The sequence below is a fragment of the Peromyscus eremicus genome, chromosome X (assembly GCF_949786415.1).
Source record: "Peromyscus eremicus chromosome X, PerEre_H2_v1, whole genome shotgun sequence".
NCBI classification, from domain to species: domain Eukaryota; kingdom Metazoa; phylum Chordata; class Mammalia; order Rodentia; family Cricetidae; genus Peromyscus; species Peromyscus eremicus.
Window position 1 is genome coordinate 65073774 of NC_081439.1, and position 72089 is coordinate 65145862.

Sequence of the window (72089 nt, forward strand, 5' to 3'; positions counted from 1 at the left end):
CTCTAAAATTGACCACATACTTGGTCATAAAGCAAATGTCAACAGATACAAAAAAAATTGTAATAACCCCCTGTATCTTATCAGACCACCATGGGTTAAAGTTAGAGTTCAACAATACAAACTACAGAAAGCCTACAAACTAATGGAAATTTAACAATTCTCAACTGACTCACCACTGGGTCAAGGAAGAAATAAGAAAGAAATTAAAAACTTCCTAGAATTCAATGAAAATGAATGTACAACATAGCCAAACTTATGGTACATTATGAGAGCAGTACTAAGAGGAAAGTTCATAGCACTAAATGCCAACATAAAGAATTTGGAGAAATCTCACACTAGCAACTTAACAGCACACCTAAAATCTCTAGAAAAAAAAAGAAGCAAACTCACCAAGGAGGAGTAGATGGCAAGAAATAAACTATGGGCTGAAATCAATAAAATAGAAACAAAGAGAACAATGCAAAGAAATCAGTGAAACAAAGAGTTGGTTTTTTGAGAAAATCAACAAGATAGACAAACCCTTATCCAAACTAACTAAAAGGCAGAAAGAATATCTAAATTAACAAAATCAGAAATGAAAAGTCAGACATAACAACAGACACTAAGGAAATTCAGAGAATCATGGTCATATTTTAAAAATCTGTTTTCCCAAAAATTGGAAAACTATAAAAGAAATGGATAATTTTATTGATAGGTACCACAGACGAAAATGAAATCAAGACCAAATAAGCAATTTAAATAGACCTATAACCCCTAAGGAAATAAAGCAGCCATTAAAAATTTCCCAACCAAGCTGGGTAGTGTTGGCACAAGCTTTTAATCCCAGCTCTTGGGAGGCAGAGACAAGTGGATCTCTGTGAGTTCAAGTCCAGCCTGGTCTACAAAGTGAGTTCCAGGACAGCCAGAGCTATAACACAGAGAAACCCTGTCTTGAAAAATAAAACAAAAAAAAAAATCTCCCCCCCCCCAAACAAAAGCCCAGGGCCAAATGGTTTTAGAGCAGAATTATATTGTTCCACACAGTTGAAACAGAAGAAACATTGCCACATTCTTTTTATGAGGCCACAGTTATCCTAATACACAAACCACATAGAGATGCAACAAAGAAAGAGAAGTACAGACCAATCCCCCTCATGAACATTGATGCAGAAATATTCATAAAATACTGGTGAACCGAATTTAAGAACACATCAAAAAATCATCCACCATGATCAAGTAGGCTTCATCCCATAGATACAGGGATGGTACAACATATGAAAATCTGTCAATGTAATTCACCATATAAATAAACTGAGAGAGAAAAGCACATGATCATCTATCTCATTAGATTCTGAAAAAGCCTTTGACAAAATTCAAGACCCCTTCATGATAAAGGTTCTGGAGAGATCAGGGATACAAGGAACATACCTAAACATAATAAAAGCAATATAAAGCAAGCCAACAGCCAACATAAAATTAAATGGAGAGAAACTCAAAGCAATTCCACTAAAATCAAGAACAGGACAAGGCTGTCCACTCTCTCCATATGTATTCAATATAGCATTTGAAGTTCTAGTTAGAGCAATAAGACAACAAAAGATCAAGTGGATAAAAATTGGAAAGAAAGAATTCAAACTTTTACTATTTGCAGATGATATGATAGTATATACAAATGATCTCCAAAATTCTACCAGGGAACTCCTCCAGCTGATAAACACTTTCAGTAATGTGGCTGGATACAAGATCAGCCGGGTGGTGGTGGCGCACGCCTTTAATCCCAACACTCGGGAGGCAGAGGCCGGCGGATCTCTGTGAGTTTGAGGCCAGCCTGGGCTACCAAGTGAGTTCCAGGAAAGGCGCAAAGCTACACAGAGAAACCCTGTCTCGAAAAACCAAAAAAAAAAAAAGATTAACTAAAAAAATCAATAGACCTCCTATATACAAATGATTAATGGGCTGAGAAAGCAATCAGAGAAACATCACCCTTCACAATAGCCACAAATAATATAAAATATCTTGGGGTAACTCTAACCAAGCAAGTGAAAGACCTGTTTAACAAGAACTTTAAGTCTTCATAGAAAGAAACTGAAGAAGACATCAGAAAATGCAAAGATCTCCCTTGTTCATGAATCTGAAGGATTAACATACTAAAAATGGCAATCTTACCAAAGCAATCTACAGATTCCATGTAATCTACATCAAAATTCCAACACAATTCTTCACAGACCTTGAAAGAACAATAACCAACATCATATGGAAAAATAAAAAAATAAAGATAGCTAAAATAAGTCTGTACAATAAAAGAACTTCCAGAGGCATCATCATCCCTGGTTTCAAGCTCTACTACAGAGCTATAGTAATAAAAACAGCATGGTACTGGCATAAAAACACACAGGTGAATCAATGGAATTAAATCAAACACCATGACATAAATCCACACATCTATGAACACCTTATTTTTGACAAAGAAGCCAAAACTGTATAATGTAAAAAAAAAATGATGCTAGCATAACTGGATGTTTGCATGTAGAAGAATGCAAATAGATCCATATCTGTCACCCTACACAAAATTCAAGTCCAAGTGGATCAAATACTTCAACATAAATCTAGTTATACTGAACCTAATAGTGGGAAATAACCTTGAATACATTGGCACAGGAGAAAACTTTCTGAATATAAAACCAGTAGCACAGACACTGAGACTGACAATTAATAAATAGGACCTCCAGAAACTGAAAAGCTTCTGTAAGTCAAAAGACATGGTCAATAAGACAAAATGGCAGTCTACAGAATGTGAAAAGATCTTCACCAACCTCATATCTGACAGAGGGCTATATATAAAGAACTAAAAATATATAAAGAACTCAAGAAACTAGACATCAAAATACCAAACAATCTAATTAAAAAATGTGCTACAGATCGAAACAGAGAATTCTCCACAGAAGAATCTCAAATGGCCAAAAAACATTTAAGGAATTGCTCAACTTCCTTAGTAATCAGGGAAATGCAAATCAAAATGACTCTGAGATGCCATCTTACACCTGTCAACATGGCTAAGATCAAAAACACTGAAGACACCTTATGCTGGAGAGGATGTGGAACAAGGGGAACACTCCTCCACAGTTGGTGGGAGTGCAAACCTGTATAGTCACTTTGGAAATCAGTATGGTGACTTCTCAGAAAATTGGGAATCAATCTACCTCAATACTCAGCTATACCACTCTTGGGCATATACCCAAAGGATGCTCAATCATACCACAAGGACACTTGCTCAACTATGTTCATAGCAGCATTGTTTGCAATAGCCAGAATCTGGAAACAACCTAGATGTCCCTCAACCAAAGAATGAATAAAGAAAATGTGGTATATACACACAATGGGATATTACTTAGCAGTAAAAAAAAAAAAACAGTGACATCATGAAACTTGCAGGAAAGTGGTTGGAACTAGAAAAAAAATCATCCTGAGTGAGGTAACCCAGACTCAGAAAGACAAACACGTTATGTATACTCTCATAAGTGGATATTAGGTGTAAAGCAAAGGATAACCAGACTACAACCCACAGCTCCAGGGAGGCTAGGTAACAAGGAGGACCCTAAGAGGAATGCATAGATTTCTTTGGGAAGGAGAAATAGATGAGATCTCCTTGGTAAAGTGGGGATGGATGCAGTGGTCGGGGTGGAGGGGAGGTGATGTGAGAATGGAAAATGAAGGATCAGGTTGGTCGAATTGGGGCAGGATGGAGGGGTGAGTAATGAAAGAGATATCTTGATAGAGGGGACCATTTTGGGGTTAGAGAGAAAGCTGGTATGCCAGGGAAACTCCCAGGAATCCACAAGGATGACCCCACCTAACACTTCTGGCAATAGTAAAGAGGATGCCTGAACTGACCTCCTGTAATCAGACTGGTGACTACCCTAATTGTCATCAGAGAGCATTCATCCAGTAACTGATGGAAGCAGATGCAGAAATCCAAAGCTAAGTACTGGGCCAAGTTTCAGGAGTCCTGTTGAAGAGAGGAAACAAGGATTATATGAGCAAGGGGGGTCAAGATTATGATGGGGAAACCCGCAGCAACAGCTGACCCTAGATCATGGGAGCTCAAGGACTCTAGACAGACAGCGGCATGGGACCGACCTAAGGCCTCTGCATGTGGGTGACAGTTGCGTAGTTTGGTCTGTTTGTGGGGCCCCTAGCAATGGGAGCAGGATCTGTCCCTGCCTCATGAGCTGGCTTTTTGAAACCTATTCCCCATGTTGGGATGCCTCATCCATCCTTGATGCAGGGGGAGAAGCTTGGTCCTGCCTCAACTTGATATGTCATGCTTTGTTGACTCCCATGGAGGCCTGTCCATTTCTGAACAGAGGAGGAGTGGATGGGTTAGGGGATAAATGGGAGGTTAGGGGAGGGAACGGGAAGAGAGGAGGGAGGGAAATCCGTGGTCGGTATGTAAAATGAATGAAATAATTTAATAAAAGACAAACAATCTATGACTGAAATTCTAAGAATTTCATTTTCTTTTTATGGATTCCTTTTGGTCTTGCTTTTGCTACGTGAGTAGATATTTCATTTATACTTTACACAGGAAAAACAGGAGTGTTAGATATGTTGGGTGATTTACTTTAGGCCAACCAGCTTATAAGTATTATACCCCAGGCTTTGGAACTCAAGTTATCTGATTACTATCCAAATGTCCTTTGACACTACCAAAAAGGTTCAGGCATTTCAAATAAGTATTGGAACTAGAGAAAATTTCAGGTCATTTAAAAGTTTATAATTGTAGATATGACCTCTGTATTTTAATTTGGTAATTTAAATCACTAAAACGCACTTGTTTATGTGTTCTAAAATCAGTAAACGTTCATCTAGAAACAAAACATAATATACTATCAGTGACTGCTGAGAAAGGGAGAATTAGTCTTCCTCAGAGATGAACCTGTAATAAGCTTTCTAACACTAAGTGGTCCACCTTGAAATTAAATATATCCAAGCAAATCTAAACAGACAGCAGGATTTATTTAGTTAGTCTTAAGTTTGTAAGTTTAGTCATAATTTTATTTAGTTAGAATTTATATGTAACAGTAACAATTAAAAAAGTAGTCATGGATTTGAGAGGGAGTAAGGGGGGATACATGGAGTGGGTTTCAGGGTAGAAGGAAAGGGGGGAATGATGTAATTCTGTTTTAATTAAAATTTTAAAAAGAAAAAATAAATTTCATTTTTCTTTTACTTTAAAAGATTTTTTGACTCCACTGTTATTAAACACTGAAATTTTTATTACATATATAATGAAACAATACTGGTAAGATTACATTATTGCATATGCACCTATTTAAATGCCCTTTGGTGTTGAGATAGTTATACTAAAAATACATGTTATTCAGAGCAGTATTGTGCAACTCAATGACACAAAATTGCTCTTAGTCATTCTGTCATTATGAGTTAACATATATAATACAGAATTCAAAAGAAATGAATTTTCCAACAGATATTTTCATTTTAGGGAATAACACTTTTTTTTTGACTGTGATATCTGGAATTGAGGTCTGAGTATCACGGAGTTGTGATGATTTTCCTGGGCTGACTCATAATATGACTGCTCTCATCATGGAACTTATTGCCGTGGTCACTGCAGAGCAAAGATCTACAGAAGAAAATTCAATTTCCAATTCCTCCTTGCTCTCACAGCAGCATGACACTTTTTCTTATGTTCTCACATACATACAAAGGCAACAAATCCAGACTTAACTTCTTATATAAAAAACAGTGATATTTTTTCTCAGTTACTAACACCTCTCTTACTCAAGCCCTTCCCTACTCCCTTGGAAGTCAAAGAAACATATCATTACACATACCACCAGCAACATAATTTTGTAGCTATTTTATTTAATGTAAGCTCTCTCCAGGGGTTTGCATTTCAGTCCTGTAAACATCTGGAAATTTAACTCAGAGGATTGATAAATAGTTTCAAAAATTAACTTTTAAGCAGTTTGTTGTTAAGCATTTAATTTTATGGTTCAAATGAAATAAACTAAAAGGTAGTGCAATTAACAGGATTCTAGCAGGATTGTCCATGAAACATTTGCATACACACTTTTGTTATATAAAATATGCTTTTCAACTTTCAATCTAATATCTGATTCCTTATTTCAAATGTGACTTACTTTAAAGCCATTCAATTGCTTTCTTTTAAGTAAGAAATTGCTGTAGCCCCCTGGTCCAGACATTAATGATCATTTGCTGAAGGTAGTAACTGTTGTTTTTTATGATGTATAAATGTATTCTTATTATTTCTTCTACTCAAAATAAAGCACAAGTAATGAAACCTAGAGTGTTCTCATAATATTATATTTTTCTTTTTAAATAATTGATGTTTAGATGAAAAATATGAAACAGTAGATGTCATAGATATGATATATTTATTTTGGCAACATGCAGATGATAATGTTATTAAATAAAATAATTTATGCTTTCCTTCACTCTCAAAAATTATTTCTTAAGAATGTATCTGGGGGTCTGGAGAAAAGCACAGCAGTTAAGAGTACTTGCTCTTGCAGAGGATTGAAGTTTGATTGCCAGCACATGGTGTTTCACAACCATCTGTAACTCTAGTTCCAGTGAATCTCATGCCCTCTTCTGACCTCCATGGATACTAAACACCTACATGGTACACATATATACACACAGGCAAAAAACACACATAAAATAAAATGAAAACATGTAATAAAAAAGAATGTATTTAGGGATAGCAAGATGGCTCAGTCGGTAAAGACATTTGCCACTAAGCCTGGCAACCTCAATCCCCAGTATTCACATTGGTTGAGGGAGATGACCAACTCCCCTCAATTTGTCCTCTGTTACCCACATGTGTCACCCTATGCACCCCAACAAATGAATAAGTGTAATAAAAAGAATGTGTATATTGAGGGAACAATTTTGTTCTTCTCTCACCCTGTGACTATTCCACCCACACACAGAGACAGAGACACAGAGAGAGACAGAGAGACAGAGACAGAGAGACAGAAATACATAGACAGATACACACACACACACACACACACACACACACACACACACACACTTCCACTTTCATCCTGAATGTTTATTGGCACTTCAAAATTAATACACAAAATGAAATTCATCTTTTCATATTTATCTTTTCTGTATCTACAAGTCTCTATCAAAGAAACTGACAACTTACAGGAACCTAGAATCACTAAATACTCTTTACTCAGTTTCCCATATTTAAATTGTTAGTTTTTATTTTGCCTTTGTAATATTTCTTATATATGTGTATTTCTTTAAATCTATACTAATGTTATCAATGTCTAGAGATTATTTCATGTGAAATATTACAATGCTTACAATGTTCCAGGCATTCATTTCTTTCTATCTCAATATAGTGACAACAGTGTCTGAAGAAAAAAAATCTATTTGAAAATGTGACTCCACTTACATTACTCTGAAAGTCAAGTTTCCTTACTACCTATGGCATAAAGCCCACACATTTTATTATTCAATACTTAAAAGTATTGAAAGTCAGACAATCTGTTCTTAGTCTGTCTTCTAGTTTCCATTGTTTACACTCTCCGTTTTGAACTCCCACACATCTTACACTCAAGCTATATCACACAGCACATCAAAATTAAATAACCTTGCACTCCAGAAGTGCTGTCTTGTATTTTGTTCCTGTCCTATTATGCCATCATAGCACTTTGTACTTTGATAATGTGTTTGGCATTTTAATATGTTCCTCTTGGTCATCAAGACAGTGAACTGTGTCACAGTCTATTTTCTGGCAGATTTAACTTGAGACTTTTGATATTTGAGACAGCTGTAAGGAACACACTAAAGATAAAGTCCTTCAGGTGTTTTATGCACTATATTATTTTTCTAAGTTACAGACAAGAGTTACATTGAAACAAAATATTAAATATATTCAATAAAAATCATGGATTTCATATAAGAAAGTCATATGAAGAGTGTTGTGCATTCTCAGCTATAGCAACTTGTCTACTTTATGCTAGTTTGCATATATGCAAATAAATGAACTATTTATTGTTTATCTGATCATATGCTCCTGTGTTCTTCACATAGAAAAGTGTTATATAACTTGTTTTTTAATTAATAATGATAATTTTTAGTTTTAAAGATAATTTATTAGTAGTTGTTTTCCAAAACTATGTCACATAAAATTTCTCACAGGCACATATTCACATTTTACTTTCAAGAAACATCTACTCAGAAAAGAAATGCACACATAAATAGGATTAATCCAAGTTGGAATGATGGTCGGATCATTTTTTGGGTTGCCCAGTCATCCATTCCCTTCCATTAAACAAGTTCATATGGAATGAAGGATTTTGGGCCCTTATCTGTGGCATCCTGCTATTGCTCTATAAAGTAACCATCCATTTATAATTTAAAGTTTCAGAATTCATATCCTATTTCTCGCAAATAATTAATAAATATTTTCAAAACAGTATCTTCTATTCAATTGCTCCTTTAAGTTTTAAACACGTATTTTTGTTAACTCTGTTAAGCTATTGTACATTCTGAGAATATTAGTTTGTTCTTTTTTTGTTCATTGATAACAGTGGCTATCAATATATAACATGGGGAAATGATGGACATTCATAGTCTCACAGGATGCAGTCATAGGTAACACACTACTAGTTTCTCCCAAATGTTGAAGTAGTGATAGTCTAAGCTTACCTAAACCTTGTACGCATGAATGCATATCCAGCCATACAGCAGAAGCAGTGATTTCTGAAAACATTTTATCTTTAAGCCTTCCCAAGCTTAATACCTCCTTTAAAATCATGCTGGTGAAACATGGTTCTAGTATCACAGTAATAAGAAACAGAAAAGTGATAAGATACCACGAATTTTAAATAAGAATATTTTAAAATAAAAGTTAAGGACTGAGAGAGTAGCTCAGTGGTTGAGTGCTTGCCTCTCATATGAAGGACCTAGGTACCATGCCTTAGCGCCAGTGGGAAGATAGAAAAGAACAAAAAAAAAATCAGCATTACTTTTAAAAATGAAACTTGCACTTACTTTAGTAAAAATATTTCTACTGTTGCCATATGGTATATATGATAATAAGCTTCATAGCTGTAAATAAGCTTTTAAATTTTGCAACAAATTTCATTTGTCATAATACAATGCAATAGTGAAGCACTTACATGTTGATTATTTTTATTATATGTGACACATAATGCTATTTCCCCTTTCACATTATGAATTAAAAATACTTGCCACAGGTTTCATGTGAAGAAGCATTTTGTGTCAAATATGAGAGAAAATATTTCAGTATAAATGTTTGAGGTATAAGTCAATTTCCCTTTTCAAACACAGAAGTGTAAACGAAAGAACAATGGTACAATGGAGGTCTAACAAATAATCTCTTCTGCATTTCTCTTTCTAGGTCTGAAAAATCGCCTTTTCATTTGAAGCCTTAACTTAATAGCCTTTCCTGACATTCTGCAGCTCACACTGATTTCTCCCTTTCCCGGACTCCTACTGCACTGAGAAGCAGCACCACACAATTTTGCACTTAATTGTTATAATAGTTTCATGAGTCAGTCTTCTCAACTAGATTGTAAGCTCTTTAACTGCACAAATCATGTCTTGCATGTCTTGCCTGGAACAAAATTGGATAATTGTTGATTAATAAATGCAGCCAGCAATTTTCTCCTTTTTGAATGTTTCTACTCCTCTCATCTGAGCCTGCTTGGGAAAGGTCAGGTCCAACAAAAAAATAATTTTTTTAAACTAGGCATTCAACGGTATCTTGTAATATTAGGACCTAGATAAACAAGATCTCCAGAAAATCAAGATACATTGCATATGTAGTCTGAATTTTATAAGATACATTAGTATATGTCTTCAGAAATTCTTTGTAAAAATGGGAACATTCTGTATGAAAAATTCAGCATCATGTGTTGGGCATATATGATGGATTGGGTATTAGTTAAGGAACACAAACGGATGCAAAAGTCTCCTGAACAATAAAGAAGACAATTTACTCACATCACTATGCTAGTTTCTTTACATAATATGGTTTGCTTTCACTCTCCCCATAAAAAGAATCATGCTTATTTTAGGGAATAAACTAAAGTTAGAGAGGTTAGGTTATTTGTTTAAAGGCATAGCATCCAAATAAATGGTTGAAGCAGTACTGAAACCCATGTTTGTCTATCTTCAAAACTTGATATTATCATTTTCAATGAGTCTAATTACACAAAGAAAACTGTATAATATATTGAGTCATATGATAAAATATGTATCACATCATTGCACATTGTATATGTGTTATGAAATGTCACAATATATGCTATTAATATATACAATGAAAATTGTTAATTAAAATAAAAAATATTAAAATAAGCTAAGCAGTGTGGTATATGCTTTTAATCCAACTATCCAGATGTAGAGACAAGTGGATCTCTACGAGTTCAAGGCCAGTCTGGTCTAGAGGGTTCCAGGCCAGCTACAAATATCCAGTGAGATCATATTTCAAAAACAATATTAAAATAAAATGATTACCCTGGTAAATATATGCAGAAAAAAACAAGAACATGTATCTCAAATATTATGAGAGCCAAGGAGAGGTGATACACAGGGAAAAGTGTGACTGAGCCTGCTTTTTAAGAACTGAGGTCACATTTTCTAGAACATTTCTAAGTTGTATATTAGAATATTACTTTTTTAAGTTTCTGTAATTGCAGTTACCATTTGTAAAGATTCATTTATTTTGTTTGGTGTGTATGAGTGTTTTGGCTGCATGTATGTATGTGCATCATATGCATGCCTAGTGGCCAAGGTGGTCAGAAGATGGCATTGGATTCTGCTATGGGATGGTCTTTCTGTACACTGTGAATATGTGTTGCTGCCGTTGGTTAATAAAGAAGCTGCTATGGCCTATGGCAAGGCAGAATAGAGTCAGGTGGAGAATCCAAGCAGAGAGACATGGGGAAGAAGGCAGAGAAAGGGGAGACGCTGAGCACTACCAGGGGAGCAAGATGTAATGGAACATAGGTAACACAATGAAGCCACGTGGCAAAGCATATATTAATAAAAATGGGTTGAATTAAGTTGTAAGAGCTAGTTAATGATAAGCCTGAGCCATAGGCCAAACAGTCTGTGATCAATATAAGCCTCTGTGTTTACTTGGTGCTGAGTGGCTGCGGGACACAGGAAAACTTCTGGCTACAGGATTTCCTGGAAGTAGAATTACTGATGGCTATAAGCCATCATGTGGGTGTTTGGAGTTGAACACAGGTCCTCTGCAAGAACAACAAGTATTCTTCACTGCTGAGCCATCCCTCCAGCCACCCTTACAGTTGCTATTTTATATTTTATGAGTAGTTTTGATTGTCTTCCTTGAAACTCAGATTACATGACTTCTAAAACTATATCTATTATTTCCCATCACAGAACTAATACAATTCCAGAAACATAAGGGAAATTTAGGACTATTTCTTGAATGACTGAGTTAATGGATAGTATGATATCTGAGTTGTATGCTAAATGATCAATAGAGTAATACAAGGTGAAAAATATGAGAAATAGTTCCTCAATAAGGAAAAGGTGAAAATTAAATTCTTTAATGAATAGATAAACTCAAGTATTTTTAAAGTCACAATTTGTACCCTAAGTAAGAGAGGTTCCAACAGTCAAAAATTTGCACCCAATATTAAGAAGGCACATTTTGTATGTAATATTTTGTCTTGCTCTGAATAAGACTTCAAAGCAAACCAGTGACAACTGTAGCTTTTCCAAGAATTGACAAGAATGTTTCATCACATATTTCCAGACCAGGGTGGAGTATTTATATCTAGCATAATAGTGACTGGAAACCATAACAAGGCATTTAAGAATGTATTTTAACATAACAACAGATCCATTTCTCATAAGATGACTCTAAAAATAAATATGGAGCACCAGCATAATGAAATAGCCAAGTGGTAATAAAGATAACCTGATTTTGAAGAACTGATTGCAATAAGATTACTATTGGGTCTGAAGCATGTTTTCATATATTTATATACAAACTAGTGATTATTTAAATAGGGAATTTTTATTTCATCTTCTTGGAGGACATGGTATCTAGTAGTGAGATTATGAGAAAATTATCTTAGAATTCAAATGAGCACTATTATTTGTTCTATGTAATCTTGGATAGTTAATTATAGCCAGAGGCCAGGAGTGATAGTTAATATCAATAAATCCAGCTTGGTATACAAAGGCAGGAGGATTGTCACAAGTTCAAGGCCTGTTTGGTCTATGTGGTGAGTTCTAGGCCAGCCAGGAGTACAAAGTAAGACCCTGATTCAAACAACAACAAAATTACATCTAGAAGTATGAGTATGATAATAAACCCTTGGATTCTTGATACTAACACTACAATTGATAAAGTATCTTCCAAAGTGAGTCTCATCATGCTTGCATCATTGAGTCATGAAATATGCAACATATTTATTGACACATTATATCTGTGACTCAGCTAGTTAGGATTAAACATGTGACTATAATTCTACCCAGCAATTTTTTGAAAGTCTGAATTGATTTCTTTTTTATTTGGTACTTTTACATAATAAATATATCCCTTTCAAAGCTTTGTGTTATAAAGCAGAGGTAATTAGAACACCTCCTATTTTAATTTGTTAGAAGTCCTTATGGAGACTGCCATTATTTTTGTTCTTTCAAAAGTTTATTAATCTCAGACTGAAAGACTCAGCAAAATAGATATATTCTTTATTCAATTATCTGAAAAAAACCAAACTCATTATTTACTGTGACATATGAGGCATGTAGAACAAGTTAATGGAATTAGAAACCTTCATGGAAGTAGGTATTGATGAGTTCTAAAATTATCCCATAGTTTCTTTATGCATCATGTCATTGAAGTAAATGTATTGAAGATGGTGAGAAATAGAACTGATTTAAATTCATGAGGAAAACCTGCCTCTTGATTGCTAATAAGCAAACACTACTAAGAAAAACAAGTGTATTGTTTTAAGAAAGCCATATTATTTTATGTGTGTGTAAAGACATATTTTTGTAAACTGTTTATAATGCCATATTATCTGGTTGAATACCATGAATACAAATGGGAATATCATAGAAAATTTAAGCAGCAAATTGAATATGTGCTGTCCAAACACTTTTCACAGATAAAGATATTTCTACCAGAATATTTGGGTTTAAGTTGTTTACTTGTTAATTTCTCATGAATTCTGTCACTATTGTCTCCATATCCATACTGTTAACATTGGCTACCGTTCAATAAGTATTTATTGTATAGTTATCATGCTAAATGTGTATAATGGAAAAGGGATTACACAAACATGAATTAAACATTATCTGGCCCCAGTTATCAAATAGGTTACAATATAATAGGAGAAATCATGCACACAATTAACTTATAAATGGAGTAATCATATTGTAAACAGGATTTTGTAAAATAATTTACCAGCTATTGGTAAACTATGAATTTTATGGTATGTTTTTTATGTTTATCATAATATTGAGGGGAAAGGGGGAGAAGACAAAAGATACTATTTGACAATTCTTGCTACTAAACTTTCACATCCTCAGCTAGGGTGGGTCTACATAGCAACCAGTTCTCATCATATAAAAGTTGAAAACAACTGAGAAGGCATATATCAAAAAGAGAAAACATATAAGAGATATTGAGACCATGATTGTAAAAAGCACATGGACGAATAGCCAAACTAGTGGAAATGCATGAACTGTGAACCAATGGCTGAGGAGCCCCCATGGAACTTGACCAGGCCCTCTGGATAAGTAGGACAGTTGATTAGCTTGAACTGTTTGGGAGGCCCCCAGGCAGTGGAGCCAGGACCTGTACTTGGTGCATGGGCTGGCTTTTTGGAGCCTCGGGCCTAAGCTGGGACACTTTGCTCAGCCTTAGTGTAGGGAGGAGGGGACTGGACCTGCCTGAGGCTACCAAGCTGGGCTGACTCCCCAGGGGAGACCTTGCCTTGGAGGAGGTGGGAATGAGGGGCGGATTGGGCGGGAGGACTGGGGGTGGGAGGAGGGAGGACGGGGGAATCCCTGGCTGATATGTGAAATTAAGTTAATTATAAAATAAAAATATTTAAAATTAAAAAATGAGAAAACATTATAATATTGAATACATAAATTTAACTATACACAAAGAATAAAAATATATAAATAGTTTTTAGAAAGATCAAAGCTTCTTCTAGTTTTAAAAAGTTGCTGGAGAAATCACATAGTAATTTTGAAATCTCAATTTGTATTTAAAACTTTGTCTAATAATGATATAAAATAAATCTTACTGGTCACCTGCATATTAATACAAATCTTACTTGTTTCAAAAAAGCCTTATGTGACTTCAAGTTTCAGTGATCACCTCCTCCAATGAGCTGCTATAAACTTCATTATGTGAATTATTCATTTACTGCCTGATGATAACGCCTATATAGTTGTCTTGTGTTTTTGAAAAAGATTTACTACAGTCTTCCCTACATGAATTGAATGCAATCTTCTGGATAACAACAAAGGCATCTTAAAATACTTTGTAAGAATTAACTCCTAGTGCATTGCCAATCAGATTCTGAGTAGATATTCAATAAACATTTATTCAAGGACGGAAACTTCTCTAATTCAGATTAAAGGACCATATCAAGAGCTTATTAACATATCTAAAATGTTTGGGGTTACACAATATTTTTTTTTCTACTCAAATACTCTTATTATGGACAAGATATAAAGTGGTTAGTTTTGGCTTCCTAAGTATAAAAATCAGTGTTTCTGGGAACTTTCATTAATGCCAAAATAACGTAATTTAGTAGTGCAATCCAATCCTGCAAATACAAGGGAGAGAGGGAGAGAAAGTAATGTCTTTGTAACACCAATGACAAAAGAGGGGCTTACATGCAATTAGTTAGTTATGCATCACCAGTGAAGCACAATGTGATAGATGTGGTTGCAGTTCTCATTACAAATAAGAACAAATGCAGGAGTACTCTTTTTGTAAAGTTGGCTACAGAATCATTTATAGAGGAATATGTTTTGAATTTTGGAATATCTATTTTTTTTTCTGATTTGATTCTAACAAGAGCCGTACCACAGTATGGTTTCTGAGTACTGTTTTTGATGTTTTGTGTATAAAATAGAGATAGAAAAAGGCTTGCAGCACAATAAACTTTAGGTTCTGCATAGCAGTTGTGGATGCTTCAAACAAGTCTTTTAAAATAAATGGGTCAAGTAGAGTGTACAGATTCAGAATTCTCTAAAAGCAGAATTATCAAAATGACTAAGATGTTATTTTCCCCTTTAAAGTTTTAACTTCTCCACAGAGTTGAATTGTGTTCTGATAGACATTGCTCATAAGTGAGGTAAACACTTGAAAATTTTTAAAGGATAAACACACACATTTCTTACTTATATTTGTTACCACAAGAAATATTTCTACTTAGGCACCATTTTTAAAACAGAGAAATTCTAGAAATAGTTTTGAAGTAATACAGTAAGTCAGAGTAAAATTGCTTTCATTTTGTACCTTTGATAAAAATGCTAATCAATTACTGAGGAAAATGGCAACAATTAAAGAATATTTTAGAATAATCAATACAATTACCTTTAGTCTAAGCCAGAACTATTAATTAGGTTTCCTGAATCTTGTGAATTTCAAAATGGACGTATCTCTTGGTTTCTCACTGTTTTTTTTTTTTTGCTAATGTAATAAAAAATAAGGAACAAGTCCATATTGATACTTAGAAAAATTTGAGTATATTACACCTAAATGTCTTGTTCAAAACCTCTTATTAATTGCATCGAAGCATGTGCATCCAAGTAAGAAAATAATTAATGAATTAAGTCCTGTAAAATTTTGAAATATATATTTACCTATATGTACATGTATATCTATGACTGTACTCAAGCACTTTTACAACATCTAAAAGTCTTCTAATGTAATTTAATGATTTATTTATAATTCCATGTGTCATGCCAAAAGTAACCAACCATAGTGAGAAAAATGAGGAAATATTACAATATTTGTGTGAAGAATAAGAAATAAAAAAAAATACAACTAGATTTTGAAGTCAAAGCATATGTATTTTATCACATACATAACTAGGCACAGAATTCATGTCTTTGCATTTTGTTAATCCAAAACAGTAATACAACTTCCAAATTACTTTGATATAAATTCTAATCCTGATTCATAGTGTCACTTTTCATTTCTTTGTACATATTCCATGATGCTTGAATATCATGGGAGTTTTAAAAGAATGTGATTTGTTGTGATCTGATTGGTATCATTCATCAGAACAGCTTATTCTTTACTTAATTCATCCCTAAAGTCTTGATAGCCAATTACTAAAGTATTATTTCTATATCTATTTCAGCAAAAGTTATGTAGCTAAGGTACCAGGAACAGTAGCTATGTTAAGACTGGAAAATAACCCAGATTCCTGGAGCAATATTTGCTGATTTCTAGGTACTCCATCCTAACAACTTCATCAGAGAAAGGGAGAAAATTTTAACACAAATATTACTGAATTTTATTTTTCTTTTGATTATAAATCTCACACAGGTCCCCATGCCCTTGTGGAGTTGATGTATGAGAAGAAACTTATTGGAATTTTAAGGTTATAGATTTACAAAATGTCCTGAGTAGTTTTATGTCAACTTGGCACAAGCTAAAGTCATCTGAGAGGAGAAAACCTCAATTAAGAAAACGTTTCAATAAGATCTGTCTGTAGGCAAGCCTGTAAGGTATTTTCTTTTTCTTTTCTTTTCTTTTTTTTTTTTTTTTTTTGGTTTTTCGAGACAGGGTTTCTCTGTGTAGCTTTGCGCCTTTCCTGGGACTCACTTGGTAGTCCAGGCTGGCCTCGAACTCACAGAGATCCGCCTGGCTCTGCCTCCCGAGTGCTGGGATTAAAGGCATGCGCCACCACCGCCCGGCTAAGGTATTTTCTTAATTAGTGATTGATGGAGGAAGGCCCAGCCCATTGGAAGTAATTCCACCCCTGGTATATTGGAACTAGGTTCTATAAGAAAGCAAGCTGAGCAAGCTTAAGTTCCTGTCCTGACTTCCTTTGATGATGAATTGTGTGATGTGTAAGTGTAAGCCAAATAAATCCTTTCTTCACCAAGTTGCTTTTAGTTATGGTATTTTATTACAGCAATAGTAACTCTAACTAGGATACGTAATAATCTGGTTATCTCCTCTAGGCTTCTGAGTGGATAAAAATAACCATGATGTTTTTATTGTTTCCTCAGTAGAAAAATATTAGTGACTTATCTTTCTGGTCTTTTAACTGTTATATGTGTAGAGGTTTTTATTTTGTTGATCACTGGAGATCATTGGAGAAAATAATGGTTAATTATATCCAAGAAAGCAAAATATCCATATTCATACATTTATTTTTCCTTGTCTTAAGCCGTAATTAGCTATTATCTATTTTGTGATAGGAACTTTTCTAGGTCCTAGAGATACAAACAACAACAGTGCCCCTAAAGATATTACACTAAAGTAAGAGAAGCAAGTTATCAAGCAAACAAATGAAGAAAATAAGGGTTGGAGGACTCTGTCTTAGAAAGGATGTAAAAGGAAGACCTGCTTGAGGAGGTTTCATTTAATTAAGAGTCTTATAGAAGATAGGTGTCATATTAAAACATACCCTATGTCCTAGTACACAATAACTGTCAACTTATCACAGCATATAATGGACTAAAATATTTCTGAAGGGACAGCTAGCAATGGAGAAAAAGATAAGCTAGAAATACTTTGTACTGTGCTGAGGAAGGAGCAGGATGGAAGGGTGGAATCAACGGCTCAGTTTGGCTGTGTTAAGTTTGGGTGCCAACTCAATATGAAGGGGAGATGCCAGTGTGTGGTGAATTTGGAGTTTGAGAACTAGAGGAGATAAATTAGACATCTCACTTCGTCGTTATCAATGTAGAAATTAAATTTATAGCCTTGGGGCTTTAAAAGATCATTTACAAAATGTATAGGTAGAAGACATTTATCACGTATTTCACTCTATCACTTCAGTTGTTACTGCTTTATTTTTCACTATATTTTCATTTTTCTGGTTTATGCATCTCCTACTTAAGAATTCAATTTTCTGACATCTTGATAAATCTATCTTTCTTAAATTTTCTCAAAAAACTCAGGCTATTATTATGAATTACCATTCATATAGACCCACCTCACAGAGCACTAGGTTTTCACTTATGGGCTCATTCAAATGCTTTCTATTAACTGTCAATGTTCCCCAAACTTTCACCCACATCTTTTGCATTTAGAGTCAGCTCCATATGCCCTACAATAGGATTTCTGATTAACGTAGCAATAAAGATTCTTTGGCAGTAGATATCCAATAAGTAACTATTTACTGTATGGAAGCATGAGTATATGAAATGAAAGGTTAAGTGAACAGGCAGCCATATGGTCCATTAAGTCTCTTGATGGCTGGATTCATCTTGTAACAATAATATTATTTTAATTATAGGCTTGATAATTTCTAGGAACTCTATAACATATAAAATCACCCCCAATGAATCATCACTTATGAATGCATTCTGATTTTGTTCATATAATATGGAATAAACGTTAATGTGGGCAATAAAATCTCATTGTGTGAAGTGGAAGCAAGTTACCATCTATACTGCTGTCAAATTTTCCATATACTAGCTACAGAGTACAAAACTGACACATATCAATGCTTTTTTTCTTCCCCAATGACACTTCGTAACAGACAACTCAGAAGTGGCCAATTTGAGTCCATTAGCTGAGGCATATAATGTCAAAGATAAAAGATTCTTCAAGTACAAAAAAGTTTTATTAATAGAGGTTTTCTGGTTGTAATATTACATTTTGCACCTACGTGTAAATAGAACATAGGTATGCAAAAACCATGGGGCTCTATTCCCACTGCACTTCTGTCTTATTAAATAGAGTGGTAATTGATTAAATTAGTTGATCCATTAGGTAAAATTAGGCTAAGAGCATTATATATTCATCTGTGAACAAAATTTTGGAAGGAGTCATAATTGAAATCTACACTTATAGGTATTCTGCAGAAAGTAGAATTCATAAATAGACAAACACACCACAATGAACTGAAAATAATCTTCAGATATAATTTTCATTAAATTGTAAAATGTTAGAGCTGGGAGAGATTATGGAAATTGCCTTCTGAGTCAAAATGAGTCTCTAAGGTAATTTTATTTTTTACATCGAAGAACAGAGTATATATGACTTTGGATTTTCACACTCTGGACTCTTTATGGTATACTATATTGCTTCAGTACAGAAAAAGAAATTACTATTTGAGATGAAGTTAGAGAATGCTATTTTTGTAAATGCTAAGAAATTTAATTTCTTAGCTGTAGACAACAAATACACATATGATCAATCCTTATTAACCAGCATTGCTCAACAGATGGTATTTGCTTCATATAGTAGGTGGTATACCCTATTTACTAAATTATGTGCAAACTGCTAATGGATTGCAATTTGAATGATCAGTTACACATTGAAAAATGGCATGGGTGCTTTTTTAAATGAGACATGGCATGTGGGTATAAATTTAATGCCTTCCTTATGGTTTTCTTTTTAGAGAATTTCAGTTATTTTTTTGTTGCTTTAATTTTATCAATGTATCAATATACACTTATGGATTTTAAGATAGCCAATGTGTATTTGTTCACTGTTGTTACTTTTCTTGATGATATTGAAATTCTCTCAATGTGACCAGTAGGGAGCCTCTGTAATATGACTCAGAATTTTTTGAACTTGAAGTAGAATTCTCTTGTTTATTTTATTGTTGTAAAAAACACTAATTTCTATTATATGAGTTATTTAGAATAGTTAAACACTGAAGCAGAAAATGGATTGGTGTTCACCAGCAGCTTGAGCAAGGGAGTTATTATTCAGGGCATATTAATCTATATAAAATTAATAAATTATTGATATCCATTTTTATTATGCCTATAGTTAACAACATTGTATTTTACCAGCAAGAATCTGTTCAAATGAGGGATTTCATTTTAGAGGTTGATATTCCTTTATGTTTGTTAACCAGTACACAAAGGAGAGAGAAAGAACAATAGGATGAGAGACAAATGAACATGAACTACAAAATGATAGTACAGTTGCCTGTAGCTACACCCTAATTACATTAAGGCAAATGCAAGAGACAACTATTCAACAATTCCTGGGGAGTCACATGGAAGCATCACAGTGACATATGCTAAACACCATTTTTAGACTGGTGACCTTGATTTTTAAGAACCCCACCCTGAGTTGTGTTTACTTTTCTATTGCTATTTTGCTCTCTGGCATTATCTACTCACCAAATAATCTACATTGAGATCTTTTTTCATTGCAAACAATATTTTGTTTTGTTTTTTATTTTTCTTCTCTCATATATTACATCCTGACCTCAGTTTCCCTTCCCTCTTCTCCTCCCAGCCCCTCCCTTCACCTCCCCTCTCACCCAGGCAAACAATATTTATATAATCTCTCTCTGTCTCTGTCTCTCTCTGTCTCTGTCTGTCTCTGTCTCTCTGTCTCTCTCTGTCTGTCTCTGTCTCTGTCTCTGTCTCTGTCTCTGTCTCTCTCTCTCTCTCTCTCTCTCATTCATAGGATTTGGACCCAGGACCCTGTGCAACTTTCCTTTCACTGAGCTAAGTCATCAGTACAATTTTAACAATTTCCTGATGCGTGTTCAGCCTAGCCTTTAACTTGTAATTGTTCTGTCTCATCCTGCTATGTGACTGGATTTCAAGTATACACTACCATGCATAGCTAAAATAAAAATTGTATATATATATATATATATATATATATATATATATATATATACTTTTAGCAGTATGTGCTAGTTGTACATATTAATCATATAATAGATTTGATCATATGAATTCTGTCTGTAACCCTTTCTTACCTTCTCCTTTGCCATTTCATATCTCTAATAGTCCATTTACTTTCAAGTCATTTCCTTGCTTAAAGTTCATAAATGACCAAATATATGATACATATCTTTGTTGATTTGCTTTATTCTGTTATTCTTATTATGAATTCCAGTCTCACCCATTTTTCCCATAAATGAGAAAATTATATTTTTATTGGCTAAATAAAATCTTATCTGTAATCTAATAACTACCATCAAGGTACTTACTTTCCTTAAGACATCTTTTAGTCACCTTATCATGCACAGTTGAAGGTACTTTTGTGACTACCTTAATCTTTCTCTGTCTCTCCTGCCACACAGAATGACCAAGCTCTGTAATTTCTTCTTTCAGAACTCAGTGTTGAATTTCTTGTATCCTTTCTTCTTAATATTTTGCTATCAGACTTAATTTCCCCTGCTTTCCTCATGTAATACTGCCATATACATACTTGACTTCTGAGAAATTACTATTGAATATTTTTTCATTCTTAATTAAAAACCTAGATTGATTGTCCTCCCTGTTTTCAAAAGAAGTTTGAAACCTTCCAAAGTGTATCCCTCCTATTTCTCCCCAAGATATTTCTACACTGGTTGTTTCTTTTCTCACTGAATCTATAAGGTCAACTCCTAATACTCTTTTCCCACTCTCACATTTTTTTTTTTACTATTATAACCCTCCAAGTTTTCCATTTTTGATATTCAACTTAGCTCCAACTCCTCTTTAAAATCTTTTCCAATTATTAAATCTCATAGGAGGCTTCAACAATTCTGAATTCTTGGAAGCACAATCGCATATGATTTTGTAGACTATATCTATAAGCATCTGCATAACCACATTTGGTGTGTGAAAGACAGAGATCATGCACAATTTCTCATACCTTATGTGTATCAATTCATTTATCAGAAATTTGAAGTTAATTATACAAATTTCAGAATTGTTTTCAGAAAATATCCTAGCAGAATTTTTAATGTAATATGTGCTTAAAAACTCTAGTAAATTCTGTGGTATTACTTTACAGGACCTAGCATAGTGTTTTGAATATAGTAGTACAAAAAACATCAAAAGCCAATGCCACATCATTGCCAGTTTTGTAGCTGTGGACATTCAAAGATGTAATATTTTGCCCATTGGCTAAAAGGAGAGAAAAGAGTTAGGGATAAAAGAATATACTTCTAAGACACTGCAATGTTCAGTTGAAAGTGTTAAGAAAACAGAAGAGGAGAGCTTGTCTTATGAAACTATAAAGATTCTTTTTGTTGAATTCATGTTTAAGTTGAGTGCTGAATATTAAAGATGATACAAGAATTCTTTTCAATGCCATCATCCAAATAATAACTATTTATAACAGCAGTGTAGGAAATAGCCCAAGATATTCTTACATCTGCAAAAGACAAAGGGCCATGGGAAAGAAGTAAGAAGTTAGGTCAAAATAAATTATCAGAAACTCTGAGTGTGGTATTGTATTCCCCAAAATATTGTGCATGCTAATAAACTTATCTGGGGTCAGAGACAGAACAACCACTATACTAAACGTAGAAGTTAGGCAGTGGTAGCACACACCTTTAATCCTAGCATTCCAGAGGCAGAAATCCATCTGTTCAAGGATACAGCCAAGCATGGTGACTCACACCTTTAATCCCAGAAAGCCAGCCTTTAATCCCAGGGAGTGATGGCAAAAACAGAAAGATATATAAGGCGTGGAGACCAGAAACTAGAAGCATTTGGCTGGTTAAGCTTTTAGGTTTCGAGCACAGTTCAGCTGAGAGCCATTGGGATGAGGACACAGAAGCTTCCAGTCTGAGGAAACAAGGTCAGCTGAGAAGTTGGCCAGGTGAGGTTAGCTGTGGCTTGTTCTGTCTCTCTGACCATCCAGCATTTCACCCCAATAACTGGCCTCAGGTTTGATTTTATTAATAAGAACTTTTAAGATTCATGCTACATCTGAGTGAAAGGGGAGGGACGGAACAGGAAGAAAGGAGAAAAGAGAAAGGGAGAGGAGGAAAGAGGAGGGGAGAGGAGGGGAAGGAAGAGGAGGATAGAGGAGGGGAGAGGAGGGTAAGGAAGAGGAGGATAGAGGAGGGGAGAGGAAGGGAGGGGAAAGGAGGGGAGGAGAGAGGAGAGGAGGGGAAAGGACTGATTTTCTATTGATCTTTAAAGAAATATAATCCAGTCTTTTCCACTTAGTTTGTGAGAAAGAGGAGAGACTGAAACTGGCAAGGTCTTACTTGACATTAAATGTAGTCATTTCTAGGCAATTTCATATGTGCTTTGGGCTTGAGGATAATTGCAAATATCTCAAAAGGACATAATTATGCCTCTTCAGGTCATTTCATGTAATAATTAGCATAACACTCCATAGATGTTAAAGGGAATTGTTAATTATCTTCATCTTCTTCATTTAAATGCATGACAGACTTCTTTACAATTCTCAAAGTGATTTCCATACATTCAGATTCAATGAACACCTAATTCAATTATAATCAATTTTTATATCATGTATGCTTTTACATACATCTTCGGTCTTCCTGACAACACTTGAAAGTAAGGAGAATATGATAATTATTCATATTCAGAAGGTTCAGAGAAACTATGACTTTCCAGAACTACATTGGCAGTTAGTGATAGAGTGGGTACTGAAAGGCTTGATTTATATATGCATACTAGTCCCTAATTTCCACTTTATAATACTAACATCAGCTAGGTTCTTAACAAAGCCCTCTTTTTAAAAATTAGTGACACTTCAGATTTTAATCTGTCAAAAAATTAATTCATTTCACAACTAGATACTACTGACTTTTACCACCATTGATATCATCATTCACCCATTCTTCTAGACTGACAACTTTAAAATTATTTTTGTTCTTTTACTCTTCCTGTGTGCCATAGACTATCTAAAAATTGATGAGTTTTCATCTAAATATATCAAAAGAATCTATGGCTTTTTTATTTAATCAATCAGGGGCTAAAACATAGGTTCTATATATTCCCTACTAGCTCTAATACTATCAAATATATGGAAAAGTTAATATTCTTTCTGGTGTTGTAATTCCATTATTCAGTTGTGGGTCAGGACATAAATTTCTTTCATTACTTTGAAAGGCATGATAGGGAAATGTAGGGAATGATAGGTTTTGCTTTATGTACCTTTGTATACTACTTTAAATTTATTTTTACAAAATGAATTGTTGCAATTTTAAAACTTAGAAATTAATTATTAAAAACTAACCCCTGTATCTCCTCAAGAAGTATTTATCAAGAACCTAAAAAGCCCTTTGACATTGAAGACAGATATATTCTTTGTTTAAATTGACGTTACAACAGTGGAAAGTTCTCTGAAGAAGTGCTTTGAAGAGGCACTCCTGCCATGCTCCAGCAGTGATTTTTATCATGTAATTTGCACATTTCTTGTTTTAGGACAATCAAGATACTTGAAACACAGGAATTCACAGGTGCCATCATAAACTTTCTAAATTAAAATAACTGGGACTGCTGTCCACAACTCTCACGTTTTAACAAATATCAGTGATGATTCTTCTGTACATTAGAGTTTCAGAAATCCTCTGTAGTAGAATAGTCTTAAAGTTGCTTCTTGTAGCTTGCCTTCATTTTATTTTGTTTCTGCAGTGAATATGCAGTAATTAAGAAAAAATAAGTGATTTAAGACAATTCAACCAGATGGATGAGTAAAAATCCATGTTTCCTGAACTCAATGTAATAACATGGGTATGGGTGAATTATAGAATGCTTCTTGAGAGAATTAGCCAACAACTGTATGAGGCCAGTAAAATGGATCAATGGGCAAAAACAGGGTTCAGTGGATAGAAGGAAAGAATTGATTCCCACAAGTTGTACTCTGACCTCCACTCCCACATTATGACACACAATTCTGCACACATACATACACACACACACGGAATGTATTGAAAAACACTTTCCCTTTTTATAAAGTCTTTGAAATTTCCATCTAATTTATTTCATCATATTCACCCCCTACCCACTCCTCCAAGAGCCACATCCATTCTCCATACGCATCCAACTTTGTGTCCTCTTTTTTAAACCATCAAGTCCAATTTGGGCTGCACATATATTCTTGGAAGTGTGGCCGTCCAATAACATGTGGTCAACATATAGATATATAGAGAGGTAAAATGGAGTTACCTAATAATGGAATGACAATGCCCTTTCTAGTTACCATAGGCTAATAAGTAACCTTTAAAATCTAGGTTTCCGAGGATATTATTCTTGTGATTTAGCTGAAAAAAATATTTTAAAAATGGTAAAGCATACTGTTTTGTAGCTCTATACATATGGATCATTGGTTTTTTAATATATATTTATTTATATTATGTTTATTTATTTATTTATTTATTTATTTATTTATTTATTTAAATGTATTACATAAACTTTAACAATTTTTTTTTTTTTGGTTTTTTGAGACAGGGTTTCTCTGTGTAGCTTTTTGCTTTCCTGGATCTTGCTCTGTAGACCAGGCTGGCCTCGAACTCACAAAGATCCACCTGGCTCTGCCTCCCGAGTGCTGGGATTAAAGGCGTGCGCCACCACCGTCCAGCAGCTTTAACAATCTTAAGTGTACAGTTCATTCACACTAAATACATTCAGACTGTTGTATAACAGTCAACACTATCCATCTCCAAAAATGTTTTTACCTTATAAAACTGACATTCTGAAGTCATTAAACAATAGTTTATTATTTCTCCTTCTCCTAACCCCAGTTAACAGCATTCTTCTTTCTCTTTCTATGAACTTGTCCTCTCTTATTCTTCATAAACCTGGAGCCATACAGCTCTTATGTGTGTTTTTTTATTGACTGGCTTGTTTCACTTAAGATAATGTCTTCAAGCACACACATGTTGTAGCATATGTTGTAATTTTCTTTTTTATGGATAAACAATATGCCATTGTAAAAAGTTTGCTTCTCTAGTCAACTATTAATAGGTAATTGTCACTATGAACATGGGTGTACAAGTATGTGCTGAAGTCTTTACTTTCAGTTCTCTTTTATAAAATGTATTTGTTAAAAAGATTTTCTTTTAAAAAATATGTGTATGTGCTTGTCTGTGTGTTTATATGTAAGAATGCAAGTATCCTTAGAAGCCAGAAAAGGGCACCAGCTCACCTTAAAGTAGAGTCACAGGCCATTGTATATCATATTACATGGGTTCTAGGAACTGAAATCATATTCTCTCCAAGAACAGAATATGAACTTTCACATTGAGCCATCACTCCATCTCCCCTTACTTCCAATTCTTTGAACATATATCCAAATATGGAATTACTGATTCATATTATAACTGCATTTTATTTTTTTGAGAAACTGGTGTATCTTGCTCAATGTAGCAGCTACAGTATTTTCCATCCTTCCTAACAGTGTGCATGGTCTGGTTTCTCCATATAGTTGTACACACTTTTTTAGTGAAATATTTTATAAATTATTTGAGAATTTTATACAAGGAACACAGATTATTTTAAGAAAAATATAGAAGTAAATGAAAAATAAGATCAAAGATTAATGAAGTAAATCTTGGCAGGGATGAGAGTTATGTTTTGTCAGAGTATAATGAGGTTCATAGGAACAAGGAGGCATATCTCTAAAAGGGATCATTTATCAAACTGAGGGATTTTAATATATATTAGAAGTCATTCGATAGGTAAAGTTATGCAAGTAAAGCTTTCTGAAGTTATTTTGTGTGGTATTATGAAAGGTAGAGAATGAAAGCAGAAAAAAAAACAGAATAAAGGATGTTAGCTAAAACTCCAGTAGAGTAATTCAAAAGGGTTTTATTAGAGCTATAGTGATGCTTGTGGAAATTGGATAATAGTTTAGGAATATTTAGTGACAGTTTCTTTCAATTGAGACTTTTTATTAAGCTCTATTCTCTATCATTTCCTATCCCTTCCTTAGTAGACATGAGGTTTTGGTTTTTGACTAGAGGACAGCAATGAAGTGCTTGGCTTTTTTCTGATATTTGATGATGTGACTGACCATGCTTAAAGATTGATCTTTCGGTGATACTGTCTATATATTGAAAATTTTTTAGTAATAGATTTTTGTTCTCTTAAATGCCTGTTTCCCCAAAAGATCATTAACTGCCTTTAATTTTGAGTTATTAATCCCTAAGAACAGAGCTCCTATGTAGTACTATTCTATAGTTTGGGGATATAGTAATATGGAGAGAGAAAATTCTTAATTGGGATGCAGGTTATTATTTAGTGTCAAAGTTGAGAATGACCATGGTGATTATCTGGCTGCTTTATTTTACTATTAATTTATTTGTAAGTACTTAGAAGTCCAGAGAAGATAAGTACTTATATCCACTTTTTCTTATATATATTCAGAAGTCCAGTTACCAATTTTTGTTATCATAATCTTTGTACTTGAAAAAAAATACCTGTTTTTGTACTTTCATAGGTATAGTCAACAATAGAATTGCTAATATAAAGTTCTTCAGATTGGAATCTTATACACACAATTTAAAATCTCTGGCTCCATATTCTCAGTTTTAAGCTGACAGACATTTTCACCACTCTTCCAATAAATGACAGTCTCAATGCTACACGGAAGCTTCCAAACAACCTGTACAAATTTACCCAGAGAACAAAAATGAAAATGGTTTTAGTATATTTCATTTATTGCCAACAATAGTGCCCCTTATGTGCTAAAAGTAGAAGCAGTTAAAAATGTAGTCATAAAAAATGCTCTTCCACCAGGAGAAAATTATACACTCTGTTAGGAAGAAGGTTGTAGTAGCACATTTTAAAAGAAAAGAAAATACTTCCAAACCAAATCTAAGAATACATCAAAAACATCATCCACCATGATTAAGTAAGATTTATCCCAGAGATGCAGTAATGATTTAACATACAGAAATTGATAAATGTAATCTACCATATAACCAAACTGAAAGACAAAAACTACATGATCATCTTATTAGATGCAAAAAAGGCTTTTGACAAAATTCAACACTACTTCATGATAAAAGTCCTAGAGAGATTAAGAATACATGAGATATACCTCAACATAATAATGTATTCTATAGCAATCCCATAGCCAACATCAACTTAAATGGAAAGAAACTCAAAACAATTCTACTAAAATCAGGAATAAGACAAGGTTTTCCACTCTCTCCATACCTATTGAATATAGTACTTGAAGTCTTAGCTAGAGAAATAAGATAACTGAAGGAAACCAGGGGCATATTATTTGGAAAGAAAAAAGTCAAAGTACCTTTATTTGCAGATAATATAATAGTATACCTGGGTGACCCTCAAAATTCTACTGAAAGACTCCTATACCTGATAAATACTTTCAGCAAAACATCTGGATACATAATTAACTCACACAAATTAGTAACCCTCCTGTGTACAAATGACAGACTGAGAAAGAAATAAGGGAAACAACACCTTTCACAAATAGCTTCAAATAATACAAATTATTTTAGAGTAACTCTCACTGAGCAAGTGAACGATTTGTGTGATAAAAACCTAAAGTCTTTGAAGAAAGAAATTGAAGAAGATATCAGAAGGTGATAAGATCTCCCATGATCATGTATTAGTAGAATTAAGATAGTAAAAATGGCCATCCTACCAAAAGGCAATATACAGATTCAATTCAGTCCCTATCAAAATTCCAACACAATTTTTAACAAATCTTGAAAGGACAATTTCAGTCATTTATGGTGTAGTTGAAAGTTTTCCTGTGTCCTGCCTGGTCCCACAGCCACTCAGACCCAAATAAACACACAGAGGCTTATATTAATTATAAACTGTATGGCCATTAGTTCGGGCTTATTACTGACTAGCTCTTACACTTAAATTAACCCATAATTCTTATTTATGTATAACCATGTGGCTTGGTACCTTTTCTCAGTTCTGCCTTGTCATCTTGCTTCCTCTCTGTCTGACTGGAGACTCCTGACTCAGACCTTCTTCTACCCAGAATTCTCCTTGTCTGTTTGCTCCACCTACACATCTTGCCTGGCTACTGGCCAATCAGTGCTTTTTAAAACCAGTGTACAAGGGCATTACCCCACAGCATTTCCCCTTTTCTGTCTAATCAAAAAGGAAGGTTTTAACTTTAACACAGTAAAATTAAATATAATAGAACAGTTATCAAGAAAGAATTACAGTTACAATATCTAGTCTATTTGTATTTGGCAGAGTTAAGAAAATATTCCATTATCTATCCTATATTTGTAAGTGTAAAGTGTCATATCTAATCTATCTTTTATCATAATTAAGGAAAACTATATTTATAACTATCTAGTCTTTAACTACATCAAAGAGCCCAGAAGGATACAATATTACCTAAGTAAACAGGAAATACGTTGTAAGCAACTTCCAGAAATCTAGAATGACAGAGAGAGCTAGCTAGCTGGACAATTACCTAACGTTCCTCTGTAATGTTGGGGCATCCTTCTTCAGCCTATAGGCCTAAAGTCTCTCAGTCACTTCTCTCTGTGTCCTGTACACTGTCTGGCAGTTTCTTTTGTGAGGCAGGAACCTGGAGGACCTGTACTGATATTGTGTTCCCCCAATAAATTGTGCACCATAATAAACTTATCTGGGATCAGATAACAGAACAGCCACTAGACAAACATAGAGGCCAGAAAATGGTGGCACATACACTTTAATCTTAGCATTCTGGAGGCAGAGATGGACCTCTGTGAGTTCAAAGCCACACTGGAAACAGCCAGGCATGGTGACACACACCTTTAATCCCAGGAAGTTATGGCAAGGAGCAGAAAGGTATATTAAGGCATGAGGACCAGGAACTAGAAGCTGTTAAGATTTTAGGCTTTTAGCAGCAGTTCAGCTGAGATTCATTCACATGAGGACACAGAGGCTTCCAGTTTGAGGAAACAAGATCAGCTGAGGAATTGGCAAGGAGAGGTTAGCTGTGGCCTGTTCTGTCTCTCTGATCTTTCAGCATTCACCCCAATATCTGGCTCCAGGTTGGTTTTCATTAATAAGGCCTTTTAAAATTCATGCTACAAGGACCATCTTGCCTTGGAAGGTTCAGTAGTCATCTTCCTATGGGTCCTGCATGTCCAGTTTATACAACAAACTGTCAACCAGTCAATGTAAATGTAGCTGGAGTTTTCTCCAGTCCCACCCAGGCCCACAGGCACTCAGAGCCAAGTAAACACACAGAGACTTATATTACTTATAAACTTTTTGGCCATGGCAGGTCCCTTGCTATCGAGTTCCTATATCTTAAATTAACCCATTTCTATCAATCTGTAAGTTGCCATATGGCTTATGGCTTACTGGTACTTTCACATCATGCTTCCACTGTCTCTGGCTGGCGAATCCTGACTCAGCCTTCCTGTTCCCAGAATTCTCCTCTCTGCTTATCCCCCCTATACTATACTACCTGCCTAGCTACTGGCCAATCAGCGTTTTATTTATCAATCAATCAGAGCAACACATTCACAGCATACAGAAAGACATCCTCAGCACATACAGGCACTTTTTTGTCATGTGGCTAACTTTTGCCACAAAGAAAGCAAACTCTATAATGAGTTTATTCAATGCCCATCATTCTCCTTGAAGTAATTGGTGCTGGCATGAGCAGATGTGTCCCATTATCCAAAATGTCTAAGTTTTAAAAACATTTAAAATGCCATATTCTGTAGTCTTTGAAGTATTTGAAGATTACCTACCTAATTGAATTATATCTATGTATATCCAGAAAACTTAACTAACATGACTATAAGTGTGATCATCATAGATGACTAATTATTAATCTATTTTTTATAAATTTTATTTTATGTACTTTGGTGTTTTGTCTGCATGTATGTCTGTGTGAGGGTATCAGATGTTGGAGTTACAGACAGTTGTTAGCTGCCATGTGGGTGCTGGGAATTGAACCCAGGTCCTCTGGAAGATCAGTCAGTGCTCTTAACTGAGCCATCTCTCTAGCTCCTTAATCTGTATTTCTTAATTATACATTATAATTTTAAATGAGTTGCTTAAACATAATACCTTAAACAAGAGTAGAAATATACATACAGTATAACAAAATTAACTTTAAATTAATAATAAACTAAAATCTATAGAAATGTAAAATATTTTAAACAAGTTTCTATTTAGAAGTAGATTCAATAATCTACACTTTCATCCTATCATATCTATATCCTATCCCCATTTTTTCTTTTAGAAAGATATTGTCTATGACCAATAACAATATGTAACCAATCTCTAACAAAGACAAATATCCATAATCCATTTTTTTGGGGAATGTTGGCATAGTTTTCTAGGCTACTTCCTGCTGATAGGGGCCACTGGTAGTCTTATGGGGATCCTGAGAAAATTAAAAATTATGGTCAAACCTTGACTGGATAGTCTGTGATGTTGTATTTTCTGAACTAGTTGCCTTGAAGCTGTTCTGGATGTTGGATCATCTGGAGACCTCTCAAGGGATCTTCCTTGATCAAGCCATATTAGCCTGGAAACAATCCACAGTTTCTCATCTTCTTTGGAAACAAAAGCAAAACCTCTTTTCCAAAGCAACATATTCTTAGACATAAATTTTGAAATCAATATATCTTTAAAATATACATATTGATTTAACTCAGCAGCTTTTACAATCCAACGTCTCTCTGTAGTTAAGAATCCCAAAGACAATATAATCCAGACTCCCTGAGTGATTTCCATCTTTATGTGGCTTAGTTTTTATATTACTTTTATTTTCTCTTTAAAGACTTTATATTTTAAAACTTTCTATTTCTTTATATAATTGTTTATCCTCCTTTTCCTCTCTTCCAAGCCTATGAACATTTTTACACACACTGTAAACTGTTTAGGGTTTATCCCCTCTGAATCTGTCTTATTATGAATCTATTACTTTAAACTGAAGAATGGTTAGGACTGAAATGACAGCTTTGGCTGCTGGCTCTACTCACCTCAGCTTTCCAACATGGTGGATCCATGTTTACCACCAGCTCTGGGGGAACCATGCACATCGCTGACTCTGTGAAGCAGTGGGTCTATGCTTCCATCCAGCAGCATGTAGCCCCCAAACCTTATTTTTTGCTTTCTCTTTTTTTTTCTTTTTTGGTCTGTACTAGCAAAAGCTATATCCACCATGCTGCAAAGCCTGCAGACGCCACTGTGTACAGTGGCAGGCATCTGCCATGTTGCACTCAAGCCTATATGTGGTGAACCCACCATACTGTAGCTCAAAGTCTGCATGCCAAGGCATCTCTGTACCTTGGCATCTCTATATCTCGACCCACATGAAACATGAAGTAGAGCTCAGGGTTATTACTTACTAGTTCTTACACTTAAATTAACCCATAATTGTAGATGTAACCAACCGTCTTATTAAATAAGAAACACAGAACCAATGTAAAGAAGAAAGCCAAGAGATCAGAGCTAAGAGCCTTACCCTGCAGCTAGCCTCTTAAGCCAAGAGAACTCTCCGAAAGAGCTACTTCCTGTGTGTTTGTCTTTATATAGTCTTTCTGTTCTGTCTTTTCATTGGTTGTAAACCCAAACACATGACTGCCTCGTCACTGCCTGTCTGTAGAGACTTTCAGGTCTTTTATGGTTGGGATTGAGATTAAAGGTGTGTGTCTCCAATGCTGGTTGTATCCTTGAACACACAGAGATCTACCTAGCTCTGTCTACCAAGTGTTGGGATTAAAGGTGTGCGCCACCACTGCCACGCTCTTGCTATGGCTCTAATAGCTCTGACCCCCGGGCAACTTTATTTATTAACATACAATTAAAATCACATTTCAGTACAAATAAAATACCACCATATTTTATTTGTGCTGTGGGATGATCTGTATGTCAAGTGTGTTGCTGATTGGTCAATAAATAAATCACTGATTGGCCAGTGGCCAGGCAGAAAGTATAGGCAGGACAAGGAGGAGAATAAAGCTGGGAAGTGGAAGGCTGAGTCAGAGACACTGCCAGCTGCCGCCATGACAAACAACATGTAAAGATGCCGGCAAGCCACGAGCCATGTGGCAAAGTATAGATTTATAAAAATTGATTAACTTAAGATATAAGAACAGGTAGCAAGAAGCTTGGTACGGCCATACAGTTTGTAAGCAATATAAGTCTCTGTATTTACCTGGTTGGTTCTGAGCGGCTGTGGGACTGGCAGGTGAGAGAGATTTGTCCTGACTGTGGGCCAGGCAGGAAAACTCTAGCTACACATAATTCTTATTATGTTTAGCCACGTGCCTTGGTACCTTTTCTCAGTTCTACCTTGTCATCTTGCTTCTGCTGTGTCTGGCGGGCAACTCCTGACTCAGACTTTCCTCTCCCCAGAATTCTCCTTTTCTGCTTGCTCCACCTATACTTCCTGCCTGGCTACAGGCTAATCAGTGTTTTTATTAAATCAGTGTACAAGGGCAATATCCCACAACATTATGGAAACACAAAAAGCTCAGGATATTTAAAAACAATTCTGAATGAAAAAAAAAACTGCAGAAGGTATCACTATCTTCCTTTTCAAGTTATGCTACAGAGCTATAGTACTAAAAACCACATTGTACTGGCAGAAAAACAGACACATTGATGAATAGACTCAAATTGAAGACCCAGACATATGTCCACACATTTATGGACACCTAAATTTTCATAAACAAACCAGAAACACACACTGGAAAAAAGACAGCATCTTCCACAAATTATGCTGGTTAAACTGGATGGCTGTATGTAGAAGCATTCAAATAGATCTATACTTATAATACTGCACAAAACTCAACTCCAAATGGATCAGAAACCTCAACCTAAAACCAGATACACTGATCATGATAGATGAGAAAGTGGGGAATAACTTTGAACCCATTGTCACAGGAAAAGACTTTCTGAACAGAGCACTGATAGAACAGGCACAAAGAGCTATAATAAATGGGACCTCATGAAACTGAAAAGCTTCATGTAAGGACACCATCAATTGAACAAAGCAGCAGCCTGCAGAATGGGAAAAGATTTTTACCAACTCCACGTCTGATAGAAGACTAATATCCAAAATATATAAAGAACTCAAGAAATTAGATATTTAAAAAACCCAAATAATCCAATTTAAAGATGCAGCACAGACCTAAACAGAGAATTCTTAATAGAAGTATCTCAAATGGTTGAGAAACACATAAAGAAATGTTCAACATCCTTAGTCATCAGGGAAATTCAAATTAAAACTACTTTGAGATTTCATCTTACACCATCAGTATTGCTAAGATTAATAAAACAAATGGCAGCTCATACTGACAAAGACATGCAATAAGGGAAAGACTCCTCCATTGCTAGTGGGAATGCCAACTTGTAGAGCTACTATGGAAATCAGTATGGCAGTTTCTTAGGAAGCTGGGTATCAATCTACTCCAAGATCCAGCTATACCACTCTTGAGCATACACTTATTCATCCTACCACAGAGATACTTGCCCAAACATGTTCATTGCTGCTCTATTTATAATAGCTAGAAATTGTGAGCAACATATATGTACCTCAATGTATGAATTGATAAAGAAAATGTGGTACATTTACACAATGAAGGACTACTCAGCTGTTTTAAAAAATCATGAAATTTACTGGTAAATGAATAGAACTAGAAATAATCATCCTGAGTGAGGTATCCCAGATCCAGAAAGATAAATATGGTATATATTCACTTATATGTGGATATTAGCTGTTAAAACAATGATAACCAAGCTACAGTCCATAGAACCATACAGGTTAGATATAGAGTAAGAGACTGGGGGGTACAAATAGATCTTGCTAGGTAAAATAAATAGAATAAACAGTTATGGATGGAGGAGGTGGGTGGGAATGGGAGGATCAACTGGGAAGGAGGGCGGAAGAGGGAGACAATATATTGAGAGACAGCTAAAATTAATGACTATTTGAGGAATAATATAGAAAACCTATACAGTAGATGCTTCATAAAGTATAGATATATATTAAGGCAATCTTAATGAAATAACCAAATAGTGGAGGAGACAGAATCCCAACTGGCCATCTCTTGTCACCAAATGAAGCATCCTATGCAGAGATTGGGTTATATCTACTTGTGTTGTTGGCCAGAGGGGTCCCATGGGAATCTCTAAACAACCCAGGCTGGTTCCAAAACTCTGGGTTGATTTCCAGAAACTGACAGCAAGACCCCATTGTTGAAGACAACACCTACACAGTTCAATGAATGTGAAGTTGAGCTGCTGCCTACATAGAGTCTTCACACCTATGTGCTAACACCTTTAGTATAGGAAGATACTCTGCAGGCTACCAAAAGACAAATGTAAAAACTAACCCAGGCACAAATCCTTTGCTCACAATGCTGTCCAGTCTGCAAAATATGATAGTGCAATGGTAGCACAAAGCTTATGGGAGTAATCAACTAATTTCTTGTTTTACGTAAGGACCACTCCATGAGAAGCAACCCATACCTGACACTGCTTGGGTGACCAAGAACCTGAGACTAGATATCCCAGGGACCTACTTTTTGGTGAAAACAAAAAATTACTTTTCTAAAAAAAAATTAAGTCACAATGAAATAACTCCTAATGGCATTCTGGTATATTCATAGATCAATCCCTTGCTCAGCCATCATCAGAAAATCTTCCTCCTGCAACAGATGGGAAAAATACAGAGAACCACATCTAGATATTCCACAAAAAGTGAGAGACCTAGGAATACTCAGCCTTAAATGGGATGTCTCTACCAAATAGGTCTCAAGGAACCCTGCAGAAGAGGAGGCAGGAATAATGTAAGAGCCCGAGGGGATGGGGGACACCAAGAAAACAAGGCCCTCTAAATCAACATCATCAAAGCTCATATGAACTTACAAAGACTGAGGCATGCTTGAAAGGGCCTGGTGGGGTCTGCGTCATGTCCTCTGCATGATACATATTATCGCTTCCAGTTTAGTGTTTTTATGGGATTTCAGAGTGTACCACTAAGTGGGTGGTTGACTCTTGTGCCTTCTCTTGGGCTCCTTTCCTTCTGTTGTTTTGTCTTGTACAACTACAATGTGCTAGTTTTTGTTTTACCTTATTATGTTATATTAATCATATTATATTATATTCCATTTGAAAAGAATTTAGTATTGCTGGGGCAAAAACAGTAAAATAAAATGAATTTTTTTTAAAAAAAAGATAACTCCTGAGATTTAACAAAAGGCACATTATGAATTTATTCCTTGCAAATTCTAAGTCCAAGTTATTGAATCGAATTTCACCTCTTAGCAGTAAGCATCTCACATGAAGACCCAAGAAAATGTTTGGTTCCTTTTTTAAAAATAGTATTTCCCCACGATGATTGATTACTCCATGACAGAGGTATGAATGGGTTTATCTGCATATGCCATAGCTGTCCCTGTCTCTCATTTTAAAATTATTTTGTAACTATATGCACACAAATGTACACATATGTTCACACACATGCACACATACACACTTGGAAAAGCCCAAATAAAAATAGCTCTTGACAAGGTATTTCTCAAAAAGAACATTGTGTTTTGGCAAATCATAACTGTGTGGTTAGAAAACTCCATTTGAAATCATGTATTTGAGGCCAATTATAGACTCTCTCATCTACATAAATTTTATTCTGTATTTCACATTTGTATTTTATCTTTTCCATGTTCATTTAGTAATCCTTACTCTAGATCAGCTCAGAGAACGTTTTATAAACAACACTGGTGTGATTGTGCAACACATTCAATTATTTTGGATAAACTGATTCTGCCCTTGTTGGTCAATCCATCTAGAAGGTTTTATCCCCAGAACAGTAAATGCTATATTACATACCTGGTAAAATTGAACTGAACAGTCCTTTATCAGATACCTTCAATATATTAAGCAATGTACTGACATTGTGTGCTTGTGTGTGGAGAGAGAAGGAGGCTTGTTCAAGGACAAAATAAACTAATTACATCTAACCTCAAAATGCTTTCAGGCTGCTGAGGGAGGAAAACACATTAGAATCCCACTGAATTTAAGATAAATTTTAGCAAAGAACAAGGAAATCAAGTAGGAGAAAAAGCATATCCTACTTTAGGTTCAATATATAGCAATATCAATTATAATTATTTACGTAGTTCATTTTAAGTCAAAAGAGGCAAGACCTATAGCACAATAAGTTTTTCCATGTTTGCTGAAACAGTGCCTTCAAATTATCTTTGGAAATTCTGAATCCTCTTTTGGGAACTAAAATCCCATCTCAATATTCTAATGTATCAGCTAAATATAAAGTCAAAACAGTCCAGATGGTACTGATTTAAGTTAATTGATTCTGACATTCCTGGGTGTTTTGGGTAAGTTTCTGAAAAAAAGGGGAAATGCCTTAACCCTTCATATAAGATAAAAGGTGCCGAGAAAGCAAGCCCCTTATCTGTGTCCAGTCCTCCCTAAAGGTACTCAGTTCACCCCCAGCCTACTCTCCTACATATTTTTTCTGGCAGGAAGCATTCTTCAGGAAGAAGCAGAAATGGCCACACCTTTTATACTAGGATTTAGTTGACCAAAAGATAAATCAATCCATGAACCAAACTGAATATTGTGTCTTGAATGTGAGCTAGAAATGTACAAATCATAGCTATGCTAAATATCTGAAGAACTCTAAATCAACATAGCACAGAAAGTACCTGCAGATCCATAGTTCTTACAGAAGTATTTATAATAACCTAATTGTGGAATTAGTGTCATCAACAGATGAACAGATGAAGAAAAATGAGGTACATATTGTCAATAAAGTTTTATTTGACAATGAAAAGAAACAAAATATTGGTTTTGTGAGTCCCTGAAAGAAAAAAAATCATGCTGATTCCTGGATACAACTTAAAATTATCATATTATATGAAATAAATCAGACACAGAAAGGCCAACATCATGTTTCCCTTCATTCATAAGCATTAGAATTCATTATAGATGTGTAAAACCACTTATACATATCTATATGTATGGCATGAAATCATAAGAAATTCTAACAAAATGAAGGAAAATGGAGAGGGAGAGGCAAGCATAAAGATGTAACAGAAAGGCTGAATATGTCCAAAGTATATGATATACTTGAAAAATATATCTCTGTGGAATCCAATACTCTGTATAATTACTAAAGTCCAATAAAATATTATGTGTCATGTAATTGCTCTATGCCTTAATCACTGGCCAGCTGAATATGGGTGCTGGATGTAACCCTCTTAGGTCCCTTATAATCTTTGGTGCTAATTTTAAAGTATGTGGCAGAAAAAAATTTCTATTACCTATGAAGTCAATGCAATGTTTCATACTTTTATGTATCTCATTTCATTTGAGGCTCACAAAACCCTGATTAGATAAAGCAGATCTTATCACTTTATATTTAATATGAACAAATTTAACTTCAGTATTCTTAGATGGTGTTTTTAACTAGAACCACTTAGTAAATGGTAGGGTAGTGATTGAAAGTTAAATGTGACCAAAGTCATTTCCATAACCACCTACAATGTTTTGCTTACTCATAAGGTAAGTACTTCTCAGAGACAAGTCATACTTATTTTTGTGTAGATGACATTTGATATTTATCTACGTAGACATACCTCTTCTGTCAGACACAGACAGCATGTGCCTACTCAACAGCTCAAGTATTTCTTACATTCACAGTGTTCAAGGAGGAAATAACACTCATGTTAAAAACACGGTCCCAAGTTAAAATAAAACCAAAGAAAGCATCTGAAGGGAAGTGTTCTGTGCTTTTACTATCCCATATCTTGTGGTCTAAGAGCTCTGCTTTCATTTAATATAATTCTTAAAAATTTGGTAGGTGACCCTAAATAATTGTGATAATTATTTTAAAACTATTATTGTGTACATTTTGAATATATTTGTTATGTTTAGGATATCTTATTTTTGTGAAATATAACTATTAATGATCATTAAAGAATCTATGATAATTATGTGCTGTCCATTCTAGAATGTTATAACATGGGATAGATATTTAGCTTCAATTAACAAAAATATATCCCAAATTCGTATTTCTCATGTGATTCAAAAGCCACATTCAGACTTTCATCATAATATCTTGGCCCATACTTCTCACTGGAGACTCCTGCTCCACCAGATGCCAGGCCAGCATCCTGAACCCAAGGTAAAACTGCCCCTCACACTGTAGGTGCTCACCCAGCATAACTCTAACTGCCCCTCCTCTCATCATCACCATATCCCCGTGCACACCTCTGGTAGAAGACTTCTACCTCATCAGAGGGCAGGCTAGTTCCTGAAAAACCAGGTAAGCCACCCCACCCTGCCCTCCTGTGTCTGCACCTGTCCAGAATAACCCCAAGTGCTCCTCCTTTCCTTGCCACCTGATCCAGGTGCATAACTCTGGCGGAAGACTTCCACCCCATCAGAGTCCAGGCCAGCATCCCCAGCCCCAGAGGCAGGACAATCATCTTGAACCCAACTCCCTGAAAACCTCGCAGAAGCCTCCTACAACACCAGAAGTCAGACCAGGATCCTGAAACCCAGAGGACCCCCTGGGACAAATCATAGGATAGGCTACTCACATAGCCAGAATTCCAGCCCCCAGTCTTTAGCAGGATCCCCTTGCTGGACCAGAGGACATCCAGGCCAACAGAAGTTCAGCCCCAACACAGGTGAAGACCCTCTACTCAATCACAGGCATGGCAGCCAGTAGATCAAAGAAAAAACAGAAACTAAGGAAGAAAACACCCACCCAATAAAGACAAATCTAGAAATTGGCACCTACACCTGTATTCACTCCAAATCCAGATGTCTACATGTAAGTGTAAGAACAGGAACAACAACAGCCAGGGTAATATGTCACCGCCAGAGTCCAGCCATCCCACTACAGCAAGCTTTGAATGGTCCAACACAAGAAAACTACCTAAAACCAAATTTATGATGATGATAGAGGTGCTTAAAGAGGAAATGAATAAATTCATTAAAGAAATTGAGGGAAAGACAATAAAAAATGGAAGAAATAAATAAATGTCTTAAAGAACGTCAAGAAAGCCAAGAAAAAACAAACAGTTGATGGAAACAAAACTGTTCAAGACCAGAAAATGGAAATAGAAGCAATAAAGAAAACACAAACTCAGGGAAATCTGGAAAATCTAGATAAGTGAACAGGAACAAACTACAGACAGAATCATCATCAAAAAAATACAAAAGATAGAAGAGATAATCTCAGGCACTGAAGACACAATAGAAAGAATAGATACATTTGTAAAAGAAATTGTTAAACATAAAAATTGCTGGACACAAAACTGTAGACGAATTTCTAAACAGTTTTATTAAATAAGAAACAGAGAGCCAAATGCAGGGGTAATAGCCAAAGAGATCAGAGAAGAGCCACTGACTAACCTTAGCTTACTACCACGCTGTAGCTTCCCAAGAGAGAGCTTCTTCCTGTCTAACCTGTGCTTTTATTGCCTTTCTGTTCTGCCTTCTCATTGGCTCTAAGCCCAGCCACATCACTTCCTTGTCACTGCCTGTCTGTTCAGACTTCCAAGTCTTTGTGGTTGGTACTGGGATTAAACGTATGTGTCACCATGCTTGGCTGTTTCCTTGAACACACAGAGACTCTGCCTGCCATGTGATCGGATTAAGGGCATGTGCTACTACCACCTGACTTCCATTTATGGCTCACTATGATCTCTGATCTCTAGGAAAACTTTATTTATTAACATACAAACAAAGTATCACATTTCAGTACAAGTAAAATATCACCACACAAAACATTCAAGAAATCTGGGACATTATGAAAAGACCAAATCTAAGAATAATAAGAAGAGAAGGAGAAGATTCCCATCTCAAAGTCCCAGAAAACATTTTTAACAAAATCACAGAAGAAAATTTTTTCCAGCCTAAGGAAGGACATGCCTATAAAGCTACAAGAAGCTTACAGAACTCCAAATAGACTGGACCAGAAAAGAAAGACCTCTCACCACCTAATAATCAAAACACTAAATGTACAGAACAAAGAAAAAATATTAAGGTTTGCAAGAGAAAAAGGCCAAATAACATACAAAAGCAGATTTATTAGAATTATACCTGACTTATCAATGTAGACTCTAAAAGCCAGAAAGGCCCAGAGAGATGTGCTACAGACTCGAAGAGACCACAATGCCAGCCCAGACTACTATATCCAGCAAAACTTTCAATCACCATACATGGAGAAAACAAAATATTCCATGATAAATTCAAATTTAAACAATATCTATCCACAAATACAGCCCTACAGAAGGCACTAGAGGAAAATCTCTAACCCAAAGAGGTTAACTACACCCACAAAAACACAGACAATAAATAATTTCAAACCAGCATAGCTAAAAGAAAGAAAACACACACACACACACACACACACACACACACACACACAAGCATGTGTGCACACACACACTACCACCATTAACAACTATAAGAAAATCACAGGAATTAACATTCATTGGTCATTGATATCTCTCAAGATCAATGAACTCAATTCCCCAATAAAAAGACACAGACTAACAGAATAGATGGGGGAAAAAAATCCATCCTTTGCTGCATACAAGAAACATACCTCTGGGACTTGACTAGGCCCTCTGCATATTGAGACAGTTGTGTAGCATGATCTGCTTAAGGGGCCCCCTGGCAGTAGGATCAGAATCCATCCCTGATGCATGAGCAGGCCTTTTGGAGCCCACTACCTATGATGGGACACCTGGCACAACCTTGAGGCAGGATGAGGGGCTTAGACTTGCCTTTACTATATGTACCTCCCCATGGGAGGCCTTACCTTCTTGTAGGAGGGAATGGGGAGTTGTTTGGGATGGGGAGGCTGGAGGGGCAGGAAGAGGGGAGAGGAGGATCTTTGATATCTAAAATGAATTAAAAAAAATTCTTAATAAAAAAAAATGCCTCAACATCAAAGATAGGCATTACCTCAGAGTAAAGGGCTGGAAAAAGATTTTCCAAGCAAATATCTCCAAGAAGAAAGCTGATGTAGCCATTCCAATATCTAACATAATAGACTTCAAACCAAAATTAATCAAAAGAAATGATGAAGGGCACTTCATACTCATCTAAGAAAAAAACCAACCAGGATGATTTTTCAATTCTTAACATCTATGACCCAAACACAAGGGAACCCATGTTTGAAAAGGAAATACTACTAACGCTTAAATCACACACTGATTCTCACAGATTGACAGTGGGAGACTTCAATACCCCACTCATACCACCAGACAGGTCATTCAGACATAAACTAAACAGAAATACTGCAGTTAACAGATGCTATGAACCAAATGGACCTAACAGACATCTACAGAACATTTCACCCAAACACAAAAGAATATACTTTCCTCTCAGCCCCTCATGGAATACTCTCCAAAACTGATAACATACTCAGTCACAAAGCAAGTCTCAAAAGATGCAAGAAAATTGAAATAATCCCTTCATCCTAACAGATCACCATGGATTAAAGCTGGATTTAACAACAACAAAAACAATAGAAAGCCTACACATTCATGGAAACTGAGCAACTCTCTAATGAATTACCACTGGGTCAAGGATGAAATACAGAAAGAAATTAACGACTTCATAGAATTCAATGAATACACAATATACCCAAACCTATGGGACACTATGAAAGTGCTGCTAAGAAGAAAGTTCTTAGCACTAAGTGCCTACATAAAGAAGTTCGAGAGCTCTCATACTAGTGACTTAACAACACAGCTGAAAACTATAGAACAAGAAGAAACACCCCAGAGGAGAAGATGGCAGAAAATAAACAAACTGGGGGCTGAAATCAATAAAATAAAAAGAAAGAGAACAATACAAAGAATCAATGAAACAAAGAGTTGATTATTTGAGAAAATCAACAAGATACACAAGCCCTATCCAAACTAACTGAAAGACAAATTACACAAAATCCAAACTAACAAAATCAGAAATGAAAATGGGGACATAACAACAGATACTGAGTAAATCCGGAGACTCATTAGGTAATGTTAGGTAAAAACCTTTACTCAACAAAATTGGAAATCTAAAATAAATGGATAAATCAAAATTAAATCAAGATCAGATAAAAAAATATAAGTAGACCTATACCCCTAAGGAAATAGAAACAGTCGTTGAAAGTCTCCCAACCAGAAAAAAAAAAAAAAAAAGGCCAGAGCCAGATGGTTTTAGGCAGAATTCTACCAGACTTTCAAAGAAGAGGTAATAGCAATACTGCTCAAATTATTGCTCAAATTAAAAACAAAAGGAATGTTGCCAAATTCTTTTCAGGAGTCTACGGTCACCCTTATGACCAAACCACACAAAGACTCAACAAAGAAAGAGAATTACATACAAATTTCCCTCACGAACTTTGATGCAAAAAATTCAATAAAATACTCGTAAATCACATCCAAGAATACATCAAACAGATAATCCACCACAACCAAGTAGGCTTCATCCCAGAGATTCAGGGATGTTTCAACACACAAAAATCTGTCAATGTAATCCACCAAATAAACAAACTGAAAGAAAAAGACCACATGATCATCTCATTAGATGTGGAAATCCTTTGGCAAAATCCAACACCCCTTCGTGATAAAAGTCATGGAAATATCTGGGAAACAAGGGATATACCTAAACATAATAAAAGCATTATACAGCAAGCCAATAGCCAACATCAAATTAAGTGGAGAGAAACTCAAAGCAATTCCACGAAAATCAGAAAGAAGACAAGGCTCTACACTCTTTCCATATATATTCAATATAGTACTTGAATTTCTAGCTATAACAATAAGACAACTAAAGGAGATCAAGGGGATACAAATTAGAAAGGAAGACGTTAAAATATCATTATTCCCAGATGACTTGATAGTATACATAAGTGACCCCCAAAATTTTACCAGGCAACTCCTACAGCTGATAAACATCTTAGTGAAGTGGCTGGATACAAACAAGATTAAAACAAAATAATCAATAGCCCTCATACATACAAATGTTAAATGGGCTGAGAAAGAAATCAGGGAAACAATGCCCTTTTCAATATCCACAAATAATATAAAATATTTTAGTGTAGCTCTAACCAAGCAAGTAAAAGACCTGTATGATAAGAACTTCAAGTCTTTGAAGAAAGAAATTGAAGAAGATATCAAAAGATGGATGTGATGATATTGTGTCCCCCAATATATTGTGCACCCTTATAAACTTATGTGGGGTCAGGGAACAGAACAGCTACTAGATACACATAGAGGCCAGCAAATGGTGGCACACAAGCCTTTAATCCTATCACTTGACAGGCAGTGATCCATCTGGATCTCTGTGAGTTCAAAGCCACACTGGAAATAACCAGGCATGGTGACACACACCTTTAATCCCAGCATTTGAGATCTCATGTCTTGCTTGGGAAAGACACATGCCTTTAATTCCAGGAAGTTATGATAGGAAGCAGAAAGGTATATTAAGGCGTGAGGATCAGGAACTAAAGACCTTTTAAGCTTCATCCTACAGATGGAAAGATTTCCCACGCCCATGGATCTGTATGATTAACATAGTAAAAATGTCCATTCTACCAAAAGCAATCTACAGATTCAATGCGATCACCATTAAAATCCCAACACAACTCTTTGCAGACCTGGAAAGAACAATACTCAACTTCATATGAAAAAAAAAAGAACCCAAGTTAGTTAAAAACAATCCTGAACAATAAAAGAACTTCTGGTGGTATCACCGCCTCTGATTTCAAGCTCTACTGCAGAGCTACAGTAATAAAAATTGCATGATATTAGCATAAACACAGATAGATGAATGAAGGGAATCAAATCCAAGACACAGATGTAAATCTACACACCTATGGACACCAGATTTTTCAGAAAAGTAGCCAAACTCATACAATGGGGGAAAAAGGCATCTCCAACAAATGGTTCTGAAATAACTAGATGTTGGAATTTAGAAGAATGATAATAGATCCAAACCCTTCACAAAACTCAAGTTCAAGTGGATTAAAGGCCTCAACAGAAAACCAGATACACTGAATCTGATAGAAGAGACAGTGGAAAATAGCCTTGACTGCATTGGCACAGGAAACAATTTTCTGGACAGAACACCACTAACACAGGCACTAAGATCAACAATTACTAAATGGGATCTCATGAAACTGAAAAGCTTCTGTAAGGCAAAGAACATTGTCAACAAGACAAAATGGCAGACTACAGATTGGGAAAAGATCTCCACCAACACTGTATCTGACAGAGGGTTGTTTTCCAAAATACATAAAGAACTCAAGAAACTAGACATAAAAACCCTGAATAATCCAATTCAAAAATTGGGTAGAGCTCTAAACAAATAATTCTCAACAGAAGAATCTCAAATGACTGAGAAACAAAGAAATGTTTAATATCCTTAGCCATTAGGAAAATGCAAATCAAAACAACTCTGAGATTCTATCTCATACCTGCTAGAGTGGTTAAGATAAGAAGTGACAGCTCATGTTGAAGAGGATGTGGAGCAAAGGGAACACTCTTCCACTGCTGATGGAAGTGGAAACTTGGATAGCCACTTTGGAAATCAATATGATGGCTTCTCAGAGTATTGGGATTTGATGGACCTCAAGACCCAGTGATACCACTCCTGGGCATGTACCCAAAGGATGCTCAATCATACCACAAGGACACTTGCTCAAATATTTTCATAGAAGTTTTATTCATAATAGCCAGAATCTGAAAAAAAACTAGATATCTCTCAACTAAACAATGGATAAAGAAAATGTGATACATTTATACAATGGAGTATTACTCAGCTGTTAAAAACAATGATATCATGAAATTTGCAGGCAAATGGATGGAACTAGAAAAAAAATCATCTTAAGTGAGGTAACCCAGACCCCAAAATACAAACATGTTTGATGCATACCCCAGTTGGCTTCATCCAGCAACTGATGGAAACAGATGTGGAGAGCCACAGTCAAACATTAGACTGAGCTCTGGGAATCCTGTTGAAGAGAGGGAGGAAGGATTGTAGGAGCCAGAGAGGTCAAGGACATCACAAGAAAACCCACTGAATCAACTAAACTGGCCTCAAAGGAGCTCACAGACACTGAATCACCAATCACAGAGTCTGTACGGGACTGACCTAGGCCCTCTGCTTATATGTGTCAGTATGTAACTTGGTCTTCTTGTGGAACTCCTAACTGTCTTTTGCTAGCTTTTGGGACCCTTTCCTCATACTCTGTTGCCTTTTCCAGCATTAATACAAGGAGTAGTGCTTAATCTTATTGCAACTTGATATGCCATATTTTGTTGTTATCTATGATAGATCTTCCCTTTTCTGAATAGAAATGCAGGAGGAGTGGATTAGGAGAGCAAAGGGAGGTAGGGAAGGGGCTGGGAGGAGAGGAGGGAGGGGATACTACAGTTGAGATGTAAAATAAATATATTTTTTAAAAATCCCAATAACACAACCAGACCTTAAAACTTACTGGTATTTTAAAGTAAGAATAAATGTCTGCAATATTTATAGAAAAAAAAGATTTTCATTGTAAATTTCAATCACATTTTTATAAGTGCAGAATCTTTTGAGTCAAATCATTATTTGAATCACAATATGATGTTCAATTGGAAAGAATTTCAGAGAAAATAGAATTTATTATGTATTTAACAGATATGCAGATTCTGTAACATATAGCTTATTGATTCTCTTCCAGTCTCTCTTAATATATTAATAAGAATATGAATGTATATCCCTATATGTATATATGTACACACATACACACACACACACACACACACACACATATATATATAAAACATTAATGTATTACCTACTTTGTTTAGTTATGTGTGAAATTATGTGTACCATATACATACTGGTGCCCATGAAGACCAGAAAAGAGTGTTGGATCTCCTGGAACTAGAGTGACAGCAGTACTGAGCCACCTGTTATGGATGCTGGCAGCTGAACCCAGGTCCTCTACAAAAGCAATAAAATGCTAACTGATTCCATTCTGTGGCTTATAGTGAAGAAGACAATATTGTAACATTCATGAAATTATGTTCTCAAGTAGGTTTTTCTTAAATAAGGACATAATCTGATAAGGACATAATCTGATCAGAAAATATTCTACTGAGTTGATTTGGGTATATTGCTTTTGGTATGGCCTCCTGTGTTAGTTTGTTACACTTCATGTCTATTATTTAGTAAAATAGTAATCATTACTTTTAAAAGTATGGAGCATTGAACTAATTTTAAATGATTGCTTTATACTTGGTCACTAATATTCCAATGTTCCATAAAAATAAACTATGATTTTTTTTTTACAGATTTTAGAAGAACTAAGAGCATTGAAAAACCCTGTATTTGTTAATCAAGTAACAATACTTACAGATTTTATATAGTACTTTTCAACATAGCCAAAACCCTGTGGTTTTTATTATGGGATACAGTATCTCCTTATTTTACATAGTAAAGAGGAGTTATGACTTTTCATTCTTTTGTTATTGCTTTTCTGAGATGGTTTTAAAAGCTAGTCTGAAACTTCTGTGTATTCCAGTCTGGTTTCAAAATTGGAATCCTTCTGCCTTAACCTCAGGACTACAGAAATTACAGGTGAATGTCATTATGCCCAATTTTTTTTAAGTTTACAACTTACTACTAGTAGTGGCTAAATGAAAGTTTATTAAGAGTAGTTGATCAGTGGGTTTCCCTATTCATTATTTTTAAGTACTTAACATTAAAATGGATAAAATCATACATAGGAAATTTATTTTCCTGCCCTGAAAAATAAGAAAAAAGTTGCATGATGACAAAATGTAACCTATGATTATCGTCCCATTGTCACATTCTTCCTGATGTTTATTCTAAGGATCTCTCTGATTCCTATGCCTAATACCACCATTCTTTTGTGAACCAAATGGTCTTCTAGGTCCATCACCTTTCTTTCCAGACTTAGCAGCTTCATAAGCAGCTGAAATTATCTTGAATTTCAGTGTCATACTGTTTATCTTGAATTGCCCATTTTCCTTATTTTGTGACTAGCTTTTGTTCTTGTAACATTCGAGTATGATAGTCTATCAGAAGCCTTCCACAGTTCATTTTCTTCCACACAGAATCTTTCCTTTGCTGAAATATGTACTCACAGAATTTTTCTCATAGATCTTGTAGGCCTGTTTTATCATAACTATCTTAACTATACATTGCCTGGCAACTTTACTAAGAGTCGTTAAAAGAACTATTACTTTTCTGTGGTAAAATAGAGAACCAAATGTAAGCAGATCCAGATTGTTATGGTCACTTGTTTCATTTCTTTCCTCTGTATTTGAAGCAAAAAAAAAAGTATTTCTAGTTGAACAGTATCACAACGTTACAAAATTGTTGCTGTACCCTCAACTATCTTGTAAATGTTTTATAGAACCAAAAATGTTCTTTAACAGTCCTGAGGGTATTTTTTATTTCTAGTAAGACCATGTGTTATCTGCTTCCTCTAATGCCAGCAAAAAGGGAAGACGTATGGAATGTGGGTAATCTTCACACTGATGATAGGCTGCTAGGTCACAGGATGAATGCTGTTAAGGTTAGTTATAGGATCATAAGGAGAGTGGTGGAGAGAAAAATCTTGCTGCAGTCATTGCTCTCATCTCATTTGCCACTACTGCTACTTAAGACTGAAAGCTTGGGAAACCTGCATTCTGGTTTTAACATGGACTCTTAGAATAGGAGGCCTTATATAGTAGTGAGATTATTTTTGTCCCTGTATGGGCACTGAAACTACTGGTGTGCACAGCAAATGCCCTCACAAGGAACAAGGTATAAATCAAACATAGGCCTTAAGGGCTGTGAGCTCTCACAGTAGTTGCATATGAGCTAGGTTTACCATACAAAGTGAAGAAACATATAATACAATTCCATGAATTGTTTTTCCCCCTAAAAGAATTCTATTTTTGTTGGCTCAATGCAAGAGTGAAATTGGATGTGAGTGTGATTAAGCTGTGATATGATTAGATGACCATGATTGATTCAGTTTATTTAGATGGCTAGGCAAGAGTACCTCCTCCTTCGCCACTCTGTGTGTCCCTCCTGAAGATACACACTCAGTATTACTTTCTATGATAGAAGACTATCCTTTTGTCAAATGTATACAAGTACTTGCACTCTTCAGCTAGAATCTCCTATCAAACACAAATGAGTTGAATAGCAGGGGGAAAGTTTTAAAAAGTCTTTGCTGAGGTTTTGCCTTTAAAAGTTGAGTGGTTTACAAGATATTTGTGGATGTAGATAATACAAATTTGCAAGAACACAGGAGACATAAAGTAAAACTTCTGCCTCAAAACAAAAAAAAATATTCTCTGAAAAATAGAGGGAAGCTATATAATAATTGTCCCTGAAGATAATAGAATTGTGATCGGTGCACCTTCTAAGCAAAGTATATGAGTGGGGAAGGTAAATGAAGCAAAACAACTTCAAACTTATTGGAAATATATTATTGTCTGAATGTATGTTCTGCAAAATTTACATTTGAGACAAAATTTCCAATGTGATAGTATTGTTGAAGGTGACCAGGAGAAGATGGTGGAGGCCTCAAATGAGTTTAGCACTCTTTGAAAGAGGCTCTAGGATGCTTAGTCATACTTCTATCACATTAGAACACATGGAGGGCACCATCTATGAAGAATACTCCCTTACCAGATACTGGATCCTCTGAATATGTCTTATTGTATCACCTGTCATCATAATTATAAGACAAAATATATGTTACAAGTTATCTGCCATAAAGTAGTTCATTATAGATGTCAGAGAAAGAATATGTGAATGAAGAAGAAACAGTTGTATTTCATCTCTTGTGGAAACCAGTTGACACAGGAAAAAAAAGTCCTAAGATAGCAGCAGCTGTTTGATGTTTTTAAATACAGCTTTAGGTCTGAGATAGCCTCATTGAGGCCTTTTGGGTATCTGAGAAAGGGATAGGTAGCTAATACAGAGCTGGCTTCTGTGGAAAGCTGAGGTTGTGAAGAAGAAATAGAAATGAACTATGTCTGGGCAGATACCCGCCCTCCAACAAATAAGCACTTAGTTATCACTACTCCCAAGTACTACATTGCCACTGTTAAGGCTTAAGTCTCAAATGCCACTCACATACTCATATTTTAAACTCTTATTTCCCAGCTGCTCATGCTATTCTGTAAGTTTGTTAAACTTTTAGGAAATAGAGCTTAGATGGATGAAGTACTTCATTGGGGTCTGCCTTTGAAGATTATACCTGATTTATACCTTTTCCCTAAATTCTCTGTCTCTTCTATGTCCCTCAATCTCTGTTTCTGTGTCTGTTTCTTTCTGTATCTCTGTCTCTCATTATCTCTCTCTCTGTCTCTCTGTCTCTCCTGTTTAAGTAAAATGATTTCTGCCACACATTTCTGTTGCCATGATGCTTTGCCTTATTACATACTTAGAATTAAAAATCCAACTGATCAAGGATTTAACTTTCTAAAACTATAAGCCAAAGTAATTCCTCCCTCCATTATTATAGTGAATCTTTTTATTCTAAGCCTTACATGATCATAGGCCACCAAGGAGCTGAGATTTCTATGATGTTCTATAGAATATACTGGTCACACAGATGTTATACATGAATCTTAAAAGGTCTTATTAATAAAAACAAACCTGGACTCAGGTATTGGGATGAATGCTGGAAGATCAGAGAAGCAGAACAAGCCACAGCTTCCTCACCTCGCCATTTCCTCAGCTGATCCTATTTCCTCAGACTGGAAGCCTCTGTGTCCTCATCTGACTGGATCTCAGCTGAACTGCTGTTGCTCGAAAGCCTGAAAGCTTAACCAGCTCTGGTTCCTGTTTTTCACACCTTATATACCTTTCTGCTTTCTGCCATCACTTCCTGGGATTAAAGGCTCTTGTTACCACACCTGGCTGTTTCCAGTGTGGCCTTGAACTCACAGAGATCCAGACGGATCTCTGCCTCTGGAATGCTAGGGATTAAAGGCATGTGTGCCACCATTGTCTGGCCTCTATATCTAGTGGCTGTTCTTTTCTCTGACCCAAGATAAGTTTATTATGGTGCACAATATTTTGGGAAACACAATATCACCACACACTAACATGACAATGAGATAGGCAAAATAATACCCTGATAGCTCAGTCTATGACAATAGTAATAAGGCTACTAGCAATGTCTCATAAGATTGGATGAAGGTCACCAGACCTTTACTCCATTCACCACTTTCTCCTGTGCTGAATTACATGTGGTCGCAGGGAGTGATGGGCAGTAGAAGGCTGACTGAAAGTAGGACTCCAGTGATAGAGTTTTTGTGACTTATCACCTACTCTGGCATGAGACTTTTCAGAGACACAGCTACTTTGGAGTCACCCATGGTCCTTGATGTAACACTCATTCATGCTCCTTCAAGTATTCCCAGTAATCTCATTTGTTCATCAAGCTTATCTCAGCAGTGATAAGCATAGACTCCACTTCACTTTACCCGGGGATGTCAAAAATACTACAACTTGTAGAATAGGGATCATACTAGAACTTAAGTTCAGTTATTAAATATTTTTTTATATATTTGTATTTTGTACTGAAAAATTACCTTTCCAGTGTGGTTATTGAACCACACTCAATACACATTATTATTTTGTGTGGTTATTGAACTTCTGTCTTTTACTAATGTAATTATCAATTCCATGTGAATAATGACTGTACTTATTCTTGTTTACAAATACATCACTAATACCTCAAAACAACAACAACAACAACAATATCAGCAACACTGTATCAATTTCTTGAGACTATCATGCCAAGATGTAGCAGAATTGTCTGCATAATATACATAACAGGAATTTATTGTTTCATAGTTTTGGTTTATAGGATTCTGAAAGAATGTATTTGGCAAACATTTGTTGCCTGAATCTTTCTTTGTCCTGATTTTTCTTTTAGTAATTTGCCAAATATTATTGGTACTGTTTGGTTTATATTTAAATAACTTCTATTACTTTCATTATCATCACATGGAGTTATTCCCATGACTCTGTATGTCCGTCTTATGGATACACAATTTATATGGAAGTAGGAGCCAATTCTAATTCAACATGGTGTTATCTTGACTAGTTACATCTGCAATTACCTTATTTCCCAAGAACACATTCAGGGATAAGGTGGATTAGGATATCAACATATCTATTTTTAGGGGACATGACAATTCATCCCAAACTATCCACATCTGAAATATTCCATTGGTACTGTTAAATGCCAGGCCATGTGCTTAAAGATTATTTATATCACTCAATCAATCCCCACATAAAATATTATTCTCATGCCTCATAGTAGAGACTAGGGACTCAATAAGTTTGTCTAACTTGTTCTAAGTCATTTAGCTAACAACAAGCAAAAATGTATGTCTGTCTCCAAGATACTTGATTATTCAGAAACATAAAGTCTTGATAACTCTTTAATTTATGTTGAGACAGGGTCCCACTATGTGGCTCTGGTTGGCCTGAAACTCACTATGCAGACCAGAATGGCATTGAATTTACAGAGATCCATATGCCTCTGCTTCCTAAATGATGGATTCAAATCAATCACCACTGTGCTTAGCCACTTTTTGCCCCAGCCTGCAGGGCTTCAATGGGTTCTCGACCACCCTAAGGACGGAATGATAGGGACAGGAGATACAAAGGAAATACACCAAGTCTAGATTCTGATCAAGGTGCAACTTTATTTTTCTCCAGGAGGGTTTATATAGTTCCTGCAGGGTGGGGGGAGCAAGAAACTGTCATCTGCATAAGGTGGGGCAAGCTAACAGGATGTTTGTATAGGATGTTTACAGGGTGAAAGGGTCAAGGGCTCTGACTCAATGCCCTGTTGCTAGGCAAACTGACTGTAAGATGATCCAGTTCCCTGTCTTATGGGGGGGGGCGTCTGTATTTTTCCACTAACTAGAGATTCTATCCTTGTCCCTGACATCTCCCCCTTCTTAGTAATAAATCTAAGGGCCAACATAAACCAGGTTCGAATGGTCTAAAAGGAGGGCTCTGAAAGAGGCTTTGCATGGAGGATTACAGAGGCCCTGTCCCTTTAAAGGTTGTGAAAAAAGGTCCGAGAGGGAATGTCTCTCCAGACTCAAGCACCACAGGTGTCCCCATAGTGCGGGAATCAATGGACCTTGCAGTTTTTTGAGGGAGCAGAAATGGGTAAGCGCAAGGCTGCTACTGCACAACCGCTATGCAACAGGGCATATAATCCAGGCTCTCGGGATTTTGGGGTACTATGGTTCCCAGCCTGTGCAGTCCCAGCTGCACTCCAATCATGCCTTGAGTGAGCCTTTTTCCCACACACAGGTGCAGTCTCCCCCGAGTTAAGGGGTCTGTGTGGGGCATCTCTCGTCAGGGGAAATTTCAACCTTGGAGTCCTGCATATCAAAGCAGTGGTAATGAACCTGGATCTGCCTGCCGGCAGATCTGTTATTTGGCTTCAGATGAACCAAGTGAGCCCAGAAAGTGCCCATGGCCCAAAGGCAAGGACCAAGAGCAGGCCTACAACAGGTCCTAGGAGGGAGGAAAGAAGGGTCGTTAGCCAAGGGGAGTTGGAAAACCAATTCTAGAACCACCCAAGCTCTTGTTCTCCTTTTCTTTTTTTCTTTTTCTAGTGCTTTTCTAACCTTTACCATACTGTCCCTGACTACCCCAGTGTGGTCTGTAAAGAAGCAACATTCCTCTTTGAGGCCAGTACAAAGGCCACCCTGTTGTACAAAGAAGAGAGCCAGGCCTCTCCTGTTCTGTAAAACTACCTCAGCTAGGGAGGAAAGAGATGACTTGAGGGCAGAAATTCCTCATTGGGCAATATCCTCGTCTATGGACAGTTGAAGCTCAGAGTAATGTTGGTTGGACAGGACCAGAGAGGCAATTCCTGTGCCTGTTCCCATTGCTCCAACCCCCAAAAGGACTGCTAAGGTGATGGCAGTAACAGGCTCCCGTCAAGACAGTCGTCTCAGCGTGGCTTCTCTTCCTAGAGATCTAGGAATTGATCTGAGGAATAATAGGTTAGTCTAGGTGGAAGGGACCTAAATGCCCTGAGTGGCATCTCTGGTGCTACCCTGTTTGCTGTGCTACCTGCCAGCCACAGGCTGTGTCAAGCTGGCCCAACATGGCTATGACCACCTATGACACCAAGGCCAGCAAGTCCGACAAACCTTTCTGACACCTTGGATGAAAATTCAGCACTGCCCTTGGAAACATGACCCCTGCTGTCAGACTGGATTTGTGACAAGCAGTGTCCCTGCTCAGCCCAGAACGTGATTGACTATGGGACTTGTGTGTGCTGTGTGAAAGGTCTCAAACACAGTTTGCTGTAAAGTTCCCACCGTCCCCCACAGGAACTCTGAGCAGAGTGATAACAGAGCTAAAGGGCTGGTGGGAGTTGCTGTGGGTGAGGACAACAGCCTGGAAGGCTTGCCGGAGGGACAGCATTTGAAACAGAAGAAGTTTCCTCAGGAGAGGGGCTATCTCTTCTGGGCAGATCAGGTATATTTACAGCTCTAACCAGGCGTTCCGGCAACCAAAGTGTATCTCTTTTATGGCACCATTAACAGGATTTAGTCTTTCTGTGATGATCAGCAATGGTGTTAATGCTGAATGTTCTCCTACCTCACATCATGAGAATCAAAAGGCTGTTGGCTCCCCAAGAACTCCCTCCCCCTGCCGGCCCCTGTGACTCTCTCCCCATGAATGAAAGAGCCGGCAGGCGCCAAGGTGGAAAGGCCCTCTCCTCCATCCTCCACGCCCCACTAGCTCCCCTCCCCCCAGTGCCACCAAGACCCAACCCTCCACAACAGCAAGCATTCGGCCCACTGGCACTTCAGTTTTGGGAACTACTTCCAAGGCTGGTTCCGCCCCCCCACCCAAAGACAAACCATCGCCAACATCTCTTACACTTTGAGATCCTCCACCACCATCCCCTCCAGACCGGCCTTACTCTGTTGGAGCAGAAACACGATCTCAGAGATTGGTCCCCGCCTTGTACACCAGGCAACTGCCCATCTAGAGAAAAACTGCACCCCGTCCCCTCTAGCTGCCCAGGGGACTCATGGTTGCCTCGGCGTAACAAGAAAGCACCAGTAGCTACCCCAAGCCCTAGTTCCTGGCAGGCAGGGTTTGCGTTTTCAAAGGCCAAGTGTTTAATGAAGATACTTTTGTATTTGTCCGGCCCGAACAATCTCTTGGTCAGGAGGGAATTTTGCCTATGCTGCATTTGTATCATAGGGGGAGTTGCCGAGAAATTTCTTTAGCATCCAAGTTTTTGAGGACGGCTGTTCAAGTGAAGTAGTGGGAGTGGAGAAGGAACAAAGAAATCTGTAACTGGTTGTGATCAATTAGTTGTAAACACCACTACCCTCAGACCAACTCTCTAGGGAGGCCTCCTTGGCAGGGTCTAGAGGGAAGTTAGAGGTAAAATTGTTAAGAGAGGGATAAAGATGGGCAGGAGCAGACTCCTGGGGATTGTTAGATTTAAAAGTCGTGAGCGTCCCCTCTTCCATAGAGTGCAGTTCGTGATCCGAGGGACAGACTGAAGGCAGACGAGAGGGCGCTGGGGGTGTGTGTGTCCTTAGGGCAAGTAGAGGGTGGGTGAAAGGCTCCTTTTAAGATTTTTTTCTCCTATATTAATAACCTCTTGTATGTCAGGGGAATGTTTATAGACCCAAAGAATGTCATTAATAATCAAAAAAGGCTTTAAGGTCTTTTTTCTTTACCTTAGTTTCTTGTATCTTGAGGGGCTCATTTAGGCCAGAAATAAATAAATCTTGTGACAAAATTGCCTGTCCCATGGCTTGTCACTTTCTTACCTGCATCGTCTCAGCTCTCTTCCAGGATCATATCCTAAACCAGGCGATTTCAGGGGGATCCACCAACTTCACCAAGGCCTTGGTCTTCCTCCTGGAGACGACGTTCCAAATTCTCAAGAGGTGGTTTCATCCACATTGGGGGCCAGTTGCCCCAGCCTGCAGGGCTTCAATGGGTTCTCGACCACCCTAAGGACGAAATGATAGGGACAGGAGATACAAAGGAAATACATCAAGTCTAGATTCTGATCAAGGTGCAACGTTATTTTTCTCCAGGAGGGTTTATATAGTTCCTGCAGGGTGGGGGGAGCAAGAAGCTGTCATCTGCATAAGGTGGGGCAAGCTAACAGGATGTTTGTATAGGATGTTTACAGGGTGAAAGGGTCAAGGGCTCTGACTCAATGCCCTGTTGCTAGGCAAACTGACTGTAAGATGATCTAGTTCCCTGTCTTATGGGGGGGGCGTCTGTATTTTTCCACTAACTAGAGATTCAGTCCTTGTCCCTGACAACTTTTACATTTGTTATGCCGTGAAAAAAAAAATAAAAAGTCATGGTTTATTCGGTGTGTACAGTTTTTACTTGAGTAGCAACTTTTTTTCACAAAGCTACAATAATAATTGAAATATATATAAAATCTAATATATATATTAGAGGAGAGGGACCCAATGGATACCTCCAATTTAGACTCTCTTCATACAGTGCCTGGCCATGGGTCTCTGCACTGGCTCACATCTACTGCCAGAGGAAGCCTCTCTGATGATGAGTGGATAAGGCACCAATCTACGAGTATATCAGAATAACAATATTAATCATTTCATTGATTTTGATTGTTTTTCCTATTATGATTTGTGCCACACTAGGTCTTTGGGCTATCCAGTCTCTGGTCCTAGACATAGAGGCAGCGTCAGGCATGGGATCTTTCTTATAGTCTGGGCCTCAAGTTAAACCAGACATTAGTTGGCCACTCTCACAAGTTCCGTGCCATCATTGCCCCAGAACAACTTCCAAGTAGAAAAGATTGTATATCAAAGGTTTTTTGGCTGGGTTGATGTCCAAGTTTCTCTTTTAGTAGCCTGCAGAGTACATCAAAGAGACTAGATTGTAGGGGTGAAGGCTTCATGTAGGCATTAGCTTGACCTCTCTGCATTCAACAAGTTATGTGGATGTTGTTCTCAGCAATGGGGCCCCACTGCCAGTTTTTGAAGAGTGACTCTCTTTACTTGCATCAGCCTGGGTTGTTTGGGGATCTCCACAGGACACCCTCAGCCAACAACTCCACCAAATGCAACCCCAGCCCAACACTGGAAGCCTTGTCTGGCTACAAAAGATGGCCAGTACAGACTCCATATCCTCCATTACTAGGAGTCCTCACTAGGGTCACCCTCATAGATTCCATGAGGTTTTCACACTGCTTCCCAAATGACCCCAATTCTAGCTGTCTCTTCCCACACTCTCTCCCTACATCCCTTCCCCACCCATCTGACCCCTCCCACTCTCATCCTTACTGACCCCTAGTCCACCTGTAAAATCTATTCTATTTTCCTTTCCCAGGGAGATCCATACATCCCTCCCAGAACCCTTCTCTGGGTCTGTGGATTATAGCATGGTTATCCTTTACTTCACAGCTAATGTCCACTTATAAGTGAACAAATGCCGTATTTGTCTTTCTGGGTCTGGGATACCCAACTCAGGATGATTTTTTTTTCTAGTTGCATCCATTTCCCTACAAATTTCATGATGTCATTTTTTAAACAGCTGAGTAATCCATTCTTACATTGTGGGAAATCTAGGTTGTTTGCAGGTTCTGGCTATTATGAATAAAGTCACAATGAACATAGTTGAGCAAGTGTCTTCATCGTAGGATGAAGTTTTTTAGGGTATATTCCCAAGAGTGGTATAGTTGGGTTTTGAGGTAGATTGACTCCAAATTTTCTGAGGAACCACTATATTGATTTCAATAGTGGCTGTACATGTTTGCACCCCTACAATGGAGGAGTGTTCCTCTTGATCCATATCCTCTCTAGTACAAGCTATCAATAGTGTTATTGATCTTAGCCATTCTGACAGGTGTAGAAGATGGAATCTCAGAGTCGTTTTGATTTACATTTCCCTGATAGCTAAGGATGTTGAACATTTCTGTGTTTCTTGGCCATTTGAGATTCTTCTATTGAGAAGTCTCTGTTTAGATCTGTACCCCATTTTTCATTGAAAATATATTCTTCTCTCATAATATACATCTCTGACAGTTTTCCCCTCTCTCTACCTCTTCTAGCTCCCCTCCACTTGCCCTCTCCCTCAAATCCACTCACTCTCTTCAGAAAAGTGTTTTTTTTTAAATCTCTAGTTTCTCGAGTTCTTTATATATTTCTGATATTAGCCTTCTGTCAAATGTGGTGTTGGTAAAAAACTTTTCCCTTTCTGTATGCTGCCACTTTGTCCAATGAATGGATTAATGGTGTCCTTTGCCTTACAGAAGCTTTTCAGTTTCATGAGGTCCCATTTATTAATCACTGATTTTAGTGCCTGCATTATTAGTGTTATATTCAGAAACTTGTCTCCTATGCCAATGCAGTCAAGGTTATTCCCTACTTTCTCTTCTTCAGATTCAATGAGTTTGGTTTTATGTTGAGGTTTTTGATCCACCTGAACTTGAGGTTTGTGCAAGGTGATAAATATGGATTTATTTGCTTTCTTCTACATGCTGACATCTAGTTAGACCAGTACGACTTGCTAAAGATGCTTTCTTTATCCATTGTATGATTTTAGCTTCTTTGTCAAAAATCAAGTGTCCATAGGAGTGGATTTACTTCTGAGTCTTCAATTCAATTCTATTGATCCACCTGTCTGTTTTTAACGCCAATACTTTGTGGTTTTTATTCCTATTGCTCTGTAGTACAGCTTGAAATCAGGAAGATGATACCTCTGGAAGGTCTTTTATTGTTCAGGATTGTTTAGGTATCCTGGGTTTTTCGTTTTTCCATATGAAGTTGAGAATTGTCCTTTCAAGGATTATTATGAATTGTGTTGGAATTTCGATGGAATTCCACTGAATCTGCAGATTACTTTTGATAAGATGGCCATTTTTATTGTGTTAATCCTACAGATTCCTGAGCATCGGAGATCTTTCAATTTTCTTATATTTTCTCCAATTGCTTTCTTCAAAGACTTGAAGTTTTTAATACACAAGTCTTTCACTTGGTTGCTTAGAGTTACTCCAAGATATTTTATATTATTTGAGGCTATTATGAAAGGTGATATATCCCTGATTTCTTTCTCAATCCATTTGCCATTTGTGTACCAAAGGGCTACTGATTTTTTTTTTTAGTTAATCTTGTATCCAGCCTCTTTGCTGAAAGGGTTTATCAGCTGTAGTAGTCCCCTGAGGGAATTTTAGGATCACTTATGTATCCTATTGTATCACCTTCAAATAATGATAGTTTGATTTCTTCGTTTCCAATTTGTATCCCCTTGATCTCCTTTATTGGATGTTGATAAAAGCTTTTTTGATTTCTAATGAGATGCTCCAGGTTTTTTTTCCTTTTATTTATTTATATGGTGGATTTCATTTACTGCTTTTCATATGTTGAACCATCCCTGCATCTCTGGGATTAAGCCTACTTGATCATGGTGGATGATCTTTTGGATGTGTTCTTGGATTCAGTTTTCAAGTATTTTATTGAGTATTTTTGCATCTATGTCCATAAAGGAAGTTGGTGTGTAATTCTCTTTTTTGTTGAGTCTTTGTGTGGTTTTGGTATCAGGGTGACTGTAGCCTCATAAGAATTTGGCAATGTTCCTTCTGTTTCTATTTTGTGGAATGATTTGAAGAGTATTGGTATTAGTTCTTCTTTAAAAGTCTAGTAGAATTCTGCCCTAAAAAAACTGGATCTGGGCTTTTTCGGTTGGGAAACTTAACGACTGCTTCTACTTCCTTGGGTGTTATAGGTCTATTGAATTTGTTTACCTGATTGTAATTTAACTTTGTAAGTGCTATCTATCAAGAAAATTATTTATTTCTTTTAGATTTTCCAATTTGGTGGAGTATAGATTTTTTTTGTTGTTGTTTTTTTCGGGACAGGGTTTCTCTGTGTAGCTTTGTGCCTTTCCTGGAACTCACTTTGGAGACCAGGCTGGCCTCTAACTCACAGAGATCCACCTGGCTCTGCCTCCCGAGTGCTGGGATTAAAGGCGTGTGCCACCACCGCCCGGCTGGAGTATAGATTTTTAAAGTATGTCTATGAATATCTGGATTACCTTAGTTTCTGTTCTTATGTTACCTTCTTTATTTCTAATTTTGCTAATTTAGGTGTTCTTTCTCCATCTTTTAATTAGTTTGGATAAGGGTTTGTCTATCTTGTGGATTTTCTCAAAGAACCAACTCTTTGTTTCATTGATTGTTTATGTTCTTCTCTTTGTTTCTATTTTATTGATTTCAGCCTTCAGTTTATTTCTTACCATCTACTCATCTTGAGTATTTTTCTATTTGTTGTAGAGTATTCATGTGTGCTGGCAAGTTGCTACTATGAGATATATACATTTTGTTTTGTTTTGTTTTTTAGTTGCTTAGTGCTATGAAATTTTTTCTTAGCACCACTTTCATTCTGTCCCATATTTTTGGGTATGTTGTATATTCATTTCAATTGAATTCTAGAAAATATTTAATTCTTTTCTTTATTTCTGTCTTGACTGAATTTTCATTCAGTTGGGAATTGTTTGGTTTCCATGAGTTTGTAAGCTTTATGTTGTTTCTACTGTTGATGAAATCCAGCTTTAAGCCATGGTGATCTAATAAGATACAGGGAGTTATTTCAATTTTATTGTATCTATTGACAGCTGCTTTGTGTCTGACTAAGTGGTCAATTTTGAAGAAAGTTCTATGAGGCACTTAGTAGAAGGTATATGCTTTGTGTTTGGGTGGAATGTTGGGTAAATAAATGTTATGTGCATTTGGTTTGTAACTCTGGTAAGTTCCAATATTTCTCTATTTAGTTTTTGTTTCGGATGTTTTGGATGACCTGCTCACTGGTGAGAGTTAGGTATTGAAATCTCCCACTCTCAGTGTGTGAGAATCATTATGTTATTTAAGCTGTATCAGAGTTTCTTTTACAAAAGTGTGTGCCCTTATGTTTGGGCATAGATGTTAAGAATTGAAATGTCATTTTGGTGGATTTTTCCCCTGATGAGTATGTATTCTCCTTCCCCATTTCTTTTGATTAGCTTTTGTTTGAAGTCTATTTTGCTAGCTATTAAAATGGCTACACCAGCTTACTTCTTAGGTCCATTTGCTTAGAATATTTTTTCCTAAACCTTTACCCTGAGGTAATGTGTATCTTTGATGTTGAGGTGTATTTCTTCTATGCAGCAGAAGGATGGGTACTATATTCCTATCCATTCTGTTAGTCTGTGTCTTTTTATTGGTGAATTGAGATCATTGATTATTGAGAGATACAATGACCAACAATTGTTAATTCCTGTTATTATGTTGTTTGTTGTTGTGGGTGGTGGTGGTGGTGGTGGTGGTAGTGGTGGTGGTGGTGGTGGTGTGTGTGTGTGTGTGTGTGTGTGTGTGTGTATGTGTGTGTGTGTGTGTGTGTTGCATGCTTCCCTTCATTTGGTTTTGCTGGTGTGAGATCATTAATTTCCTGTGTTTTCATAGGTGTAGTTAAACTTCTTGAGTTGACGTTTTCCTTGCAGTACTTTATGTAGTGCTGAATTTTTAGAATAGATATTGTTTAAATTTGACATTATCATGGAATATCTTATTTTTTCATCTATGGTGACTGAAAGTTTTACTAGGTATAATAGTCTGGCCTGGCATCTGTGGTCTCTTAGCATCTTTTACATATCTGAAAAGTTAAGGCCCTTCTGACTTTTAGAGTCTCTGTTGAGAAGTCAGGTATATTTCTGATAGGTCTGCCTTTATATGTTATTTGGCCTTTTTGCTTTGCACCTTTTAATACTCTTTATTTTTTCTGTATGTTTAAGTAGTTTTGATTATTATGTGGCAAGGGAACTTTTTCTGGTCCAGTCTAATTGGTGTTCTGTAAGCTGCTTGTACTTTTTTTTTTTTTTTTTCGAGACAGGGTTTCTCTGTGTAGCTTTGCGCCTTTCCTGGAACTCACTTGGTAGGCCAAGCTGGCCTGGAACTCACAGAGATCCGCCTGTCTCTGCCTCCCAAGTGCTGGGATTAAAGGCGTGTGCCACCACCGCCTGGCTGCTTGTACTTTTATAGACATGTCCTTCTTTAGGTTGGAAAATTTTTCTTCTGTGATTTTGTTAAATATATTTTCTGGGCCTTTGAGCTGAGATTTTTCTTCTTCTTCTGTTCCTATTATTCTTAGGCTTGTTTTTTTGATAGTGTCCCAGATTTCTTGGATAGTTTGTGTCAGGAATTTTTTAGATCAAAATTTCCTTTGACTAACATATCCATTTCTTCTATCATATCTTCAATGCCGGAGATTATATTTTCCATCTCTTGTATTCTGTTAGTGAAGTTTGCCCCTATAGTTCCTGTTCACATTGCTAATTTTTTTCATTTCCAGAATTCCCTCAGTTTGTGTTTTCTTTATTTCTTCTATTTCCATTTGGGTCTTGAACAATTTTATTCATTTCCTTCAACTGTTTTTTTTTTTTTTTTTTTTAGTTTTTTTTTTTTTTTTAAATTTTTATTTTGCAATACAATTCAGTTCTACATATCAGCCACAGATTCCCTTGTTCTCCCCCCTCCCGCCACCCTCACCTTCCCCCCAGCCCGCCCCCCATTCCAATCTCCTCCAGGGCAAAGCCTTCCCCACAGACTGAGATCAACCTGGTGGACTCAGTCCAGGTAGGTCCAGTCCCCTCCTCCCATGCTGAGCCAAGGGACCCTGCATAGGCCCCAGGTTTCAAACAGCCAACTCATGCAATGAGCACAGGACCCGGTCCCACTGCCTGGATGCCTCCCAAACAGATCAGGCCAATCAACTGTCTCACCCACTCAGAGGGCCTGATCCAGTTGGTGACCCCTCAGCCATTGGTTCATATTTCATGTGTTTCCGTTTGTTTGGCTATTTGTCTCTGTGCTTTATCCGACCTTGGTCTCAACAATTCTCTCTCATATAAACCCTCCTCATTCTCGCTAATTGGACTCCCAGAGATCCACCTGGGGCCTAGTCATGGATCTCTGCCTCCAGATCCATCAGTAGTTGGATGAGGTTTCTAGCACGACAATTAGGGTGTTTGGCCATCCCATCACCAGAGTAGGTCAGTTCGGATTGTCTCTCGACCATTGCCAGCAGTCTGTTGTGGGGGTATCTTTGTGGATTTCTGTGGGCCTCTCTAGCACTTTGTTTCTTCCTATTCTCATGTGGTCTTCATTTACCATGGTCTCCTATTCCTTGTTCTCCCTCTCTGTTTTTGATCCAGCTGGGATCTCCCACTCACCCAAGCTCTCTTTCCCTCGACCCTCGCCCTTCACTACCCCCACTCCTGTCCAGGCTGTTCATGTAGATCTCATTCCATTTCTCTGTCGTTGGGCGATCCCTGTGTCTTTCTTGGGTTCCAGTTTTCCAGGTAGCCTGCCTGGTGATGTGAGTAGCAGTCCAGTCATCCTTGTTCCACATCTAGTATCCTGTTATGAGTGAGTACATACCATGTTTGTCTTTCTGAGTCTGGGATACCTCACTCAGGATGATTTTTTCTAGATCCATCCATTTGTCTGCAAACCTCATGATGTCATTGTTTTTCTCTGCTGAGTAGTATTCCATTGTGTATATGTACCACATTTTGTTTATCCATTCTTCAGTTGAAGAGCATCTAGGTTGTTTCCATGTTCTGGCTATTACAAACAACGCTGATATGAACATAGCTGAACAAGTGCTCTTGTGGTGTGGTTGAGCATTCCTTGGGTATATGCCCAAGAGTGGTATAGCTGGATCTTGGGGGAGATGGATTCCCAATTTTCTAAGAAAGCGCTATATTGATTTCCAAAGTGGTTGTACAAGCTTGCATTCCCACCAGCAGTGGAGGAGAGTTCCCCTAGCTCCACATCCTCTCCAGCATAAGGTGTCTTCAGTGTTTTTGATCTTAGCCATTCTGACAGGCGTAAGGTGGTATCTCAGAGTTGTTTTGATTTGCATTTCCCTGATGATTAGGGAAGTTGAGCAATTCCTTAAATGTCTTTCAGCCATTTGAGTTTCCTCTGTTGAGAATTCTCTGTTTAGTTCTATAGCCCATTTCTTAATTGGACTGTTGGGCATTTTGATGTCTAATTTCTTGAGTTCCTTATATATTCTGGATATCAGTCCTCTGTCAGATGTGGGATTGGTGAAGATCTTTTCCCATTCTGTAGGCTGTCGCTTTGCTTTGTTGACCGTATCCTTTGCCCTACAAAAGCTTCTCAGTTTCAAGAGGTCCCATTGATTGATTGTTTCTCTCAGTGTCTGTGCTACTGGTGTTCTATTTAGAAAGTGGTCTCCTATGCCAATGTGTTCAAGACTACTTCCTACTTTCTCTTCTAGCAGGTTCAGAGTAGCTGGATTTATGTTGAGGTCCTTGATCCACTTGGACTTAAGTTTTGTGCACGGTGATAGATATGGATCTATTTGCAGCCTTCTACATGTTGATATCCAGTTTTGCCAGCACCATTTGTTGAAGATGCTTTCTTTTTTCCATTGTGCACTTTTGGCTTCTTTGTCAAAAATTATTTGTTCATAGGTGTGCGGATTAATATCAGGGTCTTCAATTCGATTCCATTGGTCCACATGTCGGTTTTTATGCCAGTACCAAGCTGTTTTTATTACTGTAGCTCTATAGTACAGCTTGAAGTCAGGGATCGTGATGCCTCCAGAGGTTGTTTTATTGTACAGGATTCTTTTGGCTATCCTGGGTTTTTTGTTTTTCCATATGAAGTTGAGTATTATTCTTTCCAGGTCTGTGAAGAATTGTGTTGGTATTTTGATGGGGATTGCATTGAATCTGTAGATTGCTTTTGGTAAGATTGCCATTTTTACTATGTTAGTTCTGCCTATCCATGAGCATGGGAGATCTTTCCATTTTCTGACATCTTCTTCAATTTCTTTTTTCAGGGACTTAAAGTTCTTGTCATATAGGTCCTTCACTTGCTTGGTTAGTATTACCCCAAGGTATTTTATGTCATTTGTGGCTATAGTAAAGGGTGATGTATCTCTGATTTCCTTCTCCGCTTTTTTGTCCATTGTATATAGGAGGGCTACTGATTTTTTGGAGTTGATCTTGTATCCTGCTATGTTGCTGAAGGTGTTTATAAGCTGTATCAGTTCCTTGGTGGAATCTTTGGGGTTGCTCAAGTATACTATCATGTCATCTGCAAATAGGGAAAGCTTGACTTCTTCCTTTCCAATTTGTATCCCCTTAATCTCCTTATGTTGTCTTATTGCTCTGGCTAGAACTTCAAGTACTATATTGAATAAGTATGGGGAGAGCGGACAGCCTTGCCTCGTTCCTGATTTTAGTGGAATTGCTTTGAGTTTCTCTCCATTTAATTTGATGTTGGCTGTTGGCTTGCTGTAAATTGCCTTTATTATGTTTAGGTATGTTCCCTGTATTCCTGATCGCTCCAAGACCTTTATCATGAAGGGGTGTTGGATTTTGTCAAATGCCTTTTCAGCATCTAGTGAGATGATCATGTGGTTTTTTTCTTTGAGTTTGTTTATATGGTGTATCACATTGACAGACTTTCGTATGTTGAACCATCCTTGCATCCCTGGAATGAATCCTACTTGATCATGGTGGATAATTGTTTTGATGTGGTCTTGGAGTCTGTTTGCCAGTATTTTATTGAGTATTTTTGCATCAATGTTCATGAGGGAGATCGGTCTGTAGTTCTCTTTCTTTGTTGTATCCTTGTTTGGTTTGGGAATCAGGGTAATTGTAGCCTCATAGAAGGAGTTTGGTAATGTTCCTTCTGTTTCTATTGTATGGAACAATTTAGAGAGTATTGGTATTAACTCTTCTTTGAAGATCTGGTAGAATTCTGCACTGAAACCATCTGGTCCTGGGCTTTTTTTGGTTGGGAGACTTTTAATGACTGTTTCTATTTCGTTAGGGGTTATTGGACTATTTAAATAGTTTATCTGGTCTTGATTTAATTTAGGTATGTGGTAACTATCCAGAAAATTATCCATTTCTTTTAGGTTTTCCAGTTTTGTGGAATAGAGGTTTTTGAAGTATGACCTGATGATTCTCTGGATTTCCTCAATGTCTGTTGTTATGTCCCCCTTTTCATTTCTGATTTTGTTGATTTGGATGCTCTCTCTCTGTCTTTTGGTTAGTTTGGATAAGGGCTTGTCTATCTTGTTGATTTTCTCAAAGAACCAACTCTTTGTTTCATTAATTTTTTGTATTGTTCTCTTTGTTTCTATTTTATTGATTTCAGCTCTCACTTTGATAATTTCCTGGCATCTATTTTTCCTGGGAGACTTTGCTTCTTCCTGTTCTAGAACTTTCAGGTGTGCTGTTAAGTCACTAGTGTGAGATTTCTCCAGCTTATTTATGTGGGCGTTTAGTGCTATGAATTTCCCTCTTAGTACTGCTTTCATAGTGTCCCATAGGTTTGGATATGTGGTGTCTTCATTTTCGTTGATCTCTAGGAAGTCTTTAATTTCTTTCTTTATTTCTTCCTTAACCCATTGGTGATTCAGGTGGGTATTGTTCAGTTTCCATGAGATTGTAGGTTTTCTGTAGTTTTTGTTGTTGTTGAAATCCAACTTTAGACCATGGTGGTCTGATAGAACACAGGAGGTTATTCTAATTGTTTTGTATCTGTTTAGATTTGCTTTGTGACCAAGTATGTGGTCGATTTTAGAGAAGGTTCCATGGGGTGCTGAGAAGAAGGTATATTCTTTTTTGTTAGGATGGAATGTTCTGTAGATGTCGATTAAGTCCATTTGAGTCATGACATCAATTAAGTCCTTTATTTCTCTGTTAAGTTTCGATTTGGGGGATCTGTCCAGTGGTGAAAGTGGGGTGTTGAGGTCTCCCACTATTAATGTGTGGGGTTTTATATGTGATTTAAGCTTTAATAATGTTTCTTTTACATATGTGGGTGCCCTTGTGTTTGGGGCATAAATGTTCAGAATTGAGACTTCATCTTGGTGGATCTTTCCTGTGATGAGTATGTAATGCCCTTCTTGATCTCTTTTGATTGATTTTAGTTTGAAGTCTATTTTGCTGGATATCAGGATGGCTACACCCGCTTGTTTCTTAAGACCGTTTGATTGGAAAGTCTTTTCCCAGCCTTTTATTTTTAGGTAGTGTCTATCTTTGAATTTGAGATGTGTTTCTTGTATGCAGCAGAAAGATGGGTCCTGCTTTCGTATCCATTCTGTAAGCCTATGTCTTTTTATAGGTGAATTAAGTCCATTGATATTGAGGGATATTAATGTCCAGTGATTGTTCATTCCTGTTATTTTTTGGTGGTGATGTGTGTGTACTTTTCTTCGTTGGGGTCTACTGCTGTGGCTTTATCTATTGCCTGTGTTTTCGAGGTTGTATCTGACTTCCTTAGGTTGGAATTTTCCTTCTAGTGCTTTCTGTAGGGCTGGGTTTGTGGATAAATATTGTTTAAATCTGGCTTTGTCATGGAATGTCTTGTTCACTCCATCTATGACGATTGAAAGTTTTGCTGGGTATATTAGTCTAGGCTGGCATCCATGGTCTCTTAATGTCTGCATTACATCTGTCCAGGACCTTCTGGCTTTCAAAGTCTCCATTGAGAAATCGGGTGTTATTCTGATAGGTTTGCCTTTATATGTCACTTGGCCTTTTTCCTTTGCTGCTCTTAATATTCTTTCTTTATTCTGTACGTTTAATTGTTTAATTATTATGTGGCGAGGGGACTTTTTTTGGGGGTCTAGTCTGTTTGGTGTTCTATAGGCTTCCTGTATCTTCATAGGCATTTCCTTCTTTAAGTTGGGAAAGTTTTCTTCTATGATCTTGTTGAATATATTTTCTGTGCCCTTGAGTTGGTATTCTTCTCCTTCTTCTACCCCTATTATTCGTAGGTTTGGTCTTTTCATGGTGTCCCAAATTTCTTGGACATTTTGGTTCATGACTTTGTTGACTTTAGTGTTTTCTTTGACTGATGAATCCATTTCTTCTATTGTATCTTCAACGCTAGAGATCCTCTCTTCCATCTCTTGCATTCTGTTGATTATACTTGCATCTGAAGTTCCCAATCGTTTTCTCAGATTTTCTATTTCCAGCATTCCCTCTGTTTGTGTCTTCTTCATTTTTTCTATTTCCCTTTTCAGGTCTTGGACTGTTTCCTTCATTTGTTTCATTGATTTTTCTTGATTTTCTTTCAGTATTTTATTGTTCTCTTCCAGGACTTTATTGATTTCTTCTAATTTGTTTGCCCTTTCCTCTAGTTGTTTACAGCGTTCTTCACATTTTTTTGTCTTTTCCTCTACACGAGCCTCTAGCTTCTTCATGATGACATTCATAAGGCTATTTTCTTCTGCTTCTTCCAATTTCTGATGTTCAGGTCTAGGTGTTGGAGGAGGGCTAGGGCCTGGTGATGGTGTATTACTATTCATTTTGTTGTATGTGTTTCTGCCTTGACGTCTGCCCATCTCCTTGTGGTTCGTTCCTGGCCTTATTCGCACACTTGGTTCAGAGCTGACAGATTCAAGAAGTCTCTCTCTCTTGTCCAGATGGGAGCTCTCTTGTCCAAATTGGAAGTCCGGGACAGGATGGAAGCTCTTGTTCAGAAGGGAAGTCCGGGGGAGGATGGGTGCTCTCCTCTCTCTCTCTCTCTCTCTCTCTCTCTCTCTCTCTCTCTCTCTCTCTCTCCTCCAGATGGGAAATCCACGGCAAGATGGGAGCTGGGGGCCAGCCTCTAAGTCTCAAGAAGAGGCTTGGGGCTCAGGCGGATGGGCGTGGGGGCAGGGCGTGGAGACTGCAGGGTCTGCCAGGGGTCTTGGAGAAGGAGATCCTTCCCGGTGGGGCTAGAAGGGCACCTGCCCAGGGACCAGAACCTGGGGCCAAGTTGGGCAGGTCTTCCCTGGAGTTGCTGGTGTCCAGGGATGGGGTCCGGGGCAAGCTAGGGCACTCACCTGTGCTTCAGAAGGGAAGTCCGGGGGAAGATGGGAGCTGGGAGCTGTTTTTTATTGGCTTGCTTTAAGGGATTTATTCATTTCTTCTAATTGTCTGTGTTTTCCTGGTTTTCTTTGAGGAACTTTTTCATTTCCTCCAATTATTTGTTTGTGTTTTCCTGGATTTCCTTAAGGGATTTATTTTCTCTTTAAGGACCTCCATCATCTTCATATAGTTGGTTTAAAGGTGTTTTTATTATACTTATGCTATGTTGAAACAGTTAGGGCCTGCTCTGGTAGGATAACTGAGCTCTGGTGGAGACATATTGCCCTGACTCTTATTCATTTTGTTCTTAAGCTGGTGGCTAAGTGTTTGGGTTTGAAGTGATTATAGGTGCTGATTTCTGGGTTTGTCTTTATTGGGTGTGTATTTTGTTCCTTGGTTTCAGTTTCCTCTGTGGATTTTCAGAGAATGTATTTGCTGTTTGTCTCCTGTTTTACTGACCTGCTTGACTGGTTTGTTCAAGGAGAGGACTTGTGGGTGTTGGAGGCTGGGGGAAGGGGAGGCCACTGGGTATCCTCTGTGGAATCTACAGGAGGTATGGACAAGGGGGCAAGGAAGGCTGCAATTAGTGTTCTGTTGCAGTTCTAGGGAGGACCATAAACATTGAGTCTGGGGGAACAGAGAGTGGAGAAGGTTCACGGGCAGCCTTCCTGGTCTTCTGGAATGAGAGGCCTGTGGGAATATCCACTTAGTTGGGGGCTGGGACACAGAAACAAGGAAGGCTAAGCAAGCAGCAAGCATGGTTTGTGGGATCCACAGGAGGCATGGACGGGGTGGCGGGGAGGCTACTGCTGGTGTTCTTTTGCAGTGCTAGGAATGACCATGAGGACTGGGTCTGGCAGAACAGAATATAGAGTTGGTATTATGGTTTTATCTCTCACATTATCACTATGAATAAAATAATTTTCTGTCAGTGAACAAAAGGGTGGAGATTAAATTGTAATGTATGTGAGAATAGACATTTTGATAAAATATGTAAAGAAAAATAAGGAAGTAAGGACCAATAAAAAGAAAAGATAAATCATTGACTCTAGCAATCTGTATTGAAAGAGGGGATTTCTTTTGTGAATCTATAAATTATTCATGCAAACACTCACCTACTTTATCAGTACAATAAGGATGACAATTTTAAGTGTGTACTATTGTGCAATGTACCATATAAATTTTATTTCACTTAATTTTCATAGTTACCTTATGAGATAGGAGCACATGGTTTCATTGCAATCCTGTATAAGAAGTTATAATAATAATATGCAATGTGCATAGAAGCCCAGTGGCAAAATGCATGTCATTCAGATATGAACCTGGTATAAGTTGAGATTTCATGTATTCATTTCCAACACAATTTCCTTAGTATTACAAGAATAATATGGGAGGGCCAGTCATCAAATTCAGATTTTTGCTGTATCCCAATAAGAAAAACATGCTTGAATCCCATTTTTGCTTTTGACACTTTAGGTCATATCTTCCTCTTGCAAACAAATGTGTCCCAATTTCTAGAAATGCCTTAAAGTATACTGACAGATAGTTTATTGGAGAGAACTACCACTCATTATAGAATGCTTGCCAATAATATCATAATGACTAAGTTTCCTTTTCAAAATGTTTTATAATTTAGTTTACCATGGCTATTTGGCCAGTTTTTTTTGGTTGTTGCAAGGAAGTCATCAGTGATTTTGTTTGCTTTTCACAAGAAAATTCTGCTTCTGAAAATTCTGCAAGAAGATATATTCTGTACATTTCTATACAACTAGAAGCTACTGGAAAGTTCCATGAAATCTGCATTTGAAAAAAATCTATTCACATTTAAAACAGCACCAAATATTCAGTGTTAAACATGAAACTGTCATTAATAAAAATATAAAGAAATAAATTATCCTGTGGCTATTTTCCTAATACGGTCCTAACAACAAGAATCCTATAAGTCTTACGTATACTTGCCAAGTATTGGCTGCTTGATCTTTATCAGAGAAAGCAGCTTTTTCATTAATGTCTAATAAGCAGGATGAACAAAACCCACATATTAACCCCATTAAAAACTAAAAATCCATAGAGCTATGCTACTGTAGACAGAATACCCAACAATGATTTGTATTCATATAACCCTTACAAATCTGTTTCCCTCTGCACCCTAGATTCTTAAGAAACTTGGTGATTATATTTATTTTCGCTACATTTGGCTTTTTGCAAGTGGGCTTGTAATTCAAGTAAAGCAGAGATTTTTTTCCTTAATCAGGGAAGCTTCCATGGCTGCCAACGTCTCATTAAAATATTACAATGAAAGCTTTTTGGGGTAGCTGGATCAATTATTTGATTATATTTGCTTATGGATCTCTTAAGTAGAAGTAAGATATACTTAGTTTCTTAACTTTAATGCGTTTTAGTCTTTTAGTCCTTTCTGAGCAAATGGGAACTATGCCGAGAATTATACAGAAATACTTGGGATATAAAAGAAAAACTAAAAACGTCTTGAAAGTTAACGTTGTAAATCTTGTTCACCATCAAACAGGAAAAATGTGAAAATGAGAATAAGGTGTTTTGAATAATACTGAATTTAAAATTCTAAGCTTGTACAAAGCTCCAGGCAGTCTTGATATTTGGTTATTATACGCATATGTTCTTTTTTTCTGTAATTGATTTGTACATCACTGCTGCTGTCTTCTCTACAGTGCACTGTGATTTTTCAATAACAGAAATCATCTGAATATTTTTGAGCTATAAAATATGTACATTTACAGTAGATAAACACAGATCTAGTTCATGTTATTTTCTGGACAATCTGATGCTCACAGTTGAGGAGTTGAGAGATAAACCATCATTTTCTGTGGATTTAATTAAGACTATAAATTCCTGAGAGCACAGACCTCATCATCTGTATATTTTAAACTGCGAATACTGTAACATCACAAACCTCATCCTTTCAAGTGCCTAGGCAACATGTGCATTCGATCTGATTACACTGGGGAAAACAGGCTTCTTCGTAATTTTGTCCTGGAGCCTATCTCTAGCTCTGATTTTAATCAGCTCGTAAGCTATTCTTTTTGCATCCATGGCTACACATAGTCGTTGACTCTGGCACTTATTAGTAAGTCTCTAAGAGGTACAAAAGTAGACATGTAGCTGATTATTATTTCTGTTCTGATTTTCAGAGAATTTATAAGAGTACAACCACTCCCGTTTACCACAGAAATTTTCAGTACATTTGCAACAGCCCACAAGCTATGGATTTAAAGAATTGGAAG